Source organism: Schistocerca serialis, chromosome 11, assembly GCF_023864345.2.
Source record: "Schistocerca serialis cubense isolate TAMUIC-IGC-003099 chromosome 11, iqSchSeri2.2, whole genome shotgun sequence".
NCBI lineage: Eukaryota > Metazoa > Arthropoda > Insecta > Orthoptera > Acrididae > Schistocerca > Schistocerca serialis.
Window position 1 is genome coordinate 152,205,322 of NC_064648.1, and position 70,637 is coordinate 152,275,958.

The 70,637-nt window shown below is 40.0% G+C and overlaps 1 protein-coding gene and 1 long non-coding RNA gene across 2 annotated transcripts; one reads left to right on the plus strand and one right to left on the minus strand.

The window, feature by feature from the left end:
* The first annotated feature begins 1,981 nt into the window (after window positions 1-1,981).
* On the plus strand, window positions 1,982-30,063 carry LOC126426943 (uncharacterized). The gene is made up of 3 exons (XR_007576464.1): window positions 1,982-4,267; window positions 19,770-19,913; window positions 29,127-30,063. It is a non-coding gene; the product is annotated as an uncharacterized LOC126426943 (long non-coding RNA).
* A 334-nt stretch (window positions 30,064-30,397) lies between these two features.
* LOC126426565 (piggyBac transposable element-derived protein 4-like) lies at window positions 30,398-32,050 on the minus strand. Its single transcript, XM_050088464.1, has one exon. It carries the CDS (start codon window positions 32,048-32,050, stop codon window positions 30,398-30,400), a length of 1,653 nt encoding a protein of 550 aa, XP_049944421.1.
* Between the last annotated feature and the right edge of the window lie 38,587 nt (window positions 32,051-70,637).

Consider the following 70,637-nt stretch of genomic DNA (forward strand, 5'->3'; position numbering starts at 1 on the left):
AAAATGGACTTGTGCCAGTATTGAAATAAGCCCTTCATATGCACACACAGCACATCGATCTCGTGAGGCACAAGGCTCTCATAACGAAGTACGTACGTTGGTCAACAGATGACACTAGGAAAAGTATGTTAACTGCGCTTTTTAGTTGCTACTTGCGACTCTTAGTTGCGATTTGTCACAGAAATCGCAGTTTGACTCGGTAGCGAATAGCGTAGTATGAACTTTGCTCAACAGATGGCAGTGCTAACTGCGCTTTTTAGTTGCTACTTGCGACTCTTAGTTGCGACTTGTCACGGAAATCGCAGTTAGACTGGATACCGTAACGCACAGATGGTCGTAGGACGAACTTTGACCAACAGATGGCACTGTTAACTGCGCTTTTTAGTTGCTACATGCGACTCTTAGTTGCGACTTGTCACTGAAATCGCAGAAAGCAGTGCTAAATTCGACCAATAGATGGCTCACGTCTTTGAATGTGAAATACTACTTGCAACTGCTAACTGTGACTGAAATCGCAGTTAGATTCTGTAAAGTTGCTCCCGGCTGTGATATCTGTGACTTCTCAGTTACTGTGATTTCCTGCCCGGCAGCTGTGATATCTGTGACTTCTCAGTCACTGTGATTTCCTGCCCGCCACTAAGAGCTATGGATGCGCTTATAGCAATGTGTGATGGTACTGTTTATTTGTTGATTTGTATGAAAATGGGTAGTTATTTGGTGAGTGTATATTTTTCACATAATTACACATACTGTGCTGAGTGAACTGTTTGATGAGCATAAGGAAATTGTGCAGCTATGTTTAAGAGATTCCGCCGATTTGTTTTTGGAAATTATGAGTTGGTGGACCTCACAAAACCTATGAAATTGGTGGAGATAAAAATTAACTTGTAAGGGGGAGAATACTGTAATGCGACGTGTTTTGATTAATTATTTACTTTATCAGTCCCAGGGTACCACGTGCTAGTTGAATTACTTCCGATAGGTATTTCGTAACCGAGCATTTTGGATTCTCAGTTCTTATTTCGTGTGTCATTGGTAGAGGAACATGTGATTATTGCGATATTTTCATTCATTGTAGTATAGATACATGTTTATCCACATTGTGTCTTGTTATTATTGTATGTTTTTATTTGTTTCTATATAATTGGTAGATGTATTTGTTTCTTTTACTCCTACTTCGTGACTGGTACTTTTTGTCCTAATTTATAGTTCTGTAATGACCGCTTACTTGCGTAGTGGCATTCTGTTTTCACTACTTTATTGTAATGCCCAATTATTTCTTTTCATGAGGAGGACAATTTCTCTTATTCCGTGTGGTGTGTACCTGTGTTAATTTTCCGAATTTGTTATTGTAATACTGGGACACACAGAAGACATTAACTGTTCGCAATATCAACTAAATTTATTGTGAAAGAGGATTATAGTCTTTGTTAACATGGAATTGTAATTTAAATGTTAAATAGTCTTTGGTGAAAGTATTTGTTTCAAGAGTATTTGTGAATGATTAACAGTCGTTAAGGTAGGTAGAGTAGAAGCTTTTGAAATGTGGTTTTACTCTAGAGTGGGATGAGTAGATTGGATAGGTAATGAAAAGGTACTGAACCAAATTGGATAGAAACGAATTTTATTCCCCAATGTAAGTAAAAGAAGGAATAAGTTACGACATTTATTGAGACTTAATTCAACAGTTGATATTCTGCGAAGAACAGTGTGGGAGGTAAAAATTGCAGGGGGACCAATGATTGTCTACTGTTAGCATTTTCAAATGGATCTAGGTTGAGCTACTAATGCAGAGATAAAATTAACATTGAAAATGGTATAAAATCAGTCTTTTGAAAGTTATCTCATTGCAGTGTATTATATGTATACAGTAAGGGCTGAAATTCCCATCATTCCCCTGACTTTTCTTCATGATGTATATTTATATTCCACATGTCTCTTCTTTTCAGATTGCAGACACAAGTACCTGCAGTGTGGAAGAACATGTTCTGGCAAGTGCGTGGGCTCATGAACTTGCACACACCAGGAAAATCAACACAGATGTGCAATGGGATTTTGCAGTAAGATTCCATAAAGATGCTCCACCAGAGCAAATGATATCGTGATAGCAACAGCAACTCTTCAGAACTGGATCAATTCTGAATAGAAATTGGGCAGGGCAACCATCAATTTGACAACAAATGTGCAGCAGTGGTGGATTCTATGTCTAGATTTCCCATAAGATTATTGTGGAAATGACTTTGCTGACACGCATGAAAAATGATGTGGAATTTAAATCTTTGAGGCTAACATTCGTAAATGAGTTGAGTGTTGAGGACATGTGGCGAAGACCTAAAGCTTGTCCAGGATTACTCGATGTGTTTGTGGTGCTCCCACAGTGGGGCAAAGTTTTCCTCTCATATTAATGTGCAATTTGTCACTCTTACTGGAATAGAAGTATAGTTTTCTGGAGCATATTATGAAGAGTTAAAAAATAATCCCTCACATGTTATGACCTTGGCTGTATTTCCTTGACAGTGCAGTTGATTCAACATCCTTACTTGCAAATGTTGCATGAATGGTTTATTCTAGAGCTCCAGAGACTGAACATTCTTGTTGATGGTAGGCTTCAACCAGATTGAGCTCCTGCTGACTTATTCTGTCTGTGTTAGAGAAATATTGGATGGAATTTTATCTCGCAGGTGGATAAGGAGAAGGTCACTGCATCTGCCAGCACTGATCGAGTGGACTCTGAGGAGTCCACATCTGAATTGACAGTTCCCTCTAGGAAATAATTAAGCAGCTTGTTGCAAAACAGTGATTCCAGACAATTACCGATTTGAAGCGAGCTTCTACAAAGGCATTCCAGGAAATCGCACTGCCTATGCTTCAGAAAATTTCACATGGACCTGGCGCTACATCGTTTTGTGCCGTGACAGTGATGGTGCCCATACCAATGTCTCTCAGTAAACAAGGGAGCATAAAACATCAGTGTTTGTTACACAACTGTGACATGTTCAAAATAAATAAATACACATATCATGACCAAAAAAGAAGGGGAGTAGCAAGACTTCGACCAGACTGTATGAAATTAAAATCGATGCATGTTTCACACTTCATAAAGAAGCTGAACTATAAACTTCCATAAGATCACTTTTAATGTAGGACAATTTGCTTATACAAACTAATTTGCAGAGGACTATTATGTTGATTATGTAAGCTGTTGAAGTATTCAAAATTGTTTGCACAAATTTAGCTAACATTTGAAAAGCTGTTTAGTTCAAGGTGCAAATCTTAGTAGTTTCTAATTAATTTTGATTGTGGTGCACAATACCAGCCAGCTTCATTTAATATGTGATAGTATATTTTAAAAATGCCTTTATCAGAAGATGCAGCATAATTTGTAACTTGTTTGAATGGATACCAGAGACAGTTATGTGAAAAGCACTGCTACAGTCTTCATTTTTCGGCTGACTGGTGGGTACTGATGAACAAAACCTGTTGATGTTCACTGATATGGGTCTTAATGAATGTAATAGGCCCTTCTGTGCAAGTATGGGACCTTACCTATGTGAAAATTGAAGTCACGGTGATAGTACTAATGGATCGGTTGGAAATGCTTGTCTCATTGTAGTTTTCCTCAAGTTCAAGGCAGTTGTGGCAACAGTATAGTGAATATACAGAACTGCCCAATTTGGGGTACTTTTAAACCTTGTGTCGTGCTCACAGGGCCATAGCCCTCGCCTCTTGTAATATGTTCGGAATTACAATCACCTTTATTCGTGGCCCATTCTTCTTTGAAGAAAATACACCCAGGTGTACCATGTGACGTCTGCACGTTATTGAGAACTTATACAGCAGCTGTGAGGAAACCATTGTTTTCGTGCAAGATGGGGGCAACATCTCGTGTCACTCGCCCAGTGATAGAGACTGAGAGACGTGATCACGTTAATAACCGTGATCTCTCACTTGTGACGAGTTCAGATACATCAAGTTGGTATTACGTGATTTACCCGAGTATAAGTGGTCAAGTGAAACATTAAATTTAAGTTCAAAATTTGTGGTACCATGACGGAGATGTTGAAACAAGCAATCGGCAGCTCAACAGCAGACCAGATGAAAGCCTATGAAGAATATTGCCTGCAAATTATAATTTTCGTATGTTAAGTATTGAAAGTTGCATATGTACTACACAGTTATTTTGTGCAAGTGAAGAGGAAGTTATGGAGGACCGCATCAAACTACTCTGAAGACTGTTCACCAAATCTCGATTACTCTTTCTTACGAGGTATGTTGTGATATTTCAAATCGTGGAATCTGTTTATTTCACTTGATTGTTCCATTTAATTTGATTTTTTAAAATGTTCCTTTGACATGTATTTCTGTTTGCCTTTTTTTCTCTGACTCATTGTAGGGTTTCTTAGCTTAAGTACACTTGTAGTGTACCTGACTCTTCTGCTGCATGCTGTTGTTAGCAATTTGTATCTAGTGGTCTTAAGTAGTTGGACAATAGTATATGGTAGCCGATGAGAATCGCTGAATCCAATGATTTCTTTTGGCAGAATATATGAATTGATTTTTTTCTGCTATGGAGATCGAGAAGAAAACTGTATGCGCCTACAGACTGACTTCTAGTGTGGCCGGAAGCCTAGATTAGGAAGGTGTGTGACAATTTTACTGTGAATTGGCAAAGCACATACTCGCAACAAAAACAATTTTGTAGTGGATTTATGTGTAGTGTAGTCTCAGATATATTTCGTCATAGTGATATATACTTTTATATCTTATTTCTGAGTTAGCCAAAAAATTCGAACATGTGGTTAGATTTTAACATAAAAGATGGAAATTGTAGATCCAACTTTATTTATGAACAATAGCACATTACGGGTGAGCATTCTAATTGACTGCTGACATCCGACCAATGATTCGTGTTCACTTCCTGTCATTCATTACACCAGCAGTCAGCAGCACACAAAGAAAAAGCCGTCTTGCACTGTAGGTGCACTGTTTATCAGTTTCTTCCAAATTCAACATCATGATCATAAAGCTGCAGAAGTAAACCTACCAGTGAAATGAAGCAACTGAATGCCTGTAAATACTTTAAAGTTGTTCTGTAGTTTGTATGTGTGGGGACATTGTTTTACTTATTTTGTTTTAACTCTTTTTGATCCGTCTGTGATAAACTCACAAGGATATCGACTGTCAACTCATTTTTTTTTTAATGACAGTTTGTGCGATCTTTCTTCACAGATGAGTACATATGTAGTAACATTACAAAAAGACAAAGGTAAAACTAGGTCACTTTTGCATTACAGATAATTATGACATGTTGTTGTTGTTGTTGTTGTGGTCTTCAGTCCTGAGACTGGTTTGATGCAGCTCTCCATGCTACTCTATCCTGTGCAAGCTTTTTCATCTCCCAGTACCTACTGCAACCTACATCCTTCTGAATCTGCTTAGTGTATTCATCTCTTGGTCTCCCTCTACGATTTTTACCCTCCACGCTGCCCTCCAATACTAAATTGGTGATCCCTTGATGCCTCAGTACATGTCCTACCAACCGATCCCTTCTTCTGGTCAAGTTGTGCCACAAACTTCTCTTCTCCCCAATCCTATTCAATACTTCCTCATTAGTTATGTGATCTACCCATCTAATCTTCAGCATTCTTCTGTAGCACCACATTTCGAAAGCTTCTATTCTCTTCTTGTCCAAACTATTTATCGTCCATGTTTCACTTCCATACATGGCTACACTCCATACGAATACTTTCAGAAATGACTTCCTGACACTTAAATCAATACTGGATGTTAACAAATTTCTCTTCTTCAGAAACGCTTTCCTTGCCATTGCCAGCCTACATTTTATATCCTCTCTACTTCGACCATCATCAGTTATTTTGCTCCCCAAATAGCAAAACTCCTTTACTACTTTAAGTGTCTCATTTCCTAATCTAATTCCCTCAGCATCACCCGACTTAATTAGACTACATTCCATTATCCTTGTTTTGCTTTTGTTGATGTTCAAAGTTAAAAAAAAAAAAATAGTATCTGCTTGATTGTTCAGTGTTACATTATATTAAATCTTACATATATCTCACAGATCTAGAAGATTTTTCATTGTGAGTAAGAAACTTATCCGAACTGTAAAATGACCTTTCCAGAAAAAAAATTTGGCTCTGAGACTCCCTAAACGTGGACTTGGTATCACACTTAGACTTGGCGTTTGGAGGGAAAGCAGTGTAAATGTTTGTACCAATGCAATGCACACCCTTCGGCACTGCTGTCAGAGATTTACAATTGTGTAACTCATGCTGTCTACTCGTATTGCATTAATGATAGTCACTTTCTTTTATGCAGTGCATCGGTATTTTTACTAATGAAACACACAATTGAAAATATACATTTAGTAGTAAGAACTTTTAGTTTCCAATATTGGTTTCTACAGCTAGATCTGCTCTTACAACACAGTTTTGGGGCAGGAGTATTGTCTTTGGTATAGTCTGATTAAAGTTACTTGATAGTTGACACTTCTTTCACATGTTGGAGTGTCTTCCTCCAATCAAAGCGCTAAATGTATGCCCAAATTGTTCGTCAGTGCCAGACTGCCACAAGAAACAGTAAGCTCACTCCCAATGCCTTTTCTGGCTTTTTTTCTTGTTGTGTTTGTATACCGAATCGTGGCTCTATTCCTTTTATTTCACATCTCATCGCACATTGTAAGCCCATCCAAAACAACGCACAAAATTATGACAACAAAATAACGCACGTTTTGTGCACACCACTAGCCAAAGGTTACTAAAATGTAGACTTTCACGGCCAGAAATATCATGTCCATTATAATTATCCGGGCTGTTATGTCGTGGTTGGTTGATGAATTCTGTGTCAATTCCCAACGTTTCGTCTCCGACTGCGGGAGACATCTTCAAGGGGGTCCATAGCTCGATGGAAGGTCCGACACACCCACTGGCTCGCTACTGACTGCCGCTAAATTTCGTGTCCGCGCTCTCCCGCGACGTGACGTAACGTGGTTAAAAACGTCAGTGCAATTGGCCGCTGTCCATCGCCGTTGCCATCACCCAGTAGTGGACGGGTGGTACACATCTTCTTTAACACCAGCATCCATATACCGTTTAATTTCACGCCCTCCTCCTTTCTATTGAAATTATTACGGTGTTTAGTGATTTCAATTGCCTCCATGTAGAGCCTTTTGTAATATCCGCTTTTGGCTGTTAGTACTTGCGTCTCCTCGAAACGGATATTGTGGTTCCCTGGCTGGAAAGCATGCTCCACAACAGCTGATTGTTCCGTTTCTCCTCTTCTACAATTTCCCTTGTGCTCTTCCAAACGTTTAGAAACAGTTCTTTTAGTGGTATCAACATAAACATCTCCACAGCTGCATGGGATCCTATACACTCCACCTTTTTGCAATGGTTTGCGAACGTCCTTGGCAGGCTTAAGGTATTCTTGTATCTTCCTGGTGGGCTTGTAATTCATGGTAATATTCTGCTTCGTCAAGACCTCTCTATTCTTTCTGTTACATTTTAACAACCGGCAGGAAAACCTTAGATTTTGCAGTAGCCTGCGTGGCTGCCTCAACGCACATTTTATTTTGGTGGACGAATATCCGTTCTTCATTAGTGCATTGTGGAAATGTTCCTTCTCAGTGTTGAGCATATCAGGTTCACAAATATTTCTAGCTCAGTCCGCTAACGTCTTGATAACACCCCGCTTCTGTTGTGGGTGGTGGTTCGAATCCAGGTGCAAATAACGGTCCGTGTGCGTGGGTTTGCGGTATACTGAGTGGCCCAAACTACCATTTTCGTTTCTAAAAACAAAGCGCATCGGGGAAATGTAATTTGTCGTCTGCCTCCTCCTCCATTGTAAACTGAATTCTCAAGTTTATACTATTCAGATGTTTGTGGAACCGGCTTAGTTCCTCCCTGCCATGTCTCCACAGCACAAATGTGTCATCCACGTATCGGTACCAGGCGTTAGGTACTGCCAGCAAAAAACCAAATGTATGGTTCCGATACGTGGGTGACATGTTGTTGCTGTGGAGACATGGCAGGGAGGAACTAAGCCGGTTCCACAAACATCTAAATAGTATAAACTCGAGAATTCAGTTTACAATGGAGGAGGAGGAGGTAGACGGCAAATTACATTTCCTCTATATGCTTGTTTTTAGAAATGAAAATACGTATAATTAAGACAATAACATCTCCCTCAAAAAATACAATCAAACTAACCGGATAACCACGCTAAATTGGGGGTTTTAGGGAGGGGGCAAGCTAAATATAACAGTAAAAAAAATCACACTACGATCCCAAAACACATAAGATGACAAACCATAAAAGTAATTACATCCACGGGAATCCGAAACTTCCCTTGACCTATATAGGTCAACCACTGCTGATGACCAAAACCCCAACGCCTACAGCAAAAGCTACGGAAATTGGATCAGACATTTCCCTTGACCACACATGACAATACCAGAACACCATTACCTACATATAAAACTACAAAAATTAGAATCACGGTTTCCCTTGACCTATATAGACTGTCAACTATAAGTATTTATATGAAAAACAAAACAGAACCCACAACACCTCAAAAATCAAACATCTCTACGTATATTAAAACACATTCAATACCGGTACACAAAACATTACAACTTGAGAAAATAAACCCAAAAAGCCAATTACTTACCGCCAACAAATTTCAGCGCTGCAAAGTAGGTCGGCACACACACACGCGCAGAGGGCGCCATCAAACACAGGATGACATCTGCAAACACAACCAACTCAAACTCTGAGTCGTAATGCCACACCACAACACACTTACATCATGGTCAAAGCAGACGGATGGGATCGGACGCTTCCATTGACCCTACTTCTTTTGCACAGGATGCAATTTGGCTTAAAAAATTCAATTATTACTGTTACAGAGATCAGCTTACAGTAGGTAAACTTCATACGACATGGCGTGAAACTGAACTTTTTGAAGCCAGTAAATGATCTTTGTAACTGGTCCTAGAGATAAATAAATATAACAAAATAATCTGAAGGTGTTACGTAGCGCAGTGGTTGAGTTGCAGTTTGTGATGCAGAAAGTCATGGGTTCTGTTCCCATCAGGTGACAATAATTATTTTAAAACCTTTATCAAAATGGCTCCTATTATTATTGTTATTTTCAGTTTGTTAGTTTAAATGTAATTTTTTCATTTTTATTCTTCTGTTGCATCATTTCCATCGTCATGTTGCGTTCTTATCATTCTTTTTTTGCCTGGAATCTTCCTGTCTTGCCTGTGACCTGTAAAATAGTTCCAACCACGACAGCACATTAGTAGGTATCACATCAGCTTGCACAGCAAAAGTGGGATGTTACAGTTTGCTTTCAGTACTGAAATTTGTGTCTTGAGGTTGTTGGTACAGGTCAGCTTTAATTGCTGTGAACAGAGTGAGTGTGATTAATTGTTCTGCTGATCACCATTTTCTTGGATACACGGCACATCGAGAGTTTCTGGTTAGGCTAGGACACGAGTCTGCTACAGTTCAGTCATTGGTCATTTAAAATAAGCTGTGGATAGAGCATCTCGCGTTTCCACCACACCTGATGGCAACAGCTTCTTGCATCGCTCCGCGTTACGTGAATAGCGTATTAGCACTTGTGAAGTGAAGTGATCCACTGCATTTGCATGTTGCCTTTAACCGAGTAGTAGCCAATGTGGCATCACTGCAGTGTCAAGTGACACACGTCAGCTATCACGTGATTTTAAACGAACTATAATGATCAGATTCCCCAAAATATAATTGCATATGTCATTGTGGATTGGGAGTATCTGTAGTATGCTGCTTTCGCAGTGTTTAAGTTCTCACTCAGGCAGAGAATACACACGGCAAAAATTGATGATTTGAGTTTCTTGTGATGATTTATTATATGACGACACCAATTTATTATGCAGTCAACCAGGAACTTTGTTGTTATAACTCTTGCTGTTGTCTGAACGGCACACTTTACAGTTAGCTTTTTGTCGGTTTTGGCAGTTGCAGTGAATTTGGAATCCAGTCGGTTTTATTAAAATTTAACGAGAGTCCATTAACACTAAAAAAAAAGTTGATGAGAATATTGTTCACAGTTCCTTGAAGATTTTCACATGTACTGCCATCAGTCACAATGCTGGTGTCATTTGCAAAAATGGTAAAATCGTACTGTAGCTTTGTACATTGTCATTTATAAATATTGTCATTGTCATTTATAGATATCAGAAACAGCAAAATACCAAGAATTTCTCCATGTGACACTCCACATATGATGCTTTTTCCACTCTGATGAAGCCAAACTGCTGCAAGATACATCAGTACCGTTTTAATACCAGTACTATAGTCTGTGAGACGAGTGATTGGTATTGCCAGTTCAGGAGGGCTGACGACAATGTTGCCGAGCGTGGGTTACGGCACTCTGCACCCGGTCCCAACTTGTACGCGTTCTCTCCAGCAGCAGAAACAAAAGTGTCAATAATGTGCACGTCGCATTTGTATGCGGGAATTTATTTATGGTTACATCATATATAAGCTCAAAAAACTGAAAAGAGCTATTTAGTATCTAATATGCTGAAATATCATAAAGTTATTTGTCAGACTTCGCAATATAAATGAAAACTATTTTCTCAGATTGGTGAACACACAAAGTTTTTGTTTCCGTTGTTGAATATTAGCAATATTAATTATTTCTACAACTAGCGACTGAATAATTTGTCAGTATGTTAGCAGTTATAATCTGAAGATAGTACTACCCACATGATGGTAGGTCGGTGTCGTGCTCTCACTCCTTACATTCTTGAGTGTGTTGTAGTTATGCTAATGGAAAACACACTCTCATTACTGTCAGAATTGTGTTAAAAATAATCTTCTTTAGCACTGCTCAGACTATCGTAGCTTCCTCCCAGTTTATTATTAGATTTTCTACGCATTCTTCCACAACGCCTCCATTTTTGCCTGCCTCTCGAATGACACTTGCAGTACTGTTCACAATTTTTGTCCAGGTCTCGCTTGTTCCTTTGTCGATAGCTGCTATAAGGTGATTTTCAATGTAAGAGATGGTGAACTTTTTATTGTTTGCTGCAATGTAATTTTTTATTTGCACCCAAACCCCGTCAATGGGACTGAAGTGACAGTGGTATGGCGGAAGCTGCCAGTGCCCTTTGGAAATCTCACCTGTTACATATGTCGGAAATTGTAGTTTCCTTTGTGCCATAATGTTGAGGAATACCACCATCTTCAAAGGTTCTGTGAAATCCACTTTTCGTCATTGCAACCACTCTTTTGTTGCCAAAGTTGGTCTATCGTGAACAACGGAATGATGAGGGGCATTGTCCATGGCGATCATTGATGGAATTGTTAGATTTGCCATAAGTGATGTTTTGAAATACTTTTGAAAAACCACACTGTTCATCTCTTTTGAATGAAAAATTAACAAGCAGTTTGACACACAACCAGCCAATGAACCTGCATGTAAGACAATAATTTGCCCTCCTTTTCCAGCAGGCACTGCCATGGTCCCCTCGGGCATTCCATTACTCTAGCCTCTTTGTAATGCATGGTTGGCATTAACTCACATTTCGTCTACCCACACTATATTGTTGAATCTCACACCCACAATTCTGTGTAGGAATCTGCACCTCCATGCAACTACATCTGTCCTTTCCGTCAGTATTTTTCGTCCAACACTGAATAGCAGAAGCCTATGTCTTTGAGCACTGTACATGATGAAAATTTGCTTCCTTCAAAAAGATCGTCTGTCTGAAGTGACACAAGTAATTTAGCTAAAGTGGGATGTTCCCTTCTCTTGTAATAGCCATATACAGGGTGTCCCATTTATCTTGACCACCCTAAATAACTGTTTGTCCACATGCAAATTACAAAATGTTTCAAGCAAATGTTCTTTAGCCGTCAGGGAGACATCAATCAGCATGATTGTCTTCGTTGTAGCTTTTGTTTTTTACAAAGATATGAACAGTAGTATGACTTTTTTAAAATGGCACCCTGTATTTTTTATTCGGTAATTCATTTCCTCTCCTAAAGACCTATTCATAAATGTATCACATTGTACCATTCACAGAAACACTACATTATTTATTACATAACACAACATTGACATTGACGCTCCCAGCGCAGGTACTCGGGGTAATGGAACACATCCACGTGCTGACGTTGACAGAGGACAAATGTAAACATAAGTAGAATGCACACCTGCCATTCCGTCAACCATTGTCAGTTGAAGAGTTGTGTGAGTAGAATGTACACCATTGAAGAGACGGTAGAAATGCTACTCATCTGTGGGAAATGTAAGTTAGCAGAACAGTAATTTCGATATTGTTTTCTTATGTACGGCTACATTTAGTACAGTAGTTTAGTCCTTTTAAATGCCATTGTGTAGACTAGGCATACAGTAAAGGCTGTCCTTTCTACAACATAACGTTTCTTCTATTGTTGTTATTGAAGGTAGGTGAAATGCTTCGCAGGCAGTGGAACTGTACAGAGAGCAATATCCTGACAAGAACCCACCTTCCCGACGGATGTTTTCTCATCTTGTTGCATCAAGAAATGGGAAGTTTCAACCCACGACAACACAATCGTCATAGCACTCTCACAGTCGAAGCTGCCGAAGTTAATGTTCTCGCTTCCGTTGCTGTGAATCCACATGTGAGCATACGACAGCTTGAACATGAGATTGGCATTCCTAATACCAGTGTACATCGTATTCTTGCATGTCACCGGTTCTGTCCTTACCATGTACACATATATCAAGAATTCCATGGGAGTGATTTCCAGAATCGTGTACAGTTCTGTCAGTGGGCACAGCAGCAAATCCTCACCAATCCAAACTTCTTCTCCAATGTTCTATGTACCGATGAATGTTCCTTCTCAAACAAAGGACAAGGAAATACAAGGAACAAGCACAACTGGTCCAGCGACAACCCACGATGGCTTAGACAGGTGGAACATCAGTGTCAATGGATAGTTAATGTCTGGTATGGGATGCTTGGTACTACAATTATAGGCCCTTATTTTGTCAGTGGTAGTCTAAATGGCTGAGTGTATGCCAACTTCCTCAGACGAAGTCTTCATCCTCTTCTGGACAAAGTGCGGCTAAGAACCAGAATGCTTATGTGGTAGCAACACAATGGATGTCCAGCACATAATACTGTGTGTGCACGTGGCGTTCTGAACCGAGGGTATCCTGCCAGATTGGTTGGTCGAAGAGGAACAGTAACTTGGCCTGCTAGGTTTCCTGATTTAAACCCTCTGGACTTTTTCCTTTGGGGATGCATTAAAGACATTGTCTATAGCGATATTCCAACAACTCCAGAGGATGTGCAGGAATGTATTGTGCTTGCTTACAATTCTCTTCAGCAGGTAACACTGGAATCAGTAAATAATCATGCCATTCAACGAGTGCACCAGTGTATTGGTGTCTGTGGTCACCTCTTTGAGCACCTTCAAATGTTCTACTCCTGGGCACAATGGTACAGGAGAGTCAAAGTCAGTTTTGTCTTATGTTTTTACTTGGTGTTCATTTGTTTTCTGACAACTCCAGCAAGTGGAGAGTTTGTGATCCCAGGCTCAAAGTCAGTGTTGTGTTACGTAATTAACAACGCTATGTTTCAGTGAATGGTACACTGTGATACATTTTTGAATAGGCCTTTAGAGAGGAAACGAATTACAAAAAAAAAAAAGCAGAGTACCATTTAAAAAAGTCGTACTGCTGTTCATATCTTTGTAAAAAGCAAAGCTACAACGAAGGCGATTGTGCTGATTGATGTCCCCCTGATGGCTAAAAAACATTTGCTTCAAACATTTTGTAATTTGCATATGGACAAACAGTTATTTAGGGTGGTCAAGATAAACGGGACATCCTGTATATGACGACAAATAGCATGTTTCTGGAAATAGCTCAAAGTTGACATTCTCTTTTTCCTCGGCTGCTTCTTTCCTGCTGAGCGGAGCCTTGTTGTGCTGCTCTACAGTCTATACCGTACTGTTCTTTCCCTATTGTTACAATATTGTTACAACAGTGTTCTTTCTTACTTTCAATGCTGCTCCAGTCCTCTTAACAACCTGAGCAACAGGAAATGAAGGCCCACCTTTTTCCTTTCTCGTTCATAGTAATCCCTCACCGAACACACGAATTCGCGTGCTTGGCCGTGCAGCATACTTTCCTTCCTTCATTTCACTTCATGTTTTGGGCTGGCACTACTCGTTGCAATGACCATTGTTTGAAAGAAAACAGAAGTAAATAAACACTAACAACAACAACAACAACAACAACAACCAACAGCACCAGTTTGCACATGAGACACTCACTGGTACATTCCCGACACGCTCGCGTCAGCTTTGCAAAGCGGCAGCGTGGCTCCTGCTACCTACTCGAGTGCAGCCGGCTAGCTGCCTTCGGTCGCTAGGTGACGGAATGATGCTACTGAGCTGTCGGTACCAAAGACCCGTCTCCCAGACTGTACTTTCTGCTTCCTGTCTTTGAGATATGACTGTAACCACTTATTTGGTACATCACTTGTTTGTAAAGGGTTAGCTTTCTTCTAATAATATTTATATCTGTACTCTGCAGACCACTGTGGGGTGCATGACAGACAGTATGTCCCATTGTACCAGTTACCAGGGTTTCTTCCCGTACCATTCACGTATGGAGCACAGTAAGAATGATTGTTTAAATTCCTCTGTGCATGCTGTAATTATTCTAATCTGGTCCTCACGATCCCTATGTGAGCGATATGTAGGGGATTGTAGTATATTCCTAGAGTCGTCATTTAAAGCTGGTTCTTGAAACTTTGTTAATAGAGTTTCTCGGGAGTTTACATTTATCTTAAAGAGTCTTCCAATTCAGTACCTCTGTGGCATTCTTCCACGGATCAAACAAACCTGTGACCATTTGTGTTGCCCTTCTCTGTATATGTTCAATGTCCCCTGGTAGTCCTATTTTGTACATGCCCACACACTTGAGCAATATTCTAGAACTGGTCACATGAGTGATTTGCAAGCAGTCTCCTTTGTATACTGAATGCTCTTGCCAGTATTCTCACAATAAACAGAAGTGTGCCACCTGCTTTACTTGCGACTGAGCCTATGTGATGGTTCCATTTCATCTCACTGCAAAGTTTTACACCCTGGTATTTGTATGAGTTGGCTGACTCCAGCAGTGACTCACTGATATACTCACAGGATACAAATATTTATTTTTTTTTTCCATTTTGTGAACTGTACAGTTTTACATTTGTGAACATTTAAAGCACGTTTCCAATTTTTGCACCACTTAGAAATCTTATCAGGATCTGACAACATATATATACAGCTTCTTTCAGACAGTGCTTCATTACAGATAATTGCATCATTTGCAAAAGTCTGAGGTTACTGTTAATTAGTGATGTTGGCCGGGTGTATTCCCAGTGGGAGGGAACTTATAAAATGGGAATATTGCCAGGAATATTTCTTTGGCCTGGGAAGATTCTCAAAATTTAGGAATTCATGAAATTTTTTAGATTTTGAATGTTTTTAACACTTGTTAACCGTTAAAGAACCTTAAAACTAGGTTAACTAAGTAAATTCATACATTTTAATCCAAGAATTATCATTTAATGCATTAATTTCTGTGCAAATTCCAAGCAGAACATCATTTACCGTAAGTCTGGGGGAAAAATAATTTAAAATATTCACTAGGCCTACTATTTTTAGGCAAGTTGAAACCCCACATTTCTTTGAACGAAATCTAAACGTACAAAATATTTTTCTGGAGTCATAATTCTCAACTGGCCATTATCTGTAGTATTTTTTAGTTTTTCCCAACGAATGACTAGAGGTGTTTCACTTTCAGAATTCAAAGACTCCTCATTTCCTGCAGTGAATTATGATTTATAAATTTATTTTCCGAAATATCGCTATCAGTTTCACTTTTAGAATTGCTAATTAATATTTTATCGTGTTCTGTGTCAATAAAATCACTTGTATTTTCAAGTAAATCATAAATCTTGGCTGGTTTATTAGCATAATTTTTCCCTGAAATGCCATTGTCAACGACTAATGTTTACAAAATTCGCACGAGTATTTTAAACTTTATAGCTTAAAATACCTCTAACATTGACAGAAAACTTAACAAATTGAATAAACAAACTTCCCTTTGTATTTTAGTAACTTAAGTTACTCACTAGATGGCATATCGATATTATAAACTCGGCTTTTCTAAAGGTTGATTATTTTGACGTTGGTAGTTGTAGGTAACGTAAGAGTCCTAAATGTCGATGCTTGGCAGTTCTAGGGCTAATTCTTTGATATTTAAAACATTGAAAACCAAAAAATGTGTTTATTTCTAACAAGGAGTTCAAGTCCAGATCCCTATAAATTTGATTTAACCATATAATTACTGCTTTTACATATTAAATTCCCAGGAATTTATGAATTTTGGAATATTACCAGCAATATTCCCTGGGAATATTTCTTAGATTTTAAATTACCGGGAATTTTACGATACTACTGTTAATATTGTCTGCAAGATCATCAATATCCAACATGAACAGCAAGGGTTCCAACACACTTCCCTGGAGCACACCTGAAGTTACTTCTATATGATGTTGACTCTCCATCTGAGATACCATGCTGCATCCTTCCTACGAGAAAGTCCTCAATCCAGTCACAATTTTCATTTGATACCCCATTTGATCGTACTTTCGACAATAAGTGTAGGTGCAGTACTGTGTCAAATGCTTTTTCGGAAATCAGGAAATACTGCAGCTACCTGACTGCCTTGATCCAAAGCTTTCAGTGCTTCATATGTGTTGATGGTTTGATAACTCACACAATAATCCTGTTCTCATCATTTTGTCATTTAGAGACTCTAGAACTTTATAAAAACGTAGATTGCTTGTTCCAAAATTTTTGTATCCTTGAGGTTTTCTAGTAGCTTTGAACAAGCATTGAGGAGACAAATTGGCCTGTAATTTGTAACTTGTGTTATTTAATCTTTCATGAGGAGGGGTTTCAAAACAGTATGTTTGAGTGTGTCAGTTCCATGTTACAAGGATGCATGAAAATGGGGCTTAGTACATCACTTGCATAACCACAGCACTGTGTCAATGAATTGTTAGAGATATTATCTACTCCAGTGAAATTTCACTCTTCAGAGTGATGATTGATCTTTTAATTTCAGATACTGTGACAAGGCTAATGTGGATTTTATCAATATTTCCGAGGATAGTATTTTGCATAAGATTCAGGGCTTCATCAACAGAGCCCTTGTAGCCTATTTGTGCTGATACTGACAAGAAGTGTTTGTAGAAAATATTGGCTGGTGTGTGCAATATTGCATACAAGATTTCCGTCACGTTTGATTTTGAAGTCCTCTAAAGCTCTTTTATTCTTCCCTGTCTCCCACCTAACAATATTCTAAATAGTTTTCCTTTTTCTTAGAGGTATCAATTTCTTGTTCATAATGTAATGCTTTTGATTTTTGTAGCAACTTCTGCTGAAGGGCAATAAACAAATATCATTAGCATCTTGCAGTACATTATATAATGACCAATTTTTGTTGTACCCGTAGACATTCTAACTGTATTTCCTTCTTATCCCGACCACCAAGTCTCCACTGACCTGTGGTTCTGAGCAACATTTCCAAACTCTCCCCATTTTCTAAACCTCACCAATCCTTTTTCTTCATCCTTCTTCCATCCCCTTCAACCCTTTTGCCAGAAGAAGGAGCCACTGGCTCTGAAAGCTTACAAATTTCCTTAACATTTATACATGTGTGTGTTGTCCTGCTGCTGCTTGGTGAGTAGATTTTTCATCTACCCAGTTATTCTTAGGTGTTGTGCAATAGTTAACTGTTACTGCTCTGTACCTACAAAATCTCATTCTGTTCATAATAATGTAGGAATGATCAAGCAAGAGTTTGTAGGGTTTTATGCTGTTGTGGACAAGCATAGCCAAGGCTTACTGTCATTCAAAAGAAACAACCTGTGCTACATCTACATCTGTACTGTGCAAACCAATGTGAAAGGCACTTCAGAGGATACATAAGGTTGTAGCAGTTGTTAGGAGCTGCTGATACATTTGGGTACGGAGCACGGATAGAATGTGTATGCCGTAACTAGTCTAATCCTGCCATTGCCACTATGGGAGCAGTGTGTAGAGGATTGTATATATTCCTCACATCATGTTAGTCCTTCAAACTTTATAAGTTGTTATTATGAGAGTTTGCGACAGTTCTTTTTGCCACCTCTTTTTTTGCACCGTCTCTGTTTCGCTCTTCTGTGTGTCAAAGAGAAACTTTCATGATTCGTTTTGCACTTGTTTGTGTACATTCACTGTTCCTTGTTAATCCTATGAGAGACAGGTCCCACACACTTGAGCAATATTGTAGAATGGGTCACCCAAGTGTTTTGTAAGTGTCTCCCTTGTAGACAGATGCATTTCCTGGTGTCCTACTAATGCTTGAAGTAAAAAGATTAAGAGTAGGTCTACCTTGTATTAGCAGAACAACGTACTGTTATCAAACATTCCATGAAAGTTGTGTATGAGGCATGTCCAGAAAGTAAGTTCTGTTTTGAAAAAAGAAAAAAGCTTTTAACCAAAATTTGTTTTACAGGAAAGAGCATTTCTTACACTATTTTCCTGTGTAATTGCCATTATTGTTCAGACATTCGCCACAGCAGGAAACCAACTTCTCTTTACCCTCTCCATAGAAAGATGCCGCCAGTGAAGGCTCATTGCTGAACACCGTTTTGTGAGTTGTTTTCTACTTGTTGAGTTCCTTGCAATATAATACTGAGAACCATTGAGAGAACTTCATTGCACAATTCAAAACAAGGCATTGTGTTTCCTCATGGCAGTGGGCATCCATGTTCTGCTGTTTGGTTAGGAACAGTCCAGTCACCTACTGTACAGCTCCAGTCTCGCCCCTTCCGACTACCACTTGCCCTTGAACTTGAAGAGTGAATTTGGAGAAAGGTGCTTTGACAGCAATGACAGTGCAAAAATCTGTATTCAACAGTGGCTGTCTCACTGGGGGCATCTTTCTGTGAAGAGGGCATAGAAAAGGTGGTTTTCCACTATGACAAATTTCTAAACAATGGTGGCAATTGTGTAGACCGACAGTTTAAAAATGCTCTTTCCTCTAAAAATAAATTTTGTTTTGAGAAAAGTCTTGTGAGATTTTGCCAAATGGTGCTTAACTTTCTAGACGTGCCTCATGCTTTGTCTGAGACACAAAACTGACATTGTGCAATACTGACAAAAAGATTGAATGATCTCTCTTTTTGAATCTACAGGTCAAGAATATTTTGTAGTGAATATCTTTGCCAGAACACCCCCCCCCCCCCCCTCTCTCTCTCTCTCTCTCTCTCTCTCTCTCTCTCTCTCTCTCTCCCTCTCCTAGACTGCAGCATGCAATGCTTACTGCAAAAGAACAGAAAATCCTTTTAGAGGGAAATTGTAATTGCTTTCATTATTGAAACTATTAAGTAATTATTTTGTTTGAGAAAGTCTGTGAACTTTTGCAATATTTCTTAATCAAATAACAAAAACTAGCCAGTTTTCTAAACATGGCTTTTTTGCAAGTGGTTGGACCTTAATATTTATACCTGTTAATGGTTTTGTCTTAGGTTTTGTTGACAAAATTCCTCTTAGAACTGCAATATTGAGGTGACCTGTAATTTGTATTTGTACTTGCATTAGTGTATGAAAAAATAAGGTCCATTCCTAACAAATTTTTTCTTACATTGCTTTCAGTTGGCGTGGGACATAAGAAGTGGCAGAAAATCGCACTGGACGCAGAGTCTGTAACTGCACATCCTTGTATCAGCCTAATGGACTGGTTGGTGCCTGATGTCCAAATGAGGATTTTTAAATCTGGAACTGTACCCACAAAGTAATGTAAGTTTTTGTTAAGAATTGTGCAGTTTATGTCTTCAAGTTAACATAACTTTGTTTGTCATGTATAACCTGATTTTTTTAGATTTAGGTTTTTTGTGCTTTCCCTAAATTGCTGCCGGCCGGAGTGGCCGTGCGGTTCTAGGCGCTACAGTCTGGAGCCGAGCGACCGCTACGGTCGCAGGTTCGAATCCTGCCTCGGGCATGGATGTGTGTGCAGTCCTTAGGTTAGTTAGGTTTAATTAGTTCTAAGTTGTAGGCGACTGATAACCTCAGAAGTTAAGTCGCATAGTGCTCAGAGCCATTTGAACCTAAATTGCTCCAGGCAAATGCTGGTGTGGTTCCTATGAAAATAGCACAACCGGTTTCCTTCCGCTTCCTCCCATAATCTGAGCTTCTGCTCCGTCTCTAACGATCTCACTGATGATGGAATTTTAAATTCTAATCTTTCTCCCTGTCCAGCCCCTCTGGCCAGAATCTTCTTTTCCTAAAATTTATTTATCGTTTTCTTCATTATGCAGCATTGTCTGGCAATGTGCCTACATTTGTTTCACTCGTAATCGTGTGCCCCCTTGTTGCCTTTTGCTGTGGTTTGCTAGAGGGCATGGTTTGTTCTTGGACATGTTTTGTATTACGGTGTTTTTCCTGTGAAGAATGCTGAACTCTGTGGCTCTGTCACAAAAGCTTTGTTTTAATGAAGTCTGAAGTGATATTTATTCCTAATCTTTCAATTCCCATTACAGCCTGGTCCACACTCAATGATCTGTCTGCGCAGACATGGGCGCAGATATCTGTACATGCAAAAGATCACTGCAAATGTGGTGTGTTCACACGACACAAACCCCAATCTACTACTCGCCTGCCATCTGTCGGTGTAGAAAAGAAATATCAGTGACAAGCGACTACGCTCCCCGTAAACGTCAAAAATTTAACTCAATATAATGGAAGGAAACATTCCACGTGGGAAAAATTATGTATAAAAACAAAGATGAGGTGACTTACCGAACAAAAGCGCTGGCAGGTCGATAGACACACAAACAAACACAAACACACACACAAAATTCAAGCTTTCGCAACAAACTGTTGCCTCATCAGGAAAGAGGGAAGGAGAGGGGAAGACGAAAGGAAGTGGGTTTTAAGGGAGAGGGTAAGGAGTCATTCCAATCCCGGGAGCGGAAAGACTTACCTTAGGGGGAAAAAAGGACAGGTATACACTCGCACACACGCACATATCCATCCACACATACAGACACAAGCAGACATATATCTAAAAATTTAACTCAGTTATTTTGAAATACAGAAATGGAGGAAGCTCTGTTGTGGTCTGTGTTCGCAACTTGTGTTGCAAAAAACATTCAGAATAACCGCAGGAAACAGAGAAAGTGGTCAAAATGGTGTAGACAGTGGCTGCTAAAGCGAAAGCAGTTTTCTCACGTAAATTTACTGCGAGAGTTGCAGGGCGAACTTAACGACTGGCGAAATTATTTGCGGATGGATGTCGGAACTTATAACTATCTCTTAAAGCTTGTAACCCCTCATATTATGAGAAAAAATACTTCTATGAGAAGGGCAATTTCTCCTCATGAACGGCTGGTGGTAACATTAAGATTCATAGCAACAGGAAGGAGCTACACGGATTTGGAATTTTCAACTGCAATATCGAAACAAGCGTTGAGTGAAATAATCCCCAACACATGTGAAGCTATTTACGCTGTCCTGAAGGATGAGTTCATGAAGGAAAGTCAAGTAAATTAAGTGTCTCAAGTTACAGATAATATTTTTGGTGTTGTAGACGTGTTTGAAACACAGTAGGCCTATATTATTAGAGATTATGTACCTACATGGCCAGTGAGCTATGGTTTACTTTGTTTATGAGTAGGCATTTTCAGATCGCTACTGTGTAGAAGCGACCTGTTACAAACTTTTGTTCCAGGATACGAAACAGTTCGCAACGAATTAATTTTTTTATTACCGTTTCTCTGTTTGCCGAGGCGTCAACTGCCCGCAATGTTTCAATTAGATCATTGTACGCTGCTGTCTTTTTGCCTTGGTCACTATATTCATTACTTTTAATCTCCCACAAACGAGGGTAGTTTCTATATATTTCAATGAATTCACTTACAAACTCTCGAGAACACTGACGAGTATCAGCCATTTTAACACCCTGTGTGCACAAATACAAACACTAGACTGAGCAAACAGCTGTTTCGCGCCAGATTTGCGGCGATCCCCTCTCCACACGCTCCAACTTGTCTGCGCAGATGTGGTTTGAACCCACAGATTTGAGAGGTTTTGCTCAAACCTCCGACTCCAACTTCCAGGTTTGCACACACCTCAGGTTGGTGCAAATCTTCTGTCCACACGCAACGATCTGTCTGCGCAGATGTGATGTGCGCAGACAGATCGTTGCATGTGGACGGGCCTTACCATCAGTTTGTATGCTCAGGCAAGCAGGGCAACATCATTGTTACAAGCCAATCATCAGTGACATCAAATTTAATATTTATTAATTTATGAGTGATTGACGTGGCTTTGTTCACATAATCTTAAACACTTTCGGACAATCCCAAAATAGGTTCCTCAGTAATGCCAAATACCTATTTAAATATCTTGTATATGCATGTAATTGATTGGATTTAACAGCAAAGTTACTTTTGCTCTTGTCTTGACTTCTTTGTGGTGTTGGTGCCACACACACTCCCAGAGTTCATCGTGTTCTAAATATGCTTTTACTGAACTCCCAACTCGTATAATCATCATGTGCAGTGAGTTTCTCAGTATGGACTGATTTTGATTTGAATTTGATGTCTTCTTGTGTTAAATATGGGAAAATATACTGAGTAGCATTGCACATACGTGATAGTTATGTTTGCACCAACTTAAAGACAACACACCAGAGACTTTTCACTGCGATTTTAATCGCCTATTGCAGTGGTAACCAAAAAAGTGTGCAACCATGTTCTAATACTATGAAGGAAATTTTATGCAGATATCTGCAGTAAGAGAAAATCCTTGTTTAACCGTTGAACACAGTGATAGGTGAATGTAACACCTGAGATCATACGTAACACACAATGTTACCACACAGTCAGTGAATATTTATATATATTCCATAATTTCATTGGAATTTGATAGCATTTAACAATTCCCATTCTGATAATATCTAACAGTATAATAGAATATGTGACCATGATCCTTGAACCTTGGTATTTGTTCAAAGGACAGATATGATGTAGTATCCATCTTCATTTGAGGAAAATGACTTGAGAACTATGTGTAAATTATATACTGCCAGATACAATTCTTGTATCTGGGAAGTTTCATACATTGGGTACTCCGCAACGTGTCTTTGATGGGCGTCTGTGAAGGGTGGCCGTGTAGCATTGTAGAGAAATGATTTGTACAAATGATGATGTGTGTGCCATGTGGGTAAGATAGGTGATGGACTCTCTTGTATTCATATAGGCACAATTATGTACAGGGTTGTTGTTGTTGTTGTTGTTGTTGTTGTGGTGGTGGTCTTCAGTCCTGAGACTGGTTTGATGCAGCTCTCCATGCTACTCTGTCCTGTGCAAGCTCCTTCATCTCCCAGTACCTACTGCAACCCACATCCTTCTGAATCTGCTTAGTGTATTCATTTCTTGGTCTCCCTCTACGATTTTTACCCTCCACGCTGCCCTCCAATGCTAAATTGGTGATCCCGGGATGCCTCAGAACATCTCCTACCAACTGATCCCTTCTTCTTGTCAAGTTGTGCCACAAACTCCTCTTCTCCCCAATTCTATTCAATACCTCCTCATTAGTTATGTGATCTACCTATCTAATCTTCAGCATTCTTCTGTGGCACCACATTTCGAAAACTTCTATTCTCTTCTTATCCAAACTATTTATGGTCCACGTTTCACTTCCATACATGGCTACACTCCATACAAATACTTTCAGAAACGACTTCCTAACACATAAATCTATACTCGATGTTAACAAATTTCTCTTCTTCAGAAACGCTTTCCTTGCCATTGCCAGTCTACATTTTATATCCTCTCTACTTCGACCATCATCAGTTATTTTGCTCCACAAATAGCAAAAGTCCTTTACTACTTTAAGTGTCTCATTAATTCGACTGCATTCCATTATCCTCGTTTTGCTTTTGTTGATGTTCATCTTATATCCTCCTTTCAAGACACTGTCCATTCCGTTCAACTGCTCTTCTGAGTCCTTTGCTGTCTCTGACAGAATTACAAACCTCAAAGTTTTTATTTCTTCTCCATGGATTTTAATACCTACTCCGAATTTTTCTTTGTTTCCTTTACTGCTTGCTAAGTATACAGATTGAATAACATCAGGCAGAGGCTACAACCCTGTCTCACTCCCTTCCCAACCACTGCTTCCCTTTCGTGCCACACGACTCTTATAACTGCCATCTGGTTTCTGTACAAATTGTAAATAGCCTTTCGCTCCTTGTATTTTACCCCTGCCACCTTCAGAATTTGAAAGAGAGTATTCCAGTCAACATTGTCAAAAGCTTTCTCTAAGTCTACAAATGCTAGAAATGTAGGTTTGCCCTTCCTTAATGTTTCTTCTAAGGTAAGTCGTAGGGTCAGTATTGCCTCACGTGTTCCAACATTTCTGCGGAATCCAAACTGATCTTCGCTGAGGTCGGCTTCTACCAATTTTTCCATTCGTCTGAAAAGAATTCGCGTTAGTATTTTGCAGCTGTGACTTATTAAACTGATAGTTTGGTAATTTTCACATCTGTCAACACCTGTTTTCTTTGGGATTGGAATTATTATATTCTTTTTAAAGTCTGAGGGTATTTCGCCTGTCTCATACATCTTGCTCACGAGATGGTAGAGTTTTGTCAGGACTGGCTCTCCCAAGGCCGCCAATAGTTCCAATGGAATGTAGTCTACTCCCGGGGCCTTGTTTCGACTCAGGTCTTTCAGTGCTCTGTCAAACTCTTCACGCAGTATCGTATCTCCCATTTCAACTTCATCTACATCCTTTTCCATTTTCATAATATTGTCCTCAAGTACATCGCCCTTGTATAGACCCTCTATATACTCCTTCCACTTTTCTGCTCTCCCTTCTTTGCTTAGAACTGGGTTTCCATCTGAGCTCTTGATATTCACGCAAGTGGTTCTCTTTTCTCCAAAGGTCTCTATAATTTTCCTGTAGGCAGTATCTATCTTACCCCTAGTGAGATAAGCTTCTACATCCTTACATTTGTCCTCTAGCCATGCCTGCTTAGCCATTTTGCACTTCCTGTCGATCTCATTTTTGAGATGTTTGTATTCCTTTTTGCCTGCTTCATTTACTCAATTTTTATATTTTCTCCTTCCATCAATTAAATTAAATATTTCTTCTGTTACCCAAGGATTTCTACTAGCCCTCGTCTTTTTACCTACTTGATCCTCTGCTGCTTTCACTACTTCATCCCTCAGAGCTACCCATTCTCCTTCTACTGTATTTCTTTCCCCCATTCCTGTCAAGTGTTCCCTTATGCTCTCCCTGAAATTCTCTAAAACCTCTGGTTTAGTCAGTTTATCCAGGTCCCATCTCCTTAAATTCCCACCTTTTCGCAGTTTCCTCAGTCTTAATCTACAGTTCATAACCAATAGATTGTGGTCAGAGTCCGCATCTGCCCCTGGAAAGTCTTACAATTTAAAACCTGGTTCCTAAATCTCTGTCTTACCATTATATAATCTATCTGAAACCTTCTAGTATCTCCAGGGTTCTTCCGTGTATACAACCTTCTTTCATGATTCTTGAACCAAGTGTTAACTATGATTAAGTTATGCTCTGTGCAAAATTCTACCAGGCGGCTTCCTCTTGCATTTCTTAGCCCCAATCCATATTCACCTACTATGTTTCCTTCTCTTCCTTTTCCTACTGTCGAATTCCAGTCATCCATGACTATTAAATTTCCGTCTCCCTTCACTACCTGAATAATTTCTTTTATCTCATCATACATTTCATCAATTTCAAATCCCTGTCATTTTCAATCAGGATAAAGATTTTATGCTTAACAGACATTTTGATTGATACAGATGTGCACAGTATGTAATGTCTCTGCTTTAGTGTGTGCAAAATATTCAGTGTTATTGAAATTGAAATGTGTATGTATGTTTATCCTCTGTATCAGATGCCATTGTTCATGGGCTATGTGCCCGAATACCAATCTGGCATGTAAATACTTTTGAAGTGCAGCTCATGGTGTACATCAGGATTATCTTTATCAGATTCTAGTCTCTATGAGATAGTATTTGGCACTGATAGTGCTAACTGTGATCTATACTGTGCCTAAACTGAGTCAGCGATACCTGCACTGCTCGATATGACAATTTCTGAACACCTGCCGGTTGTTTGGTGGAATCGAAATGCATTATTAATTAACAGAAAGGATTTGGCAGAGTCTTCTGTAAGAAATGGTCCAATAAGTGGCCTACCTGTATACAGGGTGTTTGGAAATTCCCGTTACCGGCTTCTAGGACTTGTAGCGGGGAGTTGGTGCATAATATTTTGAACAGGAACCCATATCCAGTAATGTACCATTTCTGTGGTACAGCTGTTTAGATTCATGTTTGCTATTTAGGTCTGCAGCGTGGTAGTCGTGGTGAGAGGTTCTTACATCAGATTTGTTTATGTCGTGTCTTCTCTCCTACCTCTGTGGCCCGGTTTGAGCCCCATTCCTGTGTCTGTGTGTTAGAGATGGTATGTAGTAATGGAGGTGGTATGGCGGAAGTTATTCTTCAACAACAACATACCAGGCGGTGCTGGGAGCAGCATCCAATGCCTGCACAATTGCTCATAAACTTGTTGATGAGAATTCAGCACGATGCAGTACAGCATCTTCCAATTTGGTTGTGCGACGTCTCCTCGGAACACTGCGGCCGTGCCTGCTGGCAGTGAAGGTACCCCTTTCTTAAAGCCATTGTATAATAGTGTAGTGGAGTCAGATGTGCTTAACGAGCTTGCTAAAGGCAACGAGCAGCTCTTCGAGTACCGTGAGCTTTGTCCTGGTGCAAATGTGTACTCAACCAGGTTGCTCTGATACCCACAGACATATGAATGAGGCTCAAATCAGCTCAGAGAGGTAGGATACCATATTTACTCGAATCTAAGCCGTACTTTTTTTCCGGTACTTGTAATCCAAAAAACCGCCGGCAGCTTAGAATCGAGTGCAAAGTTAGTGGGAGTTCTGTAAAATGTTGGTAGGTGCCGCCACAACTAACTTCTGCCGTCAAATATATGTAGCGCTACAGAGGCATGCTTTGCAAGCACAAAGATAAATACTGGCGCCGAAACGTCTGCGTCAGTAAATAAATTAAAAAAAAAAAAAGGTGGAAGGCGAGATTTTTTTCTCCGCCCCGAGTTTCAACCACTGCATTTTCATACATTATCGAACGAAGTAAATACAAATTCCGTATTGTTCATCTTCGAATGTAGCAACCTTTCAATGTACTACGAAAATCCGACTGGCAAGGCTGATTGGGATGTTTGTCAATAAGGCCAACTCTACGTTCTGAATTTTTGCCTAACTGTGACAAAGAGATGGTTGCTAATAGGAACTTTTATGAATTGTGAATCACATGCAGTATTCTCTTCAGCATAAGAATAATAACTACGAAACTAGAGTGAGACAACAGCAAACACGGAAGAATATACATATCGTGCCATGTTTATATTCGTATTATTCTTACGCCAAATAGTGATACAGTCAGAAATAAAACACGGCAACTGGCTAGATTTTTAAATCTAAGATGACTCTACTTTCTGTGCAGAATGTAATGTGCTAAAGAGGTGTCTGCTAAGATTTTCAAACGGAGAAAATTTTTCACTAAACTCTCCTTCACAACATTTTCTATCACACGCAGTCTATTATTTGGTTCTTGTTGATTATTATCAAAGAAAGCAGCAGTGTAAGTAACAACAAATAGCAGTCTCTCGCCATTGTATCCTAATGAGACGATTCCTCTCTTTTTTTTTTAATTGGAAGCGGCAGTAGCGCACACAAAAGCAAGCCATGCCACGAGCGGCGACAAGTCGTAAACAAATGCGACAAACAATGCATGACACAGTACAATAATGCATTTTCAGCTTAGAGTGACGTAAACACCTATAACAAAGAGAACGTCACTTATCAGATCAAAGAAAAATAAGCAATCAATTCAAACCAGACGAAGCACCTGAAAAAGGAAGGGTACCCATATAAATACGGACGGAGTGCCTGATGCATAACAATGGCTACCTGGTAAAGCTTAACTGCTAAGCTTATGACTCGAACCAAACTACTGTAGCTGTATCGTCATTCATTTGACCTAAATTGTGTCTCATGTTACAATGGACCAACTTTGTTTCGATTTGGAGGTGCAGCCTAAAACTTTTCTCTCCCCTCGAATTTCGAGTCTCAAATTTCAGGTGTGACTTAGATTCGGGAAAATTTGTTTTCCTTGATTTCGAGTCCAATTTCTCAGGTGCGGCTTAGATTCGAGTGCGGCTTAGATTAGAGTAAATACGGTAGACATCAAATGACATCAGCCGACTCGATGTAAGCACACCTCGACAAACACACACTCCCCCCTGACCTCCCTGTTGCAAACCTACATAGCAAACACATTTTCAAACAGCTGCAGCACAGAAATGATACATTTCCAGACCTGGGTTCCTATTCAAAATATTGTGTACTCACTCCCCTCTACAAGTCGTAGAAGTTCGTAACAGGAATTTCCTAACACCCTGTAGAAAGTGGAATCAGATTGTTTGGGAATTCGAAATGTAATCTGGCAGATGGCAATGTGTTGTCACTGCCTCAGCTCATTTGTAGTGCAGTTTGTACACTACAGTAAGGCTTTTGTTTTCACTATAGTGAAAACAGGAGAATTGTGATACAGAATCAGAAACATATGAGGGTGGGCTTTGCAGTGCTGGCACTACCCAGGATAACGATGCATTAGATTCTTACATGTTAGAATATTGTATACAGATCATTGTATTGATAACACCAAGTGAAACATCCATGCAATTTTTTATTAACTCTACTTTTTTAAGACACTAAAAACAACCCTTTGGGTAAACCCATTTGTAATCTGGACCATTGTGTTATGACAGTCTGATTATTATTGCAGGAACATAGGGAGTTGGTATTTCTAATTGTGTGTTGCAAATAAAATTCTCTCTTCCTTCATTTTTAAAATCATGTTTCATTTGATGTCACAGGTTCAGAAGCGGCAGCACTGTTTCTTGGTACGACACGAAGTTTCTTCTGTACGTGAAGCTGGTGCATCTTGCAGTCGTCAGAAGTTGCTATAAGGCAAAGATGGGGTACACGGCCTACAGGAAGCTCTACACAGCATAGCTCTGTGATAAGTTGCTAAAAAATGTGCACACTGTGCAATTCTAGTTGTGGTCACTCACATCAGAATGGTTCTTAAGCAGGTAAAACAATTGCGATTTTTGAAGAGTTTGCAGACTGTTTATCTGAACTTCAGAAATTTTATACGAGGAGACGCTAATGTTGGTTCAGCAGAGACAGTAAATGTAGATGATGCGGATATATGTCGTGTTATGGTTTCTGTTGACGCAATAGGTATTCGACAAAAAATTTGTTTCCTGTTGGTTATTGGCACGATCGTGTGCTTTTGTAAAAACAGCTATATTGAGACATTTCAGAGTGTGTGCGCAAATGGACAGGCCTGAAGAATTTGTGATATGTCTCCTGGAACCTTACCAAATGTTTGGAGATTAATGTAAACCTTTTAGAAGGATTTGTTAATATTTATCCCTATATTTTTTTTAATGGTTGTAACACCATGCCCATATATTGTAAACAAACTCTTATTATTTAGAAAAGAAGTAGGTTGAAAGCAAATTTTCGCAGTAATTCTGCAAGAGATAGCTTTTTGCAGGGGTCTGAATTGCTGTGGTGTGGGCAAAGTAACAAAGGAAAAAATAGGATTGAGTTATTATTTTAAGGCACTGCATTCTGCGCCCTGGCAGCTTTCTTCTGATGTACTCTATTCTGGTGGCCCTGTGATGGGGAATGTCACAATTTTGCACTGTGATCCTTACCTGCCAGTGAGAAGTTCCCTTAGCCTTTGACTGTAAACAAACGCAGCTACCATGTCAAAGGTCATAGTCCTTAGATTAACTTTTATCTTAACACTCTCTGTACCAGGCCTATTTTATGCACCCGTCCCTAGAAACCGGGCAATTTTACCAATATTAAAAAAATTACTGCATCAAATCTACTGTTTGGATTGTGGCAAATTTGGTACCATCTTGAAGCTGCACATTTCTACTTTAATTCTGAGTGAAAGAAACTACTTTACAATGCACAGCTTTAAGGTACAGTTATAGAAATCACTTAGATGTTTTAAGAATTTAGAAAAAGTCATACGAATAAGGGAATACAATTGTGATTTATTTTTAACCAAAATTGTGGCACTACATTACATGTTTCTGATAGTATACAGTATTACATATAAATTTCACACAGAATCATATTGTTTTTTAGTGTGGAAAATTTTAAAGCAAGGTTCCAGGCAGAGTGCAACGCCACACTGTTCACATTCGTATCGTGTCTCTTTGCGAGAAGCCTTGCCACTCTGTTTCTTGCTCCTGGAACTGCACACGTGACACACACGAGCAGCATACTTCTTAGTAGTTGCAGGTATGTGCTGCAAAAAATGTCTCTTTGTTAGCCGACCTACAGTTCCTTCATTTCTTGGAATGAATTCAAGTGTGTCGTCTTCAACAAGCTGAACTGCAAGCACTGTTATAAAGTCTGTTATTGTAATTTTCTTCCTGTGCACTGCATTGTACAGCCAAAATGCATTTGATACTCCCATAAGCAGCAAATGGAAATATAATTTTCGCCACCATTTCACAGTTCTGTGCTGGAACGGATTGTACTGCAGGCGTTGGTCTCCAATATCCACTCCAATTTTATTGAGGTTGTAATCAAGTACCTGAAGTGGTTTCAATACTACAGACCCATTTCTCTTAGTATGCGTACCAAATGTTGCTTGATGCCTTGTAGACAATGTATACACATCTCTCTTATCTTTCCACTTCATTGCCAATACATTATCTTTACGCCGAAAAGACATTTCGCCCTTTTTCAGCTTAGCAGATACTAAATCTTTAGGCAATCCTTTCCTGGATTTGTTCACAGTACCAACAGCTCCAGTGCCTTTCTCTGCCAGTTGCTGAAATAGCTCTGGACTGGAATAAAATCGATCTAAATACACAGTGTGGCCTTTGTTCAGCAAGCTGCTGTCAGACAACAATCGCAAAATAACCGCAGACGAAGAATTGTCAACAATATGCTTACCAGCATAAACTTCAAAATTTACAACATAGCCACTACTGGCTTCAGCAACAGCATATACTTTCAGTCCATACTTATGAGGCTTATTTTGCATGTAAACACGGAAACTCACACGACCTCGAAATGGGCAAATTCCTTCATCAATTGTCACTTTTTCTGAGGGACGATATGCCTGGATACATCGCTCCTTCAAATTATTATAATATGGCAAAACTTTGTAAAGTGGATGAAATCCATCTTCGCCTGGTTTTTTCTGATTTGAATTGTCAACAAGATGCAAGCATGACAGTATCTGAGTGAAACGCAAACGGCTCATGACATGGGGACAAAAGTTACAACTAAGAACAGGATTAGTGCTCCAATGGTCCGCAATTTTTGGCTTTTTCGAAACACACATGTGGAAAATAATACCCAAGAAACGCCTCATCTCACTTATAGTCACTGGCTTCCACGAACTCAAAACTGAATGGGGCTTCAGATTATTTCCTCTTCTTTTCTTCTGTATTGTCTGTGATGCATACAAATTTGTCTGTCTCTTGAGTTCATTTACGTCACTGTCAGTAAGGAACACTTTACTGCAATCCAGTACAGAACTCGACTCATCAATATCCACTAGTATCTGCCTGGGTGTCGTGTTGACAGGCAGAGGTCGGTAGGTGTCAACTGCAGTCCACTCACTGTCTTTCGGATACGGCACAGCTGCTGGATTTGAAGCAACACCTTCAACATCATTCTCGTCTTCATCTGAAGACAAACTGTCATCAATCTCGTCTTCTAAAAAGAATATCACATTATGTGTAACTACATACATCGTTTACACATGTTCAACAGATATGTGCGTACTGCACAATTACGTGGAAAATTCGGAAATACGTACCTTCAAACACACCATTGCATTCAGAATCGTCTGAATCACTCTCTACATTATCCAGAGTGTCGCTATGATTGATCAAATCCGCAATTTCTGCGTCTGATAAACCGCGCCGAAACATGATGACAAACAACTGAATGATATACAGACTGAGAACGCAAAGATAAGTTTTAACATGAATTACAGCGCTGCCGTGACATCTATGGACGCATTTTGTTAATAAACATCTGAAAAACGTATAGCGCTGGCCAAACCCGTAGAAATAACGTTGCAGTGTTTTGAATGAAATTAAATGTAGCGGCCCGTAAATTTTACGGGCTTGGTGATTTTCGCGCGATCCCAGGCCCGTAAATTTTACGGGCTTGGCGCTTAGAGTGTTAAAATGTAGCTTCGATAGGTTATCTTTCTTACACATATTTTCGTGAAACTCTAAAGCAGATAGTATTTTTGTTTGAATCCTGCGAAATTCACTCTAAAGGTCCAGCCTACAAAATATTATAATCCCACACTCGAGACTTGTTCCGTTCTTCTAGTAACCCACCTGTTCTACCTGCACAGGTGTGTAGCTAGTAATAATGTAATTATTATTAGCTGTTTCAAAGCCCTCGGCCTGTGGATTTGGAGGGAATTTCACCTCAACTTTCACTGTAAGCAGCGACAATGTGTATAATCCAGATAGTACTGCCTCTAGCTTGTTCCCTCAGAAGAAAGAGGCTTACAAAAGAATATTCTGTATTTTCGACACAGCATCCTCAGAGCCAGGCTCGTAACCCGTCGGTACTGAAACAGGGAGCAACATTATGGAATTGGGGATATCGTCCTCGATTGGCTGATAACACAGTGTCAAGTGTTTTTAAGAAACCTGTGGGATTTGTTAAACCTGTATGTTACTGAATACTATAAGTGTATCTCTGTATGAACCAGAATGAACAAAGGCCTGCACAAACAAGTACTCGTGGGTATAAGGAAGGATTCAGGAGGAGAGGTTGTGTTCAAACTCCCTGGTTATTTAAGACTAAATTCCCTCTGTTAAAATGATAGTGCCACTCTGCTCATGTGGCCAATACACCCTGACATTGCCAACTGCATTTGTATAAACGGACTGATAATAGTTACCAAACTCGTGTTTGTTAGTTTTCGGATAGCAACACATACGTGCAGGGGCCTTGCATTAAGTCTTCTTTATCCATCTGTACCCCCCATTTGAAATAAATGCTACAACATGTTGTTCCACTCCTGTACAGCACCATTGACTTCCTCAACAAATAGCTCCTCACCTGACAACATTTCATTTATTTTAATCCCTCCCATTGTTCACCAACTGAGACTGTGTGTGTGTGTGTGTGTGTGTGTGTGTGTGTGTGTTCATTCAACTGTTACTTATGCACTATATCCATCTTTCAGATATAAAATGAGTTTGCATCCATTATCCTTATGTGTAATTATAATATCACCCCCCCCCCCCCCAAAAAAAAAAAAAAAAAAAAAAAAAAAAAAAAAAAAAAAAAAAAAAAAGAGAGAGAGAGAGAGAGAGAGAGAGAGAGAGAGAGAGAGAGAGAGAGAGAGGAAACAAAAGTTCCATCCTCCAAATTGTGTAACATTACTAACCTGTTTGTTTTACTTGAAGTCCTCGGTGATGCTTGATGATCTGAAGTTTCATACTCTGAAAATGTGTGCAGGGTGTATACGACCTGGGACAACCGGGAGATCTGGGAAAAACCTGGGAATTTTTTAGAATTCCGGTAATTTTTCATTGTTTTAGTTTTCAGTTAAATTTTTATAATTTTGACTGGTAATAACCAATACTCTAACAAAGTATATTACTGTATCCCGCTACTGCAGGATAATACTTCAACAATAAAACATAAATGAGAGAAAAAAAGGAAAATAACTTAAATTGCAAAGGAAATGCACCATATGCAACGACGACACACAGTGCCCGTGCAAGTGTCTACCAGCAGCAAAATGTGTCAAAGGCTTGAGGAAGACTCTGCAATGCTTCATAACAACAAATTGCCTCCGATGAACATGAAGTCACAACTGTTTACATTAGATTAGTTCTAGCAGTTATGAGCGGGCTCATGTGCATGCACAGTTAAGTCGCATTTGAGTAGTAGATTCTCCCGCTTTTGGCTACAGGAATGTGGCTATTGGCTGTGCAAGCAGTCGTAGCAAGCAGCTAGATGCTACCGGGAAAAGGGGGCACCAAATCCATATTCTTGAGGAGAAAAAAGCGCCTAGCATCCAGCGCATGTTTGTCTATCGGTTATTCATGTGATTTTGAAATGCTTCCCTGTTGCTTTTTGAACACAATTTATGTTTATTTCTGAATGAATCGTAAGTTGATTTTTGAAAGCGTACATAGTGTACGTGATATCTCTGTCAGTAGAATCCTCATTGCATCTAGAAATAAACTTTTCCGCAGACAAAAGGGGACGGGGCTATACGAGCTGAGCGGAGTAAAACCGAACGGATGAATGCCAATCGCTGTCTGATTATGTGGGTCATTGGGTTTGCGAATGATCAGCGTTGTTGTAATTACTAGTGAAATCCATGGATTTAGACTACCAGAATGGGAATAAACGACTGACTGGAATAACAGGTGAGAAAGATTATGTACTATCTTCTCAGTGTACCCAAGAAAATGAAATTTTGACAACAAATTTTTGGCCAGTTGGTTACACTAGTAAGGACCAGTTGTACAGTCCCCGGCTAGCAGCCGCTTAAGTTCTATTCTGGAAGTAACGCGGAAAACGTGTTGTACGAACATGTATTATTGCCTAACCAGAAAACCATCGCGGGATAACCAAACCTGTGATTCTGGCAGGGTTAGTGAAATTAATTTCCAAACAAATTTTGACAATGGCAGGAATAGCTGCAGAATTGGTGATAACAAGATTGTTTGTTAGAACGAGGAAGGAGAAGAAACGGGGACAAATTATCGAATTTTGTGACCCATTATCTTGGAAGCTTTTTAAGACACCAACTTACAATTTTCCATAATTATTGAATGCACCTTTCTAAATACACTGAACTAGAATTATTACTAACATTGTATTGTGGGGCATGTTATTTTTATTTATATTTTTTTCTTCAAACACTCAATTTTTTGACAATTTTGTAAATAAATGAACACAAAAACAAAACAACTCAGGATATTTTAATTATTCTAGTTCCAGATGTATTGAATCTCACACTTGGCATACTGTGAAATTTCATGTCTCTACTATCAGTATTTTTTTAGAAAACGGTTCAATTATTGCAAAAAATGTAGTTCAGAGATATTGAGCTTTAAAACTTTTTTTATTACGCTTTAAAACTTTTTTTATTACAAATTCTTTTACAGACTTACATATCTGCGTCTTTAATGCACTAGAATTGCCCTGGCCCATAGTCCGTGTCTTCTCCTGTGTCACAGCAGCCCAGTGCTTGCCGCCTCCTTTTCTTTCTTGCTGCTTTTGTCATTTGCTGAGCAGCTAACCCTGCTTCACGTACACGAAGCTCATCCAGTTCCCGCAATCCTTTAGCTGTGTTCTGTCCAAATCTTACCCCTAACTTCTCCAGAACCTTAAGTCTCTCATAGTTCCCACCATTAAAAGTTATTACAGCATTGAACACATTAACTATAGAGTCATAACGCCAACAAATACGTTTTTAGGCACATGGCACTACACAACACTATTGAAGGTCTCATTCACATTCTGGGTCTTCCCATGTGAACACATCTTTAGCAGCTCAGGATTTGCCAGATCTCTGTAAATAAGTTTGACTGCCTCCATTACAGCCAAAGGAAGAGAATGGTTATGTGTAAATTCATGCAGGGTGCCAGAAAATTCAGCTTGCATATATTAACACCAAGTGTTTGGTGGAGGTGGGCACAAAGTACGACATGGCTTTTCATCAGTTGATATTCGATAAAAGAAAGTCTCACATATCTGTTACCCGTAAATTTGCATTTTTTGAAGTTACTTTTACGCTTAGTCATTTTATTTACGTATAAAAAGCAATAGAAGTTAGCATAGTACAAAAATAGCCGATAATCACACAACTTTCAACAGAAACTAGTTTATTCGTATTACCAACTTCTGCAACGTAGCAGTAGGCACAAAACAAAGCAATTCACAGCCTTCTAGACTGTGTAGTTCCCAAGATATGGCTGCTCAACTGTGGCAGTATATGCGTAACCGCAGAATTTGACAGTCACACCTCAACATTCAAAATATTATTAGGTCTCACAATTGTCTGATTTTAATGCATTATATACCAAAAGGTTCAGGAAAGTCCAAAGTACATTATGGAGTAGAAAACAGGAAATGTCATATTTCAATGAATTTAACATACAATGTCCCCTTAAAGAAGGCTGGGTCTTTCCCAGCCTCCATCAAAGTTAACATCTTTTGCAGAATCGCCTTCCTATAGTATGTTTTGAAAGCGTAGATAATACCCAAATCCAAAGGCTGCAATTTGCTTGTGCAGTTTGGTGGCAGAAACTCTAATGTGCATTATGTCAACTTACATTTTGGGATGCGCTGGCCAACAGTCCACTAACGAGAATTTTTCTATTGTGGGGGCCCATTCTTCCATCAGGGCAATGTAATTCCTTCTCGTGTAATTCTGACATCATCCATGTTTTTTTGTTGCCACTGTAGTTTGTTGACAGCTTTTTTTTTTTTACATTTTTAAAACAAAATGGTTCTTTCATTTGCCAATCATGAATGGCTTAATTTTTTCAGAACCTTACGCATTCGTGCCTAACGTTACTGTCGGGCAAGCTTTACTGTGATTGCCTCCGTAACAATTTTCACTTTCGAAGGCAAGTGTTTTGTTTGGTAGTACGCTGAAAGAGGGACCTGTTTCATCAATGTTGAAAATATCCTTCGGTTTATATTGTTTCAAAAGTTCCTGTACCTGCCATTCTGTCATTCAGTAACAAATTTTATATCCACCCTGTTTTCTTCGCCGTATACAGTTGTACAAGTATGCGCTACATTGTACCACTTCTTAAATCTGTCTATCCACCCGTTAGATGAAGTCCTCGATTCCAAGCACATTGGCGATTATCAGCACCTTTTCACCCAACATTACATTGTTTACTGGAATATTTGACACACATGCTGTGTGAAACCAGTTCTTCGCAATTTCTTCCCAGCTCTGCACATTTTGAATAACTGGCATATTTCATTTTTTTGGAATTTAGCCCACTGTTGCTTGTATTTTCCAAAATAGAGTATCTGTTTTTCACGATAGTTCAGCATAGGCGTGGGTATTCGTGTGCTCTGTGCTAATGCAATGCGTGTCCACAGCGAGCTTCAACTCTTTTCAGATTTGTTTTACCTTTTCTTCCCTAGAAAGTGTTTTCATGTCTCTTTCCATCTTAAAACTGCCACAGAAAGCAACATGAAAGAGAATAACTGACAACACACTTCAATCACTTATCCAACACACTTTAATCACTTATCCAACACACTTTGATCACTTATCCAACACACTTTGATCACTTATCCAACACACTTTGATCACTTATCCAACACACTTTGATCACTTATCCAACACACTTTGATCACTTATCCAACACACTTCGATCACTTATCCAACACACTTTGATCACTTATCCAACACACTTTGATCACTTATCCAACACACTTTGATCACTTATCCAACACACTTTGATCACTTATCCAACACACTTTGATCACTTAACGCAAGGCTATGAACACGTTACTGGGTACACACAAACTCTTGCCTCGGCAGTTGTCGAGAGTAGCTGTGTCGATTGAAATTGATTCACTTCGGTAGTAGGAACGGCTTGTCAATGTTGTCGAAGTTGGCTAGGAAATGACACTATGTACAGTGCGTATACGAACCATAAAGGGAACTATCGTTTATTATCATGTCACAAATAGTGGGAATTGGATGTCGTCTGCATATGATTATTATCAGAGGGTGAAGTTAACGCCAAAAAGATGTGGCTACAATAACGTAACGATACTACTTACTGTAGCACACAGTACTGAAAAATAAAGTTGGTATTGACGTGAAACAAATGAATGTTCCTCTGAAGTCACATGTTCTTCTGACTTCTATTAAAACAGTTACTCCAATCAGCCAGCACATCGAGTACCGTTTGTCAGCGGCAGGATACAAATCACAAATTATTCCAATCTTTACCATTTCGGATGTTCTGAGTAGAGTACCCCGAAGTCAAGAAAGTTAACCGTGTAACATTTGCTAATGCCACTTGAAGGCCAACGTAGTGCCTGCATCATTTTACGTCAAGCGCGCTACTTTTTTTCTCCACAAACATTGTTTCATAAAACCTACATCACGAGAAAATTACTGATATGTTACCATAAAAATTAACATTGTGAACATAAGAAATTTGACAGGAGTGATAAAAAATGTTGTAAACTGTGGGAAAACATTAAACCTTTAAATGTAACACTTATTAGACTATACACAAATATAACCTTGGGGTCTCGTGGACCTCAATGTATTTCGTCTTATATTTACCACTTTTTTTTTTTGAAATTTTTGAAAATATTTTGTTTACGTATTTCTCATGTACATTTAATCGTGCTGAAGTACTTCCTTCAGCTGAGTTCAAGATTTTTGCATTCGAAAGGTGCAAAACCATAGAGTTGACGCCACATTGATCCAACATCCCAAAAAACAATCTTACCAGACAACATTTCGTTCTCCAGCTGACACTGTAACCGTGGCACAATTTGTCAAAAGTATCAGTCCCTCCTGTTGTTGAGTTATAGATAAGAACTATTTCGGGTTTCTTGGTCTCCGCATCTACATTTGCAGTGTGGTGCATTGTCAAGAGCAAAATAACATTTTTCTTTTCTTTTTTGGGCTATAGGAAACTAAGGTGTTATGGTCGAAAGCGAATAACGATTCTCCTGCAGGTTTAGATTGCAAAAATGTTTCAACCATTGTTAGTTTGTGGTCGACAAGCATTTTGTTGAACAACGGGACGGACATGAACCAGTTGTCTGTCGCAATATTACGATTTGTCCCATGTATTGGCTCAGGTTCACTGTTCAGGTTTTTTACTTTTCCAGTGTAAGGAATTGCGTTTAACATGTAACTGGTCTTAGTCTTTCAGCATAACTACAGGGTGAGGCAGTGAAACAGCACGATTTTGTAAAACCACCAAAGATTTATTTACAAGTAAAATCATAATAGTTGAACATGGATCTCAAGTACAAGAGTGGAAATTAAAGATTTAACTTAAAAACAATCATTTTTTAAATATGGTGTCAGTGAGGTGTCGTCCTTGGTTTTGCACACATTGTCTAAGCCTGAGATGAAATTGTCCCATGACGTTTCGTAGCATCTGTACTGGAATGTTGTTAATTTCCTGTCGAATTCGCTCCTTCAGGTCTTCTTTTGTTCTCGGTGGATTTTCCTGGAAGACTTTGCACTTGAGGTAGCCCCAAAGAAAAAAGTCTGGTGCCGTCAGATCTGGTGAACGGGCAGGCCAGGGGAAATCGCCATTCCTGCTGATTAGACGTCGTGGAAATGCACGTCTGAGCAATTCCATTGAGACATTAGCAGTATGGCTTGTTGCACCATCTTGCTGGAAGAGTGTTTCAGCATCTGGATCATGTCGATCAATTCCAGGCAGACCAAAAATGGTCAACATGTCAGCATAACGTCCAGAGTTTACCGTCACTGTGTTGCCATCTTCATCTTCAAAAAAATAGGGCCCCACGATTCCACGAGATGACATTGCGCACCAGACTGTTACTTTTTCAGAATGGAGAGGTTTTTCATGAAGTTCGTGCGGGTTATCTGAGGACCAATATCTGAAGTTTTGCTTATTTACGTACCCACTAAGATGAAAGTGGGCTTCATGACTCATCCATAAGTTATGCACTCTTTCTTCATTTCGTTCAATAACGTTAAGCATTGACTGGCAAAAGCGTATACGGTTATTGTAGTCATTAGGTTTAAGGGCTTGCACTACCTGAATTTTGTATGGATGATAGTGAAGGTCACTCTATAAAATCCGTCTTACTGATCGATTGCTGAGACCAAGTTCTGCGCTGTGCCGTCTCGCGGATTTTCGCGGACTTCGTCCCAACGCTTCGCGCACACGATTAATGTTCTCGGGTGTCCGGATTGTTTTTGTGCTGCCGCCTCTTTTCTTTGTTGTGCTAGCAGTAGCTTCAAAGGTTTTAACCCAAAGGAGAATGGCTTTCCTTGATGGCACGGGAGCCCGTGGCGGCAGGTTGAATTCACGACGAAAGGCGCGTTGAGCACCAACCACACTATCCGCGTTTTTGTAATATGCCTTTACGGCATATGCACGTTGCGCACTCGACCAACGCTCCATGGCTACTGAAACTTCCACCACTCTAGACGCCCAAGGTCACTTCCCCCACTCTCGCAACCCCCCTCCGCGCCCGACAACCACTATCGAAATCGTGCCGTTTCACTGCCTCACCCTGTACTTTCAAACCATACCTGCCTTGTTTTGATTTCATGTATACCATGAATCCACATCGACCACGAAAGCCTAGAAGTCGTTCATCAATGGTGCAGTGCCGAAATGGTGTAATAAGCACGACAGTGTTCCATAAAAGTGTCCCACAAATATCGTATCGCAGCCAATCGATCATCTCTTGTTCTCACTTGCCTAGTGGCTTTGTCATCAAAGCGCAAGCACGTACTTATACAGCGAAATCGAGGTAAGGACACAGTAGCTCTGTAAATAGAAAACTCTAACTCAGTTGACGAAAGTTCTTCTAAATTTCTTTTTGAATCTTTGGGCACACCAGCCTAGTACAAAAGCCTTACATACAAAATCCTTCCGTTTTTACATGTATTCCGCTGATACGACTGCTTTACAATGTTACATACTTGTCTGTCTATTTCTTCATTAGTTCGCACGGTTCTCTCTTCTAGCATCAAATCATCAATTAGAAGCTTCCAAGCACTTTCAGGTGTTCCTACCTCTTTAGTAGCTCTCTTAGGACCAGGTAAATGCATTACCAGGTTTCTTTCTGCAATTCTTCCACGGCCTACTGGCTCTTTGGTGGACCAAATACATGGCGTCTTTTTGTTCCTCCCCCGAATCAGATGTCTATTTTGTTGGTGTTCCTCATTTTCACTGCTATCATCTTCTTGACTATCTTCGTTTTCTATTTCACGAGGCTCACCACTATTCAGCGAATCATTAGGTTCACTAGCAACCAGATCATCATCTTCAAGAACGACATTTGGATCAGAATCAGTATCGTCACCAAATAGGCTTTCCGAATCTTCTTCCCCACTTGCTTCTAACAAAGCTAGAATTAAGTCTGGCCTAACACGTAAATTTGCAGCCATTTTGTTTGTACAAACTGATGAAACTCAAATGTAAACAAAAACTTACAACTTAAAAAACGCACACGTTAATATAACACTGGGGTCCAGCAGACTCCACAGCAGATTGTTTGCTCTGCAGGCAGCCAGGAGCCGGTTGACAGTTGGCGGGCAATAGTGCAAAATCATCACGTGGATGCCAGCAGAATTTGCATAGGAGTGAAATATCCTTACCTTCTGTTTTCATAGAGAAGTAAGGGTGGAGTCTGCTGGACCCCAGGGTTATATTTGCGGATGGATATGTGTGTGTGTGTGTGTGTGTGTGTGTGTGCGCGAGTGTATACCTGTCCTTTTTTCCCCCAAGGTAAGTCTTTCCGCTCCCGGGATTGGAATGACTCCTTACCCTCTCCCTTAAAACCCACATCCTTTCGTCTTTCCCTCTCCTTTCCTCCTTCCCGATGAAGCAACAGTTCGTTGCGAAAGCTTGAATTTCATATGTATGTTTGTGTTTGTTTGTGTATCTGTCGACCTGCCAGCACTTTCGTTCAGTAAGTCACATCATCTTTGTTTTTAGATATATTTTTCCCACGTGGAATGTTTTCCTCTATTATATTCGAACTATTGGTTTGCCGTTTAACAACTTTTTAATAACTGTGGAAGTATTACAGGCATCGGGTCCCACCTAATGTGTCACCTGCCTATACGTTTTACATGAACCTTTCAAGACTCGATCGATCTGTTTGCAAAGAGAAAGCAGAATACCTCTTCCTTTGACGTTGTCCGACGACGACCTAGGTAGTTCGACGCCCTCGCGGCCCAGGCTCTTCCGTGGCTCGCGGTAGTTTGCAGCATTCGTTTCATTCCTTGCCCCCCCCCCCCCCCCCCCTTGCCGCTACGTCGAACTTTCTTGGTGATCGTTGGGCAACGTCTTCCACGTTATCTGCAACATAAATAAACTTTCTTCCCACAGTATTTCTGAAAACCCAAAAACAAACTTAAAGAACATAATAATAATGACTGTTCTTACAATTATTCGTGTAAGTCTTGCTCGATTTAATGAGGGGTGGGACAGGCCTAAGCCTTGTGACACCACACATGGAATAATGTGATTTGACTGTATGGTAGATAACTGTAAAAGTAATAAAGTTTGGTGCGCTATTTGTTAATACCATGTGCACTTGTGCAAGACTTCTTCCATGTAATCTTCTCAGGTTTATAATTTTCACAATTTTCTCTATTTCTTAATTAGCTTTTTATTCGGATAATGATAAGCATTTTCTGGATCATCAAAATGACATTAAATCTCAGTACTAGACACGCTTGATATTTGAAATAATGACAGTAATTTTAGGTGGATGGGCATTTTAGTTTTAAATAGCTTCTTAGTTAAAGACATTTCAGAAAAAATAAACTGCTAATTAGAAAAAGCGAAATTAGAACTGTGGAATTAGCTACGTCTGTCTGGAAAGAAATGATTATTAGCTCACGACATTTACGATCACGTAGCATGTGAACATAGTCAATTACTGATTTCTCTTAAAAAGTTTAATGTAAAACTAAGTGGACCGTTTGAATCAGCAAAGCTCAGATAAACTATTAAATAATAAATCTAAATGAAATATTGCCAAATAAAGAACTTTGAAATTTTATATAACTGTTGTAAATCTACCATCAGGATAACAAAGAAAAGGGGAGAAAATAGTTATCTAAGGAGTAGAACTGTAGCAAATAGATATTTTCCACTTCACTACATTTCAAATGACACGTACTTTTTAATCCAATGAAAAGTGGGTGTTTAATTGTCACATACAGTAAAACATAAAAGTTTGTTATTTAAAAAGACAACTGATATGTACAAAGCAAGTATGTTTTTTTTTAACCTTCAAATTAATTTGTTAACACTTACAGCGCTGGTGTCATAGGTAGCTGCCATTTCCTGTGAACTGCCTAAAATTTGTGTTTTTGTGACAGTTATAACTTGTGTATAAAAATCTGTAGTTGGCATTTCAAAACATTTTTAGATTTATTGCACTTTCTACATTATACACACTAATTTTGGTACTGATAGTATCTAAACTGAATACTCACCTGAATTTTCAATTCAGTGCTATTTTTTGTAGAAAAAAAAATTGGAAAGATCTCCAATATTGACATACATAATCAAACAAGTGATCTTTCTGTTTAATTCTTTTTTAACATCATATTTACAACACAAATATTCAAAGCTAAAGATAGAAGTGAATTTGAGCATTCATAATGGAGCACAGTATGGTACAAAGTGAAGCAAGGAGAGAGACACAGTCCGACATTTCATTCGGTGCTCTCAAATGAGGTGTCCTTCCTCCCAGCCTTTCCTGTTAAAAATTTTTCCTTTTCACTGCATACTACACACCTTCGTCGACCATTTTTCTTACCTTCTGGAGTGGTGACACTGTGTTTTTGAGAGAGTCTAGCTACTTTTCCAGACCTTCGAGAAAATCTCTCTGTTGATTCCCCAGCAGACAACACCAATCCTTTACATATTATGTGTATGAACTTTGTTGTAGTTAATTTCTTCTTTGATATAATGTTGTGCAGTATGCATGCATTTCAATACTGCCATTACTGCACTGTTCTCTGGTCCAGAGCACCATATGACGATTGTTGACCACGTAGGTCCACCCCAACTTTGTGTTGATAATGATCAACAATTGCTGGTGTGTCTTACGCTGACCATCCAAACGTGTCTCTTATCCTTCCAGCACAAAGCAAGCACATTCCATTTGCAGTGGAAAACTTGTTCCCATTTTCTTAGTGTCACTTCCTTTAGTGATTTCGGCAGTCCTTTCCTGTTCTTCGTTAACACCCCAACAAGACCAGTATTCCCCTTAGCTAATTGTACACTCGTGTAGAAACAGTTGATATATATAGTCTGTCTGTCCTTTACCCAGCAGCTTATCAGTGAAACACATCACAACATTAGAAGCACTGTTGGGCTTATTCTTTATCTTTTCTGTGGTATACTTCAAAGTTCCACATAAAACCTGTTCTGAATTCAGCCAAGGTATACAGCTTCATACCATACTTGTTTGGTTTATTGGTAATATAATCCTTGGAGCCTATCCTTCCCCTCAAGGTACAAATTCCTTCATCGACTGTTACAGCCTCTTCTGGATAGTAAATACTTTAAAATTTTTCTCTCATTGAATTGAGGAGAGGTCAAGCTTTATAAAGGGCATCATATCCTTTTTCACCTTTTTTCTTTGCTTCTTTGTTGTCATTCATATGAAACATGGATAATATTCTTATAAATCTGTCCCTTGACAAAACACGGGGGCAAAAATTACAGTTGACAACAGGGTCAGTGCTTCACTGACTTTTCATGTCTGGCCTCTCACTTATTGTCATATACAGCAAAATAGCAACGAATTTTTTTCATTTCTACTATCGTCACCGTTTTCCATTATTTGAACCTTGAACTAGGCAGAAGCTTACAATCAGATCTCAGCTACTCAAGTTTTTGCCTTGCATAACAATTTGTTTGTTCCTTCATGGCTGTTTTTAGAGCACTGTCAAAGAAATAAAAGAATACATCCAAAGGTTCACTTGATTCATCAAGTGCTCTATTTTGCTACATTCCATGGGGGCTTGGTACACAGTTATGCCAGAAATTTCATCTGTATCAGTCCAATCACCACAGAAGTCAGTTTTACACCTCTTTCTACTCTGAATAGATATAGATGTAGAAGATGAATCACACTCAGATTCATTTCCTGGTATATCTGCAGGAGAATAATTCATGACAACAAAGCCTGTGAAAATAATACAATAAATGTATGCAACAACTCAGCTTCAAACAAATCTTGGCTTACCACTATTTTCAGATGACATATAATCTAAATCGTCATCAAATACTCCATTTTCGTCATCTGTAGATTCATCAAGGACTTTGTAAATCATTGGCTCCAAATGTTTCTCCTCTTCACTGCACATTTTGTACACAAAATCGACACAAAACAGCCGAAACAGAGAGAACTCGAATGTCAGGTAAAGCATACGAAACAAGCAACAGTAATTTAGGTTTCACTATGGAAGAATTTTTCCAGTGAAGCCACTACTGCCATCTAGTAGTCACAGTGGAGACTAGAACCTCTGTAGATCACACAGACTTTGCGGGAGTCGTAAATATACGTTTGATGCCACGGAAAATAATTGTAACTGGCGCGAGGTAGTATTACATCCGTTGCACTGTCCAGTTTCCTGCAAGCGCCATTATATTATGTCAGCTGCACAATCATTATTAATAACTTCCATTCCATAACTAGTTTGAGGACCCTCAGAAAAAAAGATTGATAGTCCCTACTTTCAATATACTTCAAGTTATACTATTTTAATAAACTAATAAACTAAGCTTTCTTAAAAGAGAGGGGATTTTTTTTTTTTTCCCTAAATAATGCTTGCTATTTATTGGGTTATCAATTTTACTTAATATTTCCTCAACTATGAATTATCAACTTAGTGTGGTTAAAATGGTAACATTTTGTGGTACTGTTTTTATGTACCTGTATCAGACTTCCTGGCACAGTAAAACAACAAACCAGAAAAAGCGTATGTAGTTTTTTAGTGTGCTGCATCATAGAAACTGCGTATTTTGGAATATGCAACTATGAATATATAATACACCTATAAATATATAATACACCTATAAATATATAATCCACCAAATATGGCATGATAGCTTCGGAAATTGTGAAATCGAGATTGCTATGTGTGATGTGCTTTTGTTAGACAATCGGAGCATAGGACACACGATCTAGTTAGCCGATCACAGCATAGAATCGCAGCACATTATTAATTGCGCAAACAGAGTTGACACTGGTGAGCTGACTTATGGGAGGTGGTTGATTCGATACAAATTGAATGCATTTGACTGTCAGTGACAGCTTTCCCTCGCAGGTAACCTAACCTGAGCTCGCTAGCAGAAAGCATGACAGCGTTAGTGCATCGTTTGTTTATGGTAGTAGACGTGACAGAGTTAGTGATAGCATCAATGTTACACGTATTCCTTCAGTGATTATGGTTGAAGAAGTCTTAACTTATTGAACATCGTGCTTATTAACAAATCCACTGCTACAATTTGCATAATGCAGTAGCTCTGAAATCCCTGTGTGAAAGTATTTAGGCAGATGTGATAAATGGAATAGAAGTTCACCAGTGATTTTTACTTGTATTCTTATATACCCAATATACAGGGTGGCCCAAAAAGGATGGTCACATTTTAAATAACTATAACTCCATCAGTTTTACAAATTAATTTTATTCAATTACGTAACTAAATGCTCCCAGGCACCCAATTACAAGAACTAACCACAAAAAATCATGTACGGAAAATGACTTCCAGAAGATGGTGTCCTTCCTCGGTGATGCATTCCACAAGTCTTTCCTCGAAATTTTCCATCACTTTCACTACTGTTTCTTCTTGAATTGCCATAATTTCCGCACTGATTGCCTCCTTCAGATCAATTAAGTTTCGGGGCTTCTTTACGTAGACTTTTGACTTTAGGTATCCCCAAAGAAAAAAATCACAGGCTGAGAGGTCAGGTGATCTCGCGGGCCAGTGGACATCTCCAAAACGCGAGATGATGTGGTGGGGGAACATCCGCCTTAAAACACACATGGAGTCATTGGCTGTGTTGGCCGTGGGCCGTGGCCCCGTCCTGTTGAAACCAAATTCGATCTCGATTTACATGTTAGCATGTTAACGTAACGTTTCGAGTTCACTGTGACTGTAGCGTTGTTCTCCTCAAAAAAATAAGGACCAACAATCCCCAATCTTGAAATTCCACACCAGACTGTTACCTTAGCACTATGAAGAGGCTTTTGGTGCAATTCTCTGGGATTATCTGCTGCCCAGTACCTGCAGTTTTGTTTATTGACATAGCCGTCTAAATGGAAATGGGCTTCATCTGACATAAGAAGCACAACATCATTATTAGAGTACAAAATGTCAAGCATTGATTCACAAAATCGTCTTCGCTGCTCAAAATCACGATCATACAGCTTTTGCGTGATCATAATTTTGTATGGGTGAAACTGTAACTCACGGCTTAAAATACGCTGCAACGAACTACGGCTGAGGCCTAAAGTTTGAGCACGACGCCTAGTGGAACGACGCGGGCTTTGCAGCACTGACGCTCTAACATCATCAATGTTCTGTGGAGTAACTGCCGTACGTGTACGCCCTGTAGATTTACCACTTTTGACAGACCCTGTTGTCCGGAATGCAGTCACCCAACGTGATATGGATCTGCGATCTGGAATGGGTCCATCACGCGCTACACCAAAACGTTGTCAAAACAATCGTTGCACAGTAATAAACGATTCATCATTTCTGAAAAACTGTTCCACAGCAAAAACACGATGCTCGACCGTCCACTGCGCCATCTCGTGGCAAACTGGGTGTAATGGCCGACTTGCAGACGGCCGGCAGTGGTCCCCCCTCCTCACCTTTCAATGGTACTACGCAGTTCAAATCCGACCATCCTTTTTGGGCCACCCAGTACAGTATGAAAATGAAACAAAGAAGAAGAAACAGTATGAACTCTGTGCATTCAAGTTCGGACACTCCACTAACATTGTCAGCTCTATCTGAACTGGATTCTGACGATTCACTGGAGTCACTTGTGTGACGATTCACTGGAGTCACTTGTGCCAACAAAAAAATTGATGTTATCAATGGCAACTTCCATAATACCATCGTTTGTCCAGTACTCCCTCTCCAATTGCCCACATTACGACAGTAACCTGCTCAGTCGTCCTCAGTGACTGACATAAGGGAATCGTTTAAGGAGATTTTCCGCAGACATGTCTCCAGTGACATTTTGTTCCCAAAACGCTCTTGTTACTTTCGCCCACGCAAGTTTGATTGCATTTAGGTCACAGTTAATAGGGTGACAAGCGTATCACTCTGTGACCTTTGCTTGCAGCCAATGTGTCGACAGCATAGCATTTATCCGCAGGCTTATGTAGCCAAATTAACGAGCAGAGAGCATCATTTCTTGTACTCGCGTCTCACGTGATGTTTTATTTTCCTCAGCCACTCGATGATTTCCGCCTTGTAATCGTAGTATGTGGGAGGTTTGTCCAGCTGCCTGCTGTGATAGGGCGCATTGTCTAACACAATAATTGAGTTAAGGGGAAGATTCGGTAAAACCATTTCTTTTAAACTTTTTTTAAAGTTATTAGAGTTCATCTGCCCAAGGTAATCTCCTTGGCTGGTTCTGGCAAAGAACTTGAGCTGAGCTGCCCTTACAAAACCGTTCTTAGAACCAACAGATGCTACTATTAATCTCTCAGAACCTCTTCCCTAAGCTGTCACACCAGCCACGTCTTCCCTTTGCCAACATTTGCCGCAAGTAAGAGTGTTATCGAGCCAAGATTCGTCTAGCTAGAAAATTTCGCTTTCTACCTCCCTAACAGCTTTGATCTCTACAGGAAAATGAGATCTCCACTCCACAATGTCCTCACGTTCGAGGAGCAATGTCCTCTTGTTTTGAGATGTTATCCACATGAAACCCATTGACTTCAAAATTGTTCTAAGCTAAGTACCACACCAGTTCCATCCTATCTTAGATCTCAGAACTGGCAACAGTTTCGTTATGCCGGGAACAACTGTCTGCATTGCATAAAAGGCTCTTATCGTGTCACGAATGACACGCTTGTCAAATTCATCCAGTTGCTCTTGAATGTTAGTACGTCTCCTATTAAGGAAAAAAAGGAACACCTCTTCAAAACTTTGATCACATTTTACAGTGACTATATCGAAATACAATACAGTAAAAGTCATTGAAGTGTAACCGATGGCACATGAAATGAAAAATTAATATCCAACAGAGGGTTCTACTGAAGGACAGTGGAACAGCAGTCTACTACATTAAACTAACCTATTCTTTTTTGACATTCTTGGAGACTCTCCAGGATTAGATTTCATAAATTTTACCATTCTCTTCATACTCGACAGACTTTGTCCTGTGTACTTAGCAGCTCTCTTCCCCTATGTGAAATTGGGTAGAACAGTTCCTTGCAGTTTTGTCATATGATGGCATGGTTGGAGACTGTGGCTGTTATTTGAAGACAAACATTGGTGGTGTTGAGACAGCAACCAGCCACAATTTTATTTTCAGTTCCTTTATTCAAAAGGTACCGTTACCAGTTTCGAATCATTACGATTCATCTTCAGACAGTTTTCATGCTTTCATTACATGTGGTACATTTTTTTACTGATTAATTGTCCTGAAATATAAATAATACATAATTATAAGCATGCCACATAGATGGTTGGGTTACAGATTTGCATCTTTTTTTTTCTTCTTTGCAGCTCTTTGACATTTAGAACTATTTTACATGCTTGGCTACGTAACATTTTACTCCCTTTGCATTTAGGAGTGGAAGGAGTTAATAACTCCTCAGAAGGACGAGCATCGCTCGTTACGAAAAAATTATAAAAACAATATTTACCCACAACATAAAACTCAACACTCTGAAGGCAACCCAGATTGACAACAATATCAGTATTGCGCAGCACCTATATTAGACAAAGGTTGGCAGACATCCGAAACAAGTGAATATCGGATCAAAGTCGTACACTGTCTTTCGACTTTGGTCGATTCTGCTCCTCCATCTCCTGCAGTGCCAGGTGTCGACTTTGTTTGCATGACTAATACGTGTTATATAGTCAGACAATCACATCACCACATTTTCAGTGCGCGAACACCCAGTCGGTGAAAAAATATTAAGCATGAAACAGGAATAAAGCAGACATCCCAGAGAAATATACAAAGTTTACAGTATAATTCAAAGTGTAGATGTCACCCAGTCCTGGGCTGTAAAATCCTACTGTTTTGTCAAGATACGAGGTTTGTCCGGAAAATACGTGTAAAAGTTGAATAATAACTTTATTTTACAATTATTGAGGTATTACAATATGTTCTCCTTCAAAGTACTCGCCCTGAGACGCGATACACTTCTGCCAACGCCGTTTCCACTGTTGATAACATTGCTGAAAATCTTCAGTTGTGATGTTCAGTTGCCGTGTCGTTCCGCCTTGATGGCTTCCACATCTCCCAAGTGCCTACCCCGAAGCACCATTTTGCATTTTGGGAACATGAAGAAGTCACACGGGGCTAAATCGGGTGAATAAGGTGGGTGTTCTGTCTCGGTTATAGAGCTTTGGGCCAAAAACTCACACAACGAGCGACGTGTGAGCGAGCGCATTGTCGTGATGAAGGATCCACCTGCCCCCTTTTGCCAACTCCGGTCGAACTCAGGTGACACGAGTTCTGAGACGTGTCAGAACTTCAACATAAAAATTTCTGTTCACTCTCTGGCCAGAAGGGACAAATTCCTTGTGAACAGTGCCCCTAGAATCAAAGAAAACAATCAACATTGTCTTCACATTGGACCTCGATTTTCGCGAATTTGTTGTTCTCGGTTCTCCTGCTAGTTTCCATTCCTTGCTTTGAGATTTGAGCTCCACATCGAATTCGTAAAACCAGGACTCGTCTCCAGTGATGACTCGGTTGAGAAAGTCCCCTCGTTCCTCTGCTTCCAATCAGTCCTCACAGCACTCGACCCTCTTTGCTTTCTGTTCTGGCGTCAAGAGCTAGGGTACGATTTTCGCACACAATTTCTTCATTTCAAGTTTTTGTGTCAGGATTTCGTGAACGATTGTTTTGGGGATTGACATCTCGTCAGCAATCATTCTGACTGTCAATCTACGGTCTTTAAGAACACAAGCCCGAATTCGTTCAACATTTGCATCGGAACTCGATGTCGACGGGCGAGGGTCATCGTTCACTTCTTCTCGGCCATCCCGGAACCTTTTTAACCACTTGTTCACGGTCGGTTCCTTCAGAGAATTGTCTCCGTAAACACTCAAAAATCTTACGGCCATTCTTGCCTAGCTTTGCAAGAAACTTGATGTTGACGCACTGTTCCTCAATCAGAGAGAGCTCCATGCCGACGGCAGGTGAAAAAGGGTAACTGTCAACAAGCTGCTGCACACTCCCACCTTCACACAGTGTGCTCTGACTCGAACTGAGCGTTGATGGGATTGATTACAACAGTAGTCCCACCTGGTGGTGACTGCAACCTGTAACATAAAGAAATTATTCTACTTTTATATGTATTTTCCGGACAAACCTCGTATGTGCCTTGAGACATGTGGAGTGTTGTTTGATGCAAATAAAATTGGTTGTTATATTATGAAAAGGATAGGTCCTACTCACCATACAGTGGAGATGCTGAGTCACAGATAGGCACAACAAAGAGACTGTTGGAAAGTGAGCTTTTTGTCATTGAAGCTGTCAAAAATATACACACACACACACACACACACACACACACACACACACACAATGAGCGCGGTCTCTGGCAGCTGAAGCCAGACTTATTTAGTTATTACTCGTTTTATTGTTCGGTATGAATCTCGTAGCTCTGACCACAGTAGCAGCCAGTAGAATGGGGAAAAATGACTGGTTAAAACTAACACCATTATTTTAGTTTTGAAGAACAGGGATTTTTCAATATTTTTTTACATTTGTTTGGCCTCGGTTATAACTGGTGTTCTTTTGTTTTTCTACTAATAACCAGGTAAAAGAACCAAAATATCAATTAGCCCGAGCAGCATTGCTATATAATTTTTGGTTTTAAAAAAACGAGTAATTTTTATCCACAAAATTTCCATTTCTTTGAAATATTGCATTGTAAGAGAAAATTCGGAAAGCTATCAGCGCTACTATAATAACAGTGCTAACGGAAGCAAGTGACAGACTCGTGGCATTTGAATTGGTGCAGCATTGCTTGACAATAACATAGCTGTTACCATGTGGTATGACCTATTTATTAGTTAATACACTTGTAGGTCCAGTGTGCAAGACTTGTCCATCTGGGACATGTGGTAGGTTTTAACTGTCATAGTCAGACATAAGTTGTATTGCAGAATGGCACCATCCCTAATCTGGAAGTATTTTATGAAGTGTAGTAACAGTGAAATAATGGGGGGGGGGGGGGGGGGGGTGGTAACGTGCCAGGCTGAATCCTTGTATTAGTGCCACTTAAAGTTCACGTCACAGCCGGATGTAGTGAAACATTTCCTCACCCAGTAGATAGTGCGCAGTGTTCCTGACCTACCTTGCTTTGTTTATTCAATATTGTCTTCTTGGTAGCTGCGTCCGTCTCACCTAAATCACACTGCAATTAAGAAGCTAGGATCCTAGATTATGTTTTCCACAATCAAAAGTCAAGACCATATACATTGTCGAACACTTACGACAACCACAGTGCGATTTATTTGTTGTCACTCACACACACAATATTCGTGTGACCAGGCCTCTTACACTTAATAATCGTCACATTAGGTAGGTCAAAAACTTCCAGTCTTTAACAATGTTCACAATACATGTTAAATGTTCAAAGCCAAATACAATTACACTTTTTTGGTACCGGCCAGAAAATTTAAGCTTCTGTTTCAAGTACTATCACATCACATTGCGGTACCAACTTGCCGCACTTTTGCTTCGTGAGAATCTGACCGAGAACTAACTGAGAACTGCACCAGCTCGGAACTTATATAGACGAGTGCTTGAACATTTGACTATATCTGTTAATATATTATAGTCTATAATTTTCCAGTGTTAAAATGACCCTTTCTAATTGGTTTTGAAGTTAACTATTGGATTTTGTTACTTAAATAACACGGGTGAGCTGTATCAGTTTAAATACACAGAACTAATTTATGCATCCACAGTGGGAATTCCCGACGTATAACCGTGGCAGCCCTCTTGAACAATAATTTTTACTTATTCAAATTTACTTAATTCTTAACTAATGCACTTACAAAGTTGAGACTGGAGTCATTTTACGTAGAAAAATATAGGTAGCAAAAGTATCAAAACAGATCTCGGAATTATTCAGTAGTTTGGTCAAAGAAGATAAGATGCTCGCATCAATAACAACAAATCCACTACAAACAGCGTCATTGTTAACACAAAAATTTGAATCACCAGGAGGCGTGTTATGTAGGAGTTTCTTCCCTAAAGAACTAATAGACAGGTTACTTTCAACAGTATGGCTTGCTTTGTTTGTGAACTGGTTACCATGGAATCCTCTTTGGCACTGAAAGTCATACAGGTTACAGATTTTAAGTCTTAGTATGTATTTAACTAATAGCCTTTAGGTTAATTTAAACACTTTGCTGGAATCAGTAAAATTTATGCTTTCTTTTGGATGTAGTCTTATAGCTGAATTCGATCTATTAGCTCACTCAAATTTTACTTAATATGTATTGCACAATATACATAATTGTTCATAACTTTTAATAGGATGCATTTCCAATAAAACTAATTAGCTCATTACTTTCAGAATAGACATTAGAATGTACTGAAATAATAGATTTTACTAGGGGAATTTTATTCAAACTATTTCCGAATTCTGTGCTATGAGGCTGAAGGCCACAGAATCTGTAGTCAGAATCTGAGTAGTGAAAATGAAAAAAAATAAAAGTTCATTGTTTAACTAAGTTACTGAAGGAGTGTAAAACCAAAACAGGATAGCAGTAGGCAACCCTGCTTCGTTACAGGGGGAAAATCGGTTATTTCAGGAACCATTTATTTTGAACGATTTTAACAGTCGAGGTAAACAGATGTTGAAAAAAAGCCAATACAACCGAAAACTGATTGTTTCAGTGATAATCACCATCCCCAGTGGTATGGAGTCTGCTGTCACCAATGATAGATAAGGCTACTGTAGTGTAGGCCGGTGACTCGTGTTCTGGTCAGTTGCCCACACACCGATCCATAGGCGCTTCTCGTGACGCAGATCTACAGCTAAGGAAGCGTGACCGCGATGTACGTGTGATCGATACGTGCGCCGCCCTGAGAGCGGTGTCTCCTCCTTCGGTCGTAGCACGCATTGTCCCGTCAGCAAACTACAGTATCGGGTGCCGTGACGTCCTACGTCGCGATATGCACCGATCTTGGCCCGCCAGTTTGGTGCGCCCTCCGGTCTGTACTGTGCCGAAATATCGGAACAGCTCGTGCCCTGAACTGGAATAGCGGTGTTGGGCCTGTGGATGACCCACCAGTGACAGCTGCAGCCCTGGACTCTCGGGTCAGTTATCCCCGATTACAGAACTGCTGTCACTACGGTAGGCAGTGAAAGTGGGTGTGGCACAGTGGGACAATAACGGAGTTATCTTCCACGAGATGTTATGATACAATAATCAGAGAAGGGAGTACAAATGACACGGATGCCATCAATCCTACCGATTGACTGCCTCTGGGCTGCCTGGTCGGGATATTTATTGAATGGAGGAGAGGCTTTGCTGTGTGTTGTCATTTACAATGACTAAATCGGTCGAGTTTATTATGAGAGGTCAGCAGTCTATAGTTATGCTATGGTCACTTAACGGGTACCGTAACTGTTCTGTCAGGTCCTCGATATGCGCCATTGCTCCTTATCCTTGTTATGGGAGTACAGAGGCAGTTTGGTACACTCTCGTCTTGCACTTTATTGCCGAGCTCGTTCTCTCACCCAAAAGTGTCGATGTTGCTCTCTCGATGACACACTGCCCGTGTCGAAATGTTCGTGCCTTGCGATTGGCTTGTATTGACACGTCCCTGTGCTAAAGCATTGCTGGTTTGTGGGGACTTAAGGCACGGAATTGTAGTCGCTAGTCGTGCTTGCAACATATTTTGAAAGGTTTATACATTTCAGTGCCGCACCACAAGCTACTGATTGGTCTGTCACCACAACAGCAGTTTTTGTCTACACATTTGTTGGCTTCTCCAGCTCGCAACAAAACTATTATCTTCCAACCTAACGTAGATATTGGGCTATGCTACAGACAAGCATGCCACCACAGTCAGTTTTGCCCCCCCCCCCCCCCCCCCCCCCCCCCCCGCGTCCCCCTCCCTCACATTCATTGGTACTGCCAACTCATAACCAAACTGTTACCTTCCAACCTAACCTAGACCTCGGGCTACGCTACAGATCAGTCTGTCACCACAACCAGGTTTTTGTGGCAGTTCAAGCTGTGATTGTGTGTCCCAGCTTAACACTCTTGGTAATCATGAATCTCTGCAAAAATGTCTGAAAGCAGTCCAACCACAGTCCTGGAAAATTGTGACCTATTCAGGAGGTTTTGCCAGATGCGTCTTTTGCCGTATGGTTTGTTGTGGTGCAGTGGCGGAAGTCCGATACTGGTACATAAAAATTTTACCCATCCACTATAATATTAGCCCAGTATATCATGGTGGGTAGCAAGTTCATGGAAAAGGTGGTGTTGAGTTGGTTGTAAACTCAACAAATGGTATAGCATGTGGTTTTGGGTGGAAAATATCAGGTTACAAGTCCAGTGTACTTTTATGATGTTGCCAAGAAAGAGAGAGAATCAGTTTTGTCAAAATGATCAAGTTGAACAGCATAAGCCTGTGGTTAGATATAGTTAATTTTGTTATCCACCCTGCCTGCACAATGCAATTCATATTTGCTTAACCAGGGGTAGTCAACCTTTTTCACCTACCACCTACTCTTGTGTCTCTGTTTGTGGTAATTTTCTTTAACCACACACCAGTTCCACAGTAAAAGTTAAAAAGTAGGGAAGTAACTTTACTTTACAAATTTATAAAGCAGAATTACAAGAAGTTAAAGTATATAGTAATAATAATTTCTTACCATATACTTTGTCAAAATTTTATGAAAATCTTTTTTAAAAACCCCATTGCCTACTGTCCAGTATGACAGCTGGAAGGCACACCAGTGGGTGGTAGGAACCGGGTTGGCTACCCCTGGCTTTAAACTTGAAACAACAATTTAGATGTTCCCTTCTAGGCTTCTAAGGGCAAACATGTTTATTCTGAAAGAGATGTAAGATGGTTTGTGAGTAATTTTCTGAAACACTGCTACAAGAAAATTTAGTGGGCTGCAACCTCTTAACGGAATCTTCGAACGAGGTTTCGTTCGACGTCATCTGGTGGTGCGAGAAGAAAAGTGCCGAGAAGAGGGCCACTGACATAGGGTTTCGCTGAAGTGTCGCCCGTACGTAAGTCTTACGTATCCGCAGGGAAAAAGTGGTGGTTTTGAGAGTGAAGCGGACTTGCCTGGCAGTCGAGGGAACTGGTTCGGTCAGAGAGAAAACTCGTTTCAGTGGCGCACTTCGCGGTGGAGGGGTGCCAGAACGGGGAGGGGTGCCAGAACGGTCGGGGACGGAACGGTGATAAACCCGCCCGGTACTCCTGGCACACACCGAATTTCTGCCGCACTGAGTACAGTCGGCTGCAGACAGTAATCCGGGTGCCGATATTGAGGGGACGAACCGGGCGTCCGGCACCAGATTTCGCACAGCCGCAGCCAAGGAAAGTCCCTCGAGGAAATGCAGCTCGGGAAGGTGATGCGGAAGATAGAGTGGCATTTCTCTTGTCGGACGAGTTGCGGGAAAACACGGAAATTGGACGCGGATGTGAAATCTCACCGCCGACACGAACTCCCGCGAGGTTCGGCAGCTGACGACGCGATGTGTCCCAATTGTGGTACAGTAAACTCGTGTAACACATCCTGCTAAAGACCACTGTTGATGGCATACTCAATGAAAGAGAGCAGACTAGTGATGCAGCCCACACCTAACATTGACCCTCGGACTGTGTCTTTCCATTTCTCATGTAACACAAGGAAGCTGTGAACCCCAAAAGTGAAGGTTATGACAGTTCAGTTCGCCGGATACAAAAAAACGTTGCCTCATTGGAGAAACAAATCGTTACCAAAAAGTCACTGTTTATGTGAATCTTGCCCAACATATCCACTGCAAACTGTTTGTGCTGAGATTTGTCTATTGGCTTCAATGCCCGAAGCAGCTGCACTTTGTAGAGGTATAGTCGTAACCTCTTATGCGAGACATTGTGCACTGTTGATCGTCTCATTTCCAACTCTGGCTGCTGTAATCACAGAGGCTGCAAACGCCTATCGTACCTTGTTCACATTTATGTTTGAAACAGATGGTTGACCTGCCCCTTTTTTATTGAGAACACTATCAGTTTGCATAAATGAGGTATGCCAAGCCCGAGCAGTTGATCAGGATGATAGTTGCCTTCCATTACCGTTTTGAACGTTTCGTTATATTCGGGTATCGGAAACTATCTGTGTGAACCGAGCTACACAGTTTGATTGTGTGTAACATTTTAGCAGGTTTTCCAGTTCAGTTTTGCATCAAAATTATAATCTGGAAGGTTAAAAAAAATAGAAAGAAAAAGAAAACGTTTTGATTGTGTTTCCACATTTTAGCAGGTTTTCAAGTTCAGTTTTGCATCAAAATTTTAATCTGGAAGGTAAAGAAAAAGAAAAAGAAAGCATTTTGATTGTTTTTCCACATTTTAGCAGGTTTTTACGTTCAGTTTTGCATCAAAATTTTAATCTGGAACGTAAAAAGAAAAAGAAAACACTTTGATTGTGTTTCCACATTTTAGCAGGTTTTCAGGTTCAGTTTTGCATCAAAATTTTAATCTGGAAGGTAAAAGAAAGAAAGAAACAGCATGAGTTATCTTATCACATGTTGAAAACCATTTGTTAATATCTAGTATAGTTTCAGTTATTAAAATCTTAAGTTGTACAGATAATTTATAGACTTTCTGTATTTTGATTGCTCAAAAGAGTACAAACTTCAGTAATAGTTTCATTAAGATTTCACCAATTTCCATTGCTAAAACAAGCATTTCATGTTCACTTTCACTCCGCATGGCCTTAAAATCATTGATTACATCATGGTGTGTGGAAAACACAGAAGTGCCTCAATTTGAGAATCTTGCCCACTGTTCAAAATGACATTTCTAGGATAAAATATCTCTGCCAAACCCTCAAATTTCTTACAGTTGGGGTCCTAGGTTGTGAGAGCTGCAAGTTTACTTTTCGTAGAATTAGCTGCCTTAAAAAAGACGTCTTTACAAGCAGCTTGCTTCAAAACAGTTAAAGTTTGGAGTGCATATTTAATTGAATCTGAGTGTTGTCCTTCACACATATCTGCATCTTTAATGCTAGATTGTTTAATTTACAGCATGTGACATGTTGGATGTTTGGATCCCTCGTTAGTAGATCCACAAATTGCCTGGAGTGATCACTAACAAACACCATGTTTGTGTGAGTTCTGTTAACATCTCTCACAGTGTCTTTATTTTATATAAAAAATTCATAGCAGTATTTATGTATAAAAAAAATTCAAGCTGCTGTTTCTGGTGTTTCTCGTAACTGGCAGCTGGAAAAAACTGATAATATCATGGAAGCAATTTTTCAAATAAGATACAGGTTCAAGCCAGCTGTTCCAATGAGTTAACAACAGGTATTTAAAAAAGCATGGCTTGTTTTACATTTCCACTGTTAGACTTTAAAAACTGAATCTATGTATTTGTGTGCTTTCGGGTATTTAAGAAATCTGACTTTGCCATTGTCACAACTTTGTTTAAATCGGACATAGCTGTTATCCAGCACTTGCTGACACAAACTGGGCTTGTATGCGTAACATAGTATGTGCATTAGTTGATCACCAATTATGATTTTTAAAGTTTTGTGGCATAGTGTCATATATGGAGCACTGTCACTTACTAATCTCTGTACTGCTGCATACAGAACTTTGTGATTACTTAATGTCCCTAATATTAGTCAAAAGCAATTTGTCGCATCAACTGAGAAACTTTACTGCAGTAGGGAAGTAATTTGGGGTCTTCTAACTCTGGCACTTGAAACAGGACAATGAAAATGCAGCATCCTGTCTTGCCTGTGGTTTCATCATACAAAATGTTTATTTTTCTCCCAGCTACAGCTTCATTTGTGCACTTTCTTTTGAAAGAGGCAATTTCTAGAAACAATAGGAAAAAAAAAAACTATCATACAATGTTAAATCAGAAAGTAGTGCAGGACTGAATTTATTGCATATATCGATACAAATCCTTACGTGTCTTCAGAGTAGATTCCTTGTGCTTAAACACAGAGTGTAATGTATCTGTCGGTCGACAAACACCTTCCGGAAGTCTTAAGCTGAAATGCTGTCGAGAACCTTCGTTACGGCCACTCGGACGTCTTTGACGGAGTCACACCGTTGTTCCTTCACGTCCTGTTTCAGGTGAGAGAAGAGAAAGCAGTCCGTCAGAGCCATGTCTGAGAAGTAGGCAGGATGCGGCGACGTTATACTGAACCTTCCGCTCCCGCACCAGTTGTGCGGTGTGGCACAGTGCTTTATCACTGTGGAGCTTCCGGTCGCACGCGGTTGACCCGTTTTCACAACCTCTCGAGCACTTCTGTGTCAAACTGTCATTCGCGGTTTGCCCAGAGCGTACAGACTCCATGTGGATGATGCCACAGTGATCAAAAAAGACCAGAAGTGAGGTTTTCACCCTGGACTTGCTCATCCAGGCCTCCTTCAGATGAGGAGACGCATTCGTGTGCCATTCCGAACTTTGTGGCAATTCTCTCCACACGGTATAGGAAACCCCAAATTTTGTCTCCGGTAACCACGTTATTGAGAAAATGTAGGTTTTTTTTAACACGGCTAAGAATTTTTGTTGAAATTTGTACACAGTTCCCTTTTTGTTCGTGTCAAGAATCTTGACGCACACTTCGCACAACCTTTCCTTGTCGCCAAATCTTGTGTAACGACAATTTGAGCGGTTCTGTAAGAAAAGGTTAACTACTCACTAATCAGACAAATCGATAACCGGTGACCGAAGTCCAGAAGTTGTTGCACTTTTGTCACATTTTCGTCGACCCTCGATACTGACAGGTGACGGACACGTCGGACATCTGTGACGAGCTCCCTTCTGTCCCCGAACAACTTGTGCCACTCTAAAACATTTGAGCAGCTCTGCCGTAAGCCCATTCGAGTGTATCGAAGGTTTCTGTCGCAGGTTTTTGCAATTTTGTAGCAAAACTTAACGGCGTAGCACTGCTCGAAATTCTGTTCTGTGCTGCGTGTGGTAACACTATTTCACAGCAACTGTGGAAGGTTGCGCTCGGAGGCCCCCCCCCCCCCCCCCACACACACACACACACACACACACACACACACACACACCACCACCACCACCACCACCACGTCCAGTCGGTCGGCCTCCCCTCCTTCGATTTGCTTGGCCTACAGAAAATCAGTCCTCCTACTTTTTGATCACACCCTGTAAAACACGAGTCACGAAATAAATGCCGTAGTCTGAGTTGTGCTAGAAGTTAGTTTGGGCAGCAAAGTTGGTTTCATAGGGCTGCTTCTTTTCAAGTTCATTTTATTCAGTATAAAATGATTGTTGGAACTTGACAGTGGTTTTATTACATCTAACAGTCACTACTTTTCTGCACAGCATGTTACAGCAAATATGTTTTCTTACTGCATTATGGCACTAAGTACAGTCCTGTAGGTTTTTGTGAACTGTGGCATAGTGGTTGTGTCTACTGTAATGTAAAACATGATATTTTACTGTTACTGGCAGGTCTTGGTCCCTAGATATTGACAGGTGTGAAAGTAAGCACATTAACAAATTTTTTAAGTGAATTGTTTGCAAGTGATCACTAGCATATGAATTTCTGCAAAATATGACATTCAAAATTATGTTACAATTATTTTCCTATTTGACAGTATCTATAAGACAAGTCACATCAGTAACGAAAAAATAACCACGTGTCTGTGTAACTGCAAAGTAGCCAGTTTAATAGAGCGACACAATTCATTTGAGCACCATACGTAATTAAAATGCTATAACATAGCAATAAAACACACTTGTACAAATGACATCGGACACAAAATAAATAAAAATTGCAAAATGCAGTACACAGTTTGACGTGTGAAAAAGCAAACCACCTCTTTTTATGAATAAAGCAACCAATCGGATGTGCCAACATCAAGATATGCATTTTTTTTTGTGCACCGTGAAACTTAACTTTCAACATTTATGCATAAATCTTGTACGGAAAATTGTATGTGAAAAAAATTGTACCTTACCTGTTTGACAAAGTTGTCCTTTTTACGGCGGGTAGTGATGTGGCTCACTAAACCGGTTATCACGATATAACACGTGCCCCGAAGAAATGTGATACAGCCTATTTACATGTAGAAAACCACACATTCCAGAAAAATACTTGTCACTTTGCTAATTCCTCTTGAGGAATTTAAAGCAACAGTGACTAGAAGACTCAAATGTGCTCTTTGATTCACTATATAAAGTCTGCAAGTAATGATATATTCATGTTGTGCACTTAACTCGCACATTTTTCCAACTCCTCCAGTGAAATATTTGGTTTTAAAAATGCTCAACAATTCTTTTTTCGAAAATATCTTTACCTCGCTTTCTTCTTTTTGCACCACTTACGCATTCAATGATTGATGATAGCCTCTTTTGAAAAGCGGTAGCATTTTCTTGACGTCGGGCACAGTGTGCCTCTTGTTTAATACGTTTCTCGATGTTATCTTTCTTCTCCCATCCAATGCAACAGCTGCCAAATCTGCAGAACACAGTTTTTGTATCTGTGGCCTATAAGTCGTGACTCGCATATTACTATGCAATCACAGATGTGCGACCTGCACTGAACACTACGCTACAGATACAGGCAGTGAGACAGAGTAAAACCGAAATGATCCGAACTGAACTGTAAGCTCTCGAGAAATACTTCTGGAATTGGCTCGGTGGCTAGTGCGAGTAACTGAATCGATTATCAAATTACATTGACCGGCATTTATTGCTCTCTGGTCGTTACCGACAGTAGTTAGCAGATGACGTATCTGTAAATCCAGAAGTACCGTGCAGAATCAACGACCGCCAAAGTGGTTAGCATTGAGATTGAAATCATCTTATTTGCTACATTTTGTCTTTGGCCAGCTAAAATTGGTTTGAATAGCGTAGCAATAACAAGTCAACATATATCGACTGGTATCGATTCGGCTATTTCCTTCAGCTACCTCATCAACGGTCTCATTGGTGTACGTCTCGGTTCTACAATATGGAGTCCGTCTTCGTCACACGTGGCAGCGTACTCCTGCATCGCCAGATATTGTAAAATGCAAATACCCAAAATTTGATTTTGTAGATATTTGTATGCAGAAAACAAAGTTATTTCGAAATGTTGCAGATGAAATAGTTTATCTGGATACATTTTGCATCAAAAAAGCATTTATTAAGCAATTCTACATTTTTAAATTCAGTCCCTTTGATACTTGTTAACACAATCTCGGCATTGTGATTTACTTTATCGTAGGCAAAATGCTTTCTTTTACATCTTGTTTCAGCTGAGGGAAAAGGAAGAAGTTTGAGGGAGCCAATTCTGCGAAATAGATCAACACTGCCATCCTCGTCGAGGCCAAAAGCCGGTGGAGACTGAGAATTGTGTGCACGCGAGCATTGTCACGATGCTGGAACCACTTGCCAAAATGCCTCTAAGTCAGATGTTTTTGTGCCAAATATCTGCACAGCTTTTTAGTAATCACCCAGTACAGTTATCGGTTTGCTCTCTGTTCTTGAGAGCAGAGAGAGGAATACTGGGTTATAATCCCTTCGGTGTAAAAAATCAGGTGGGGCACTAACTTCGCTGCCAGTCTCTGCATTCCCAAATCGATGTTCAGAATGTGCTAAACTGTGCTCCCTGACAACCCAGACAAGTCGTAGAATTCGTCGGTCGTCTCTCGTTGATCTCGGTCGATGAGATTACAGATTTTGTTTTGTAAATTGTCTACAATGACAATGCAGTAGATGACATATACACAGATTTACCAAAGTCTTTATTTGCTAATTCTCCAATATGATAGGTACGGTAGGCAATAATGTCTCTGTCTACAAAACTTTCAAGGCCAGGCACGTTAGGAACTCCAGTACCACCTCGTACAATAGCTACAGTAAGCCAACCGTTACCATGTGTAAAAGAATCGTTAATGTCAATGCTAAAGTTAAGTCTGCATCCACAGAACACACACGGTCCATCGACAAGTGCAGTGGCGGCAGTGTTCTTCACAGTATTCTTCTTCTTGTCTGCAGCAGATGTAGAGAATTCTCCTTGAGCCCCCGGTTCGTGATGTACCCTTGTCCGGTTCTCAGCTACGCTACAGATCAATTTATTTATGAAAATACACAGTACAGTCTCCAACAAATTTTACATATTCACATACACCTTTGCCTTTAACCCAAATGAATACAGACTCATTTACAGATATTTTTCTCTTACTACAAGTATACAAAGACAATGCAGAAGGTGACACATACACAGATTTACCAAAGTCTTTATTTGCCAGTTCTCCAATATGATAGGTACGGTAGGCAATAATGTCTCTGTCTACAAAACTTTCAAGGCCAGGCACGTTAGGAACTCCAGTACCACCTCGTACAATAGCTGCTGTAAGCCAACCATTACCATGTGTAAAAGAATCGTTAATGTCAATGCTAAAGTTAAGTCTGCATCCACAGAACACACACGGTCCATCGACAAGTGCAGTAGCGGCAGTGTTCTTCACACTATTCTTCTTCTTGTCTGCAGCAGATGTAGAGAATTCGATGTTCTCAATTGTTTTGTAAATTGTCTGCTTTGGACGACGACGAATACGTCTGTAAGGTGAATAATTGATTTGAACAGATGATATCCAAGTCTGAAAAGATTTATTTTATGTTTGGAATACGTCCAGAAAATTTCCATACAAAGTTTACAGAATAATTAAATCTAATTACAATTTCATCAAGTCTTGTTTTATCACCAGCTTGAGTAATATCACTACGAGGAATAGGTCCAGCAATTATTCGCCAGTTTTTAAGTGAACTACAGACTTCACAACCAGTCAACACATCTGTCAATTGATTAGTAGCAACAAACTTGTCCGTTGCCCAGGTACTTCTAGCATGAGTATAAATTTTATATTTTTTAACCAAACTAGATTTAGCTCGAACACGTGGAAACATTTCATGATCTGACAATTTTAGGCCAGATGGCTGAGAATAAATTCCACGCCAGGGACCAAAATAAAACTGTAGGCGGGTACTGTACCTCTAAGGACCACTATCAAAGTCTCTGTCTACAAAACTTTCAAGGCCAGGCACGTTAGGAACTCCAGTACCACCTCGTACAATAGCTGCTGTAAGCCAACCATTACCATGTGTAAAAGAATCGTTAATGTCAATGCTAAAGTTAAGTCTGCATCCACAGAACACACACGGTCCATCGACAAGTGCAGTAGCGGCAGTGTTCTTCACACTATTCTTCTTCTTGTCTGCAGCAGATGTAGAGAATTCGATGTTCTCAATTGTTTTGTAAATTGTCTGCTTTGGACGACGACGAATACGTCTGTAAGGTGAATAATTGATTTGAACAGATGATATCCAAGTCTGAAAAGATTTATTTTATGTTTGGAATACGTCCAGAAAATTTCCATACAAAGTTTACAGAATAATTAAATCTAATTACAATTTCATCAAGTCTTGTTTTATCACCAGCTTGAGTAATATCACTACGAGGAATAGGTCCAGCAATTATTCGCCAGTTTTTAAGTGAACTACAGACTTCACAACCAGTCAACACATCTGTCAATTGATTAGTAGCAACAAACTTGTCCGTTGCCCAGGTACTTCTAGCATGAGTATAAATTTTATATTTTTTAACCAAACTAGATTTAGCTCGAACACGTGGAAACATTTCATGATCTGACAATTTTAGGCCAGATGGCTGAGAATAAATTCCACGCCAGGGACCAAAATAAAACTGTAGGCGGGTACTGTACCTCTAAGGACCACTATCAAAGTCTCTGTCTACAAAACTTTCAAGGCCAGGCACGTTAGGAACTCCAGTACCACCTCGTACAATAGCTACAGTAAGCCAACCGTTACCATGTGTAAAAGAATCGTTAATGTCAATGCTAAAGTTAAGTCTGCATCCACAGAACACACACGGTCCATCGACAAGTGCAGTAGCAGCAGTGTTCTTCACAGTATTCTTCTTCTTGTCTGCAGCAGATGTAGAGAATTCGATGTTCTCAATTGTTTTGTAAATTGTTTGCTTTGGACGACGACGAATACGTCTGTAAGGCATCGTGGCAGCGTTCAATGCAGTTGCGTGTGCGGCAGCAGTAGCGCGAATGAGCCGCTGCGCGGCGATCGCTCGCTTATGTATTATGCGGTTGCTTGGACTTAGAATATTTTCACACTGCCAGCAGCGCGTTATCCCGGACGGGAGCACTAGGCCGTACTAGAGTGCTCCCGTCCGCTGCTGGCACGCCGCCACGTTGCGTAAGCCAAGGTCAGCGTTGCCGGGCGGGGTCAAAGGTCAAACTGCTGCCGCACACGCAACTGCATTGAACGCCGCCACGATGCCTTACAGACGTATTCGTCGTCGTCCAAAGCAGACAATTTACAAAACAATTGAGAACATCGAATTCTCTACATCTGCTGCAGACAAGAAGAAGAATACTGTGAAGAACACTGCTGCTACTGCACTTGTCGATGGACCGTGTGTGTTCTGTGGATGCAGACTTAACTTTAGCATTGACATTAACGATTCTTTTACACATGGTAAAAGAGCACTTGAGAGTTGACGGAACGGGGAATATCTACAGTGGGCATTATCCCCTTTTTAAACTGAGAAAACGTTTTGTACGCTCCAGTGTTAATAAGAGCAAGTTATTCGTATGCCATTTATATCGCACAACAGTTTCTGCAAGTTCTTGCTGAGGAAATAAACTTCACAGCCACTCGTTTTGAGTGAGGATCAGCCATTTCTTTGTGTCACGAGTGCACTACACACCCTCAAAGAACTGCCAAGGAAACCTTAGTTGTAGCTGTCGGGTAACACCGCGTGGTTGACTGGCTCGGAAGAGGCCCTACGACAGGTCCCTAGCAGCACAACGTGGTATTACTGCTACGTGACGTGCAGCATTACAATTCCAGTATCTTTCGGTTCCCCCTCAGAGTTGACCCTTTCCACTAAATTTCTTTGGCAGACGTCATCTCCTCGCACTGATTTATTTCGGGTGATAAATGCAGGGTGTCCCGTGGGGAATGACCAGTATTCAGGGCTACGACAGGAACGATCATTTGAAGTAAAAACGTCTAGTAAACACAGGCTCTATAGTATGTACCTTAAGAGCCTCGAGCGCTTCATCTTCGATACTATGAAACAAATCTCTTCCGCCGCAAACTTCTTCCTTTTCGTGTTTTTGGGAGGAGTCTCCAACGTGAAGTCCAGGCTTCCTTACAGTAGAAAATGGTTTCGCTCCCCCCACTTTTCTTATTTCTTCTTTGGCTTACCACACAATTCTTTCTAGATGTCTTTTCGTTTTGCCTCATAAAATGCATCTTCCCATTCAGCCTCTCCTCAGCAACTGATGACTATCTTCCTCAAATGTCTTTTCTTAACATTTTGCACAAGCTTTGTGTTGAGATTTCTAGTGTGTGTAGGATTTTCCCCCTTCTCTCCTGTCTCCTCCTTATCTGTTGAATGTACGATGTACCTATTGCGAATGCACCTTCTACAACCCAGAAAAACACACAACACACAAAAAGAGCTTTGTTTTTCTGATGTAGAAAACCACACATTCCAGAAAAATACTTGTCACTTTGCTAATTCCTCTTGAGGAATTTAAAGCAACAGTGACCAGAAGACTCAAATGTGCTCTTTGATTCACTATATAAAGTCTGCAAGTAATGATATATTCATGTTGTGCACTTAACTCGCATATTTTTCCAACTCCTCCAGTGAAATATTTGGTTTTAAAAATGCTTCAACAATTCTTTTTTCGAAAATATCTTTACCTCGCTTTCTTCTTTTTGCACCACTTACGCATTCAATGATTGATGATAGCTTCTTTTGAAAAGCGGTAGCATTTTCTTGACGTCGGGCACAGTGTGCCTCTTGTTTAATACGTTTCTCGATGTTATCTTTCTTCTCCCATCCAATGCAAAATCTGCAGAACAGTTTTTGTATCTGTGGCCTATAAGTCGTGACTCGCATATTACTATGCAATCACAGATGTGCGACCTGCACTGAACACTACGCTACAGATACAGGCAGTGAGACAGAGTAAAACCCAAATGATCCGAACTGAACTGTATGCTCTCGAGAAATACTTCTGGAATCGGCTCGGTGGCTAGTGTGAGTAACTGAATCGATTATCAAATTACATTGACCGGCATTTATTGCTCTCTGGTCGTTACTGACAGTAGTTAGCAGATGACGTATCTGTAAATCCAGAAGTACCGTGCAGAATCAACGACTGCCAAAGTGGTTAGCATTGAGATTGAAATCATCTTATTTGCTACATTTTGTCTTTGGCCAGCTAAAATTGGTTTGAATAGCGTAGCAATAACAAGTCAACATATATCGACTGGTATTGATTCGGCTATTTCCTTCAGCTACCTCATCAACGGTCTCGTTGGTGTACGTCTCGGTTCTACATTCCTGTGGAAATGTACCTCGTAAAGTCAAATCTGGAATTAATTTTTCTGTGCCAGTGATAGGTTCAAGTAATGGGCATTTTTTTTTTCTTTCATTTCTGCACTCTGTATATATGTAGACTAAACAAGTATCATTGTTCTACTCAGTTATACAGGGCGTCCCACTCAAACCTCCCTGATTTCAAATACCCAGGAGAGAAAAACCACAAAAGATATAACAGTGAAAAATGCACTACATTGTAGAGCACCTCAAAGAATTTATATTTCCGTGTCAGAAGCGCCAAGTATCGTCGTCGGAGTGCAACATGGTCACATGAAGTGAAAATGGCGACTCCACAGCAGCGCGTTCAATCTGTAGTGTGGTTTGCAGAAACAAAATTGCCGATACTGTGCAAAGAAATCATTGTTGTGTGTATGAATGTGATCCATCTGATGGGAAAACAATTAAGAAATGGCATAGAAAGTTTCTGGTAACAGGAAATGTTCTGAAACAGTGCACATTACTGAGTTTCAGAAGAGACAGTGGAGGACTCCGACAAACATTTCTCAGAAGCCCACGTATGTTAATTCATCAAACACCTAGGCAAGTTGATGTACCGCGATCAACGTTGCATCGTATTACAGTTCACCAGCGTCTTCGTACACAAGCTTTGAAAGGGCAAATTCTGCGACATCTGACGCCGAACGACAAACCACGCAGACAGCAGTTTGTTACGGATATGCTGCAACGTATTGATATGGATGCCAGCTTCCTGGAAAGATGTTTATTTTCAGATGAGGCAACCTTTCATCTATCAGTAAGGGTTAATAGGCATAATATTTGGATTTGGGGGTTCGCAAAATCCGCACATTGTCATTGAACATGTTCGTGATAGCCCTAAGCTAAACGTCTGGTGCAGGCTAACGCACGACAGGATTGTTGGACAGTTCTTCTTTGCGGAACAAACAGTGAATGTGTCAGTGTATCTGGACATGTTGGAGCAGTTTGTGTACCCTCAGATACAAGACTTGCAACCCAACATCATTTTTCACAAGATGGAGCTCTGCCGTAACGGCTGTTCGCAAGTTCCTGGTAAGGATATTTCCCAATCATTGGATCGGACACAGAGGACCCGTTGCCAGGCCACCACGTTCATGTGAGGATTTGTGAAGGACCGTGTGTATGCCGCCAAAGTGGACGATATTCCGATGTTGCGACATCATATCACTTATGCGATTGCAACAGTAACAGAGGAAATGTTACAAAGAACTTGACAAGAAATTGAATATGGACTCGATATTCTTCTTGCTACAAATAGTTCACATGTAGAGGTTTATTGATGATAAATAAGTTCTTTGAGATGCTGTACAATGTGGTGCATTTTACATTGTCATCCTATTTTTTTTGAGGGGGGTGGGGGGTGGGGGTGTCTTTGAAATCAGGGAGGTTTGAGTGGGACACCTTGTATAATTATTTAGAAATCATTTGTACAGTGTAAAACAGAAACATATACTACATCATCATCTGATGTGTGAAATTACATATCTGTGTCAAATTACATATCTGAAATCAAAAAAATATCTACAAAATCATATTTTCTCCAAGAAAGCTTAGTTTAGTCTCCTATAAACAATTTTACACTCTCGAATGATGTTCCAGTACTTCTGAGCCAGCATTGCAGGCATCCATATCCCTTCGTAATGCTTTTCCAAGAAAATTATGTCTCAATGGAACCTTTCACCATGTGCGTTGGAAATGCCACTACAGCGCACAGGCAAATAATGCAGATGTGACTCTAGAAATTGCACTGTTAAAAATGAGTTTCACCCTAAATCCCTGTATGTATATATCATTTTTTTAAGAATCGAGTTTTGGATTACATTTGTGGAACATAAAAATGTTGTTTTCCTTTCTCTGCAACGCACTCTTCAAGATGTAAGTCTTTTTTATGTCATCTAATTTGGGACCTACGTCCTCTAATTTGGGGCCCCACGAACATGCCTTTCTTGGTTTTTGTTGTAGAAACCCTTTTCCAGATTGATTCGTGACCTTTAAAAACTGTTTAAAAAGGCCTACTATGATGTGAAGAGGTTTCAAAATACCAATTTCTCATTGCATATATTTTCATTCCCACTTTGCAGCTCATAGAAGGTCAAATTTTTCTTTTATAGTGGAATTTCATGAATATCCCACTCACACAGGAAGCATCCATATTTCATGTAGCTTTGTTGCATACCCAATATCGTGGCAACTATTTTCAAATTGTCACTTATCTTCCACTTAATGTTCTTCATACTTAATTAATTATGGCATATTTGTCACAACAATGCATTATATTTGTATGATGGGTGAGAACTCACATTAGACTGTATTTGAAACCATCTACGAAAAGTCGCCATTTATGTGACTAAGTTCAAAGCACTATTGAGGCCACGAACGTCACTGCAGTTCGTGTCGTTATCATTTGCAAAACAGGGAGGGCAAAATTTGTTCCCCATGTCTAAACTCAGTTATTTTCATGTCTGATTCCAATAGATTACATTTTTGCAACCTCGAACCTATTAGTTCCGCTTTTTGTTTTCTTAGGACTAAATCGCAAACTAGATTCATTAAAATATACTCGTCTCACGAAACAAGCAGTCAGTGAGTGTCACGTCCCATATGTGGGTTTTGCTCGAGATTGATCAAAACAGTTTGTAATGGAGGCCTTAGCTGGTTGGCTGTAGTGAGAGGGGGACATGGACCTGGCTAACAAGGGGAAGGCCTCAGAAACGGCCAACCGATTTGGCTCAGATTTGGCAGGTTGCTT

Bases quoted from the DNA above. Each gene is read 5' to 3' on its own strand.
- LOC126426565 (XM_050088464.1), bottom strand. From the start codon at position 32,050: ATGTATGTAGTTACACATAATGTGATATTCTTTTTAGAAGACGAGATT.